Genomic DNA, 72,089 nt, shown 5'->3' with positions numbered 1-72,089 from the left:
CAAGGTATGTATCTATTTCCCTATTTGCTCTGCAGCCAGCATCAGACTAAAGAGTTAATTATTAGTACATTATTAGCACTCATCCTAGACAAAGGAAAATGAATCTTCTAAATCAGAACAGAAATAAATTCAGCACAAGTCAGTGTGGATAGCACATACAAGCAAATACATCCATCTTCTACTCAGATGTCAGCACCATAACATTTGACCTGATGACACAATTATTACTTCAAGCTTTGCACCTGATGTTCTTAAAGAAACCTTTACTTTGTTTGATTGCGTTATTTGAAGTTAACCTAAAATATTCTAATTACTTTATCAAAGAAAATAGATCATTGTGCATGTAATTATTCCAACTTTCCTAAGGAAAGAGGCTTACATGTATGAATAATTATTTCAGCCAAAGATTACTCCTTTGGAAAGACTGTTAGAACAACAAGGGAGCATTCTTGAAAATACACATTTTATTTGTTATTTGTTAGTGTCAGGGAGTTGTAGCGCTTGTTTCTGCAAAATCATGTTAAAGTGTTTCTTACCTCCAGCTAATCCCCTAAAAATAATCCACCAAATTTATGGAAAGACAGCAAACCCATCTGTTCATGGTCTGTCTGTTTCAGACAAGATCATTATTTGGTGCAACAAACGTATTGTGCTCCTACTTAAAGAAAGTTTTATACAGCCTCATTGCAAAGTGCTTAAACTCAGCAGGGAGATCACATGGTGCCATACTCCTGTTACATTTTATGATTCTTTTTCATGGTTTACCAATAAAGATAGTGTTAGCTAGAGAGAGTTACTTGTATAATATTAGCAGGAAGAAAAGCTAGCTCAAGATTTCCAAAATCATTTGAATGCATAAAAATACTTTGATGCAATGGGTGAGGGGGGAAGAACAGTTTTTCCTATGACAATAGAAAGAATAATGGATTACTCTCAAACTGAGATATCATCTTATATTGTCTTTATGTGTAGGAATAATTCTCCAGTGCTGTCACCTGGACATCAGTCAATAAATATTTCTTTTAACTTTGCTTCACAGCAATAATGAGCTCTAAAGTATCCAAGAGGTAATGATTAGCTGAATGCCTACTTTCTCATTTTTAAGCACTGCACAATTATTTGTAATGAAGAGAAGTATATGGTCCTCTGTGAGAAAAGAATTAGAGAAAAGTATCATATATTAAAAGCACAATATTATAAAAATAATGTATGCCCATAAAACCCCTGGTATAAACAGATATTCTGTTATATTGCAACTCTTGTGTTGTAAAATGAAAATCCATGACAAGTACTGCATTAAAACTGCTGTAAACCAAGTTTTAAGTACCAAAAGGAATCATCTACTGGCTTTTCAGTGTAAGTCTTCCTTTAAAAATTCTATAGCCATGACTAGGAGCAAGATCCTTAGGGCTTGACTTAAACTATGACTTCTTAATGTAAAGAACTTGAGACATTCTAGAGATTTTAATTCTTCATTAATCTCCAGTATGTGCCTGCTTTGGAATCCTCCTGGTGATTTAGAAAATGTATACAGTGTTTAAAGGCAATACTGTCTCTTGTATTCCAGGGACACTGGGAAGTAAAGAAATACAGAAGTCTTTTAATTCCTTGCTGGTTTAGTTTTTTGCAAGGCATAATATAGGACATATGTAGAGAAATCTCTTTGTAGTTACTCCTGTTTTTCCCTCTGCACTGGAGGTGAAATAAAGAAATCACACTGAGAAATATGCAAAATATTACTTTCCTTGTACTGTGATACTAGATTCCAGATACTAGAAATGAGTAAACATGAAGGGACAAATCATTTGCTACTAGAAGTAATGCTCTCCCTGGAGTAAATAGACACTAAGTAAATGTATTGTGATTTCTATTGCTGTGTTTTTCACTGATTTTCTTCCAAGGCAGTACAGCAATATGCTACCCCTGGCTAATGAAGTATTCTGAAACACCTCTCTCACTATGTCTAAATGTACATGTCTCAACAGCCACAGGAAATTTTCTGAGTTTGGGTGGGGTAACCTGAAGGGAAGAAAACAACCAAACAAGTACATAAATGTTGTTATAAACATTAGAAGATAGAATTTTCACGCAATTCACCTAAACTCCATGGAAGAACAGAGATCCTACAATAAAAAACAAATTTATTTACTGTGTTTTTTCTGTCTTGAATACCACAACCATGATGTAAACCTTACCAAATGCAGTCCTTATCACTTCATGAGCAAATTCTCACTTTTTTTCCTTAAATTAGGAAATAATATGATGGTATGCTATTTTAATTTTAAGTAGCTCCAAGTATTTTTTTTCTCCTAATACTAGGTTCAAGATGCTGCAATGAATTTTGTGTTAAATACCTATTCATTTGCAAGGCAGATTTAACCACCGTGAACATGTATTTCTCTCTCAAGTGTCATTACAAATAGCAGAGCTTTGATCTGTTATACTGGTCAAAGGAACACTGATTTTTCTTTAACTTTCAGGTTTTGTTGGACATTGTTGAAATTCACTATGCTCCCGTCTAAGCAGTTTAGGCAAAGTGCAAATATGCTTTCAGCTGCATGGATTTGGCCTGAAGCCATTAATTTCCTCCCTGTCCCCCCTCAAGAAACATAATGATCAAAAAATATATTGGATGTGAAGTGAACTCTAATTTTTAAAAATGCTTGAATGGGAGTCAACAGCTAAAGAGAGCCTTTGAGTTTCTACTTACCAGATGTAATCAGATCCAATTCATTCTACTTTACGTTTTATGTGGACCTACCCCTGAATGACTAACCAGTGTGAATTACCAAGAGATTTCCCACTTGTATTCCTAGCACAAGACAAAATCCTTATCACGTTGAAAAGAACAGGGGCAGTTTCAAAGGACTGTGATTTCATTTCACAATATCTATTGGCACTATCCCCACAGCAAAATCATTGTTGAAGATGCACAAAAAATCACCAGTCTTGATCCATAATCACTAGTAAAAAGACAGAGGATAAATTCAGGAAGTATTGTAGAACAATTTGTTAGCAATGTGAATAAAAATTTAGCAGTGCTATTCTTTTAAAGAACCTTGCTAAGCTTTTCAATGCAGATATCTCAATACCATAACACATCATAATGGCTTTACATAAAATTGTTACGGCGCCACTGAAACTTCACTCCTGTTCATCACTTACAGACTGCCCATACTAATGTCTGTCTGGATTACTTGTCATCTTCTGTGCTAGTGCTAGAAACCATTTCCTGGAGAGAGTATGGCCATTTTTCTTTGTTATGCCAGCTGCTACCAGGCTAGACTGCAAAATGACACAATTCATCTAGCAAGTGACACACACTACTGTGTGTGTTAGAGTGGTGCCCAGGTGTCCTAATGGGATCAGAGGTGAATTCTGTTCAGCATCATAGAATCACAGTGATTCTGTGAAATGCCATAAGCAGCTTACTAACTGTATAAACAAGAAGGAAATAGGCCAAAATTAGGGTCTATTTTCTCTATTAGGAAATAGATGTACAGGAAGATGGAGAGACTGCACCATGGCCACAAAGTATCTAAACAGCATTGAAAAGGCTGTAAATCAATCTTATTTGCATTCTGTTTGCTACTAGACCTGTATTTCTTATTCACTGCTTTGTGAACTGCTCTTAACCTACAACACATTGATAGGAAATCTACAAAGTCAAGCTAAAAAGAGTACTAGTGTGATTTCTTATGTATTCTTAATTAGAATATCAAGAGCAAAATAGAGCTTAAAAAAAGGGAACATTTAAATTTTAGCTTAATTTTGTCATTGATGAGACACATCTCTTCCCAGGGGTTGGGTAGTCTCCTTCTCCTCCTAAAGAGTTTTGCAGCCTGACAAGACAATTAAAAAGAAAAAAAAGATTGAGCCCTCCTCATTTCTGCCTAATCACATCCCTTTTACTAGCATTTTGTTGCACTACAATCCACAAAAATACAAAAATTTTATCAGATGTGCAAGAAAACCCACCCTCTATGGCAAAGCAATGCACCTGGCCCTTGCACTTGTTTACTAAAATGCTGATGTGTGCCTGAGGCTGGACAAGGGGCAAGAAATATTACCCCAGATACTTTTTAAAATCATGCTTAATGAAATGTAAATAACTTGTGTTTTACATTGTAGAAAATTAAATGGCATATTCCAATGCTTGTGAGTAATTCTGAATAATCTTGCTTTGTTTTACACCATTTGAAACACTGCCCATGTCAGGCCCCTGACTGGAGCACTCATAAAAACTGCAGAAAACTTGTGAAAGCTGTCTTAGCTTTACACTGATGCTCCTTAAAGGACCTCTCACTGTGACACTGAGATGCTCTTCACTTGTAAGTCACAAACAGAGGATCATAAGCTCTGTTTCCTCTAGGGCTGGAGTCACATCTTGGGTGTCCTCCCTGCTTTCTGCTGGTTGCAGTCTGCAGCTAATTGCCCAGGTTGTGGTCCCATCCAGATCTGCACCCAAAATGCCCAATTCAAACATGAACACATGGCAAATATTCAGATACACTCCCATAGCTGATTTTACAGGTTCAGTTCTTTCAAATAGCTGATACTGGCTTTCCTGCAGTGAAGTAGAACATTAGTCATACAATAACCGTGTGGACCTTGGGAAGAGTTTGGACTTTGCTTGGGGGTAGCTGAAATCTGACTGCGAAGTTACAGACAGATTACACTATGATAAATTAAATACAGTGTCATTTAGGAATCTATTTATATTGTTTACTACTTATTGTGTTATGTTATATATTATATGACATGATAATACATCAAGTTATTGTTTAGGAAGTTTTAAAATAAACTTCTTTAACCATCTGTTTCTCACATGATACCTTGTATTTTTTAATTCTACCTGAGCAGTCCTGAAGGAAAGAACCTGGGGAGAAAGAAAAACTCCATGTGACCCAGAAATATGTGCTTACAGCCCTGAAAGTCAAGCAGAATCCTGGGCTGCATCAAATGCAGTGCAACAAGCAGGCTGAGGAATGTGATTCTGGCCCTCAGGTCTGCTGTCACGATACCCATCTGGAATACCGAGTCCAGATCTGAGGCACCCAACACAGGTACATGGATCTGCTGGATAAAGACCAGAGGGAAGCCAAAAAGACAACCAGAGGACTGGAGCACCTGTCCTAGAAAGCCTGAGATTTGACGCTGTCCAGCCTGGAGAAGAGAAGGCTCTGGAGAGACCTTCTAGAGGCTTTACAGTACCTGAAGGGGCTACAAGAGCTGAAGAACCTTTTCCAACAGCATGCAGTGAAAGGACAGGAGGTAATAATATGAAACTGAGAAAGGGTGGGTTAAGAATGGATATTAAGAAGAAATTCTTTACACTGAGGGTGGGGAGACGCTGAACTGAATGGGGTATTGAGCAATCTGATCCAGTGGAAGGTGTACCTGCCCATGGCAGGGGAGTTGGAACTGGATGATATTTAAGCTCCCTTCTATGACTGCATAATAAAATCTACTGTGTCTATAACCACCTGTGTGTTGCGGGTGCATTGTCCCTACCTCATGATAAAGAAATTCAGCTTCAAAAGGAGAGCACAACCCTGTGGCAAGTGTTTTGAATGTCTGTGATGCACCACAGCACTTCAGACAAGCACATTTCAATGTCATACCAAACAGAAGTCAAATACTGCTGAATATATTTTCTGAACGTTTCTTTTCATTAAGATTGTTGCCTTCCTCCTGTATTTTTCCTTTCTGTAGATAAAGAATGTAGACTGCTATATCTGTGCCAGATTTTTCTTTTGTGAACCAGAGATATGAAATGGTTTTTCAGCTCACTTAAATATATATTTTTAAAATATATAGGCATACTGTTCATAAGGATTTTCTTTTCACAAAGCAAAATCCATAAATGACAAATTTGTTCTCTCAGTACTTTCAAATTGTACTGATGGTGACTAGCCTAGTTATTTTGCACTGGTTGTAAATTTGCCTTTAAAGTCGTTTCCAAGATATCAAATTTGACTCCTGACACATTTTGGACAATTAAGGTTCAAATCTTAACAGCTGCTGAAGGACCATAGAAATCATTGTGTTGAATGTGAGCAAAACATGATATCTCTCAAGAGAGTGGTGCATTTCTTGTGGGATGAAGCATATTACATAGTCAAAGTCTTCCTCACTACAGAAAAGGTAGAGAACAGCTTATTTTAGGTTATTTTTAGCTTGTTTGTGTATCTGTAGGAGACTGGGAGTGACACAAATGATCTCATCTGATTCATGAATCAGTCTTTTCTAACTATATTTCATAGTCATAGTCAGACTGTAACCGGCAGACAAACCAGCCAGTTGAAAGTAGGCTTTACTATCTCAGTCCCATATTTCAGTCATTTCTGTGGGGAAACAAATAAAAAAAAAAAACCTAACAAAAAACCCAACCAAACAGCAACAACAATATCAACAACACAAAAAAGCCAATCCTAGACTGAAAGAACAGCAAACAAGCAACCTTATCTTTATGGAACCACTATCTATCATTTGCTACTACTTTTCTGCACTTGACTAATGACACATACAGTAATTGTTTTCTGTTGAAAAAAATTAAATATCATGTTTGCATTTTTATATACTCTAGTGTTGAAAATCAGAGTATGAAAAAATGCAGAAATTAAGATGGTGAATGACACCCCTAGGATGCAGTACACACAGGAAACAAGAACACGACTGAATCAAGATAAAGGCAAAATTGACCATTTTGGATGGATTATAATGGTTTGTTATATTTTAATTTATATGCAGATTTGCTGTAATTTCAACATTAAAAGGAGTAAAATAGGTTTTGAGCTATTGTTATAAAATATTTAGGGAACATCTACCTCACTAAACAGCAAGGAAAGACTGCAGAAGAGAAATTCAGCAAACTTAACTAACAGTTTTTTCAGAAATTTAGAGTGCAGCCACTTAGAGAACAAACTGAATTTTCATTTCAAACTTTCTACCTCTCATATTTACCTAGTAAAGCTGTGCCTCATTCTAAAGTGTTATAAGCACTTCTGAAGGTTAATTGTGATTATTCACAATAACCTGAATTGTACTGCTTTAATAGGATGCTTTTTCCTCCCTTACACTGTAGGGAAAATTTCTTAATATGATCTATATAAAAATTTTTCAAATCAAACACTTTGGAAATCTTTAGACATTAAATGTCTGACACCTACTCAATGCATATTAATGAAAAATAAAAATCTATATATTGCAACCTTTTGTAAGAGCAGACAGTAATAGCTGGATGCATTTTAAATACCTCACTAGAAATACTGCTCTTAAACCTGTTTTGATTTGTTTGCAGACATGTGTCTGTCAAGGAAGGCAGGAACCTCCCTTGGAAAGGAAAATATGATGCCTTTCCCTCAAAATCATTTTAACTTTGAAATTAAGGGGCTTTCAGGCAAACATATGGAAAAAGGAGTAACAGTTCTTTACTATGTGTAGAATGTTTATGGATAACAAGGCAAACAAACAACAACAGCGGCAGCAACAACAAACAAAACCAGAGAACCCAGCAGCTGCCTTCTCTCTGCTGCTGCACTTTCCCCTCCAGTGCAGTTCCGCTCACGGCCGGCAGGGGCGCTGGTGGCTCCCGGCTGGGCGGGGCCAGGGCAGGGTGGGGCCAGGGCAATGATTCCCCCGGGGCTGCAGGGGGCGCTGTGGCACGGGCTCGGCCATGTCTCCGCACACGGACAATGGCGGGGAAAGGCGTTTAGGGATCCTGGGGTTTCCTCTGAGGCACCCGAGATGGTGAAGGGTCCCCTATTTGGTGAGGTAGGGTGTTAATAAAGTCCCAGTGCAACAGCCATTCTTATGAGCAGAGCTCCGCTCACGGTAGAAGAAAGCAGCAGGAGATGGAACCCTGCAGTGGTGGTGAATTTTGCCCACAGCAACCGCAGCCTTCTGCCCTTGGAATGCCGAGAGCAAAGAGGGCTGGGAGCTGAACCCAACCCCGTTTCCCCAGCCCAAGTCTCATATTATCTCTGCCCTCCCCGGGAGATTATCACTCAGCTATGATGGTAAAGCCAGCTGCATTCCTCCCCCTTCTCTGTGGTTACTTCTTTTGTCTCTCTCAAGTACAAGTCATTATTGTTTCTTATCAACAAAATGGGAGAAAATTCCATAAGAGAAAGAAACAAAATGAAAAATCATAAACCCCAACACTTACATTTTAGAACATTTTCATTTTTTTGCTTGAATGAGCATAATAGGTATTGTTAAATTCACTACAGATACCTAACAAACATTTTACAGAGAAATAGTCTATGAACCTGTGTGTCCTTTACTGAGGCAAAAAGGCACAAAGAACATCTCAAATTAACAATTTCAAAACTCATACTTTGTTTCTTAGGAGTGAACAGGGAATTAGCAGTAGGTATGTTAACAGTGTTCTGCGTTCCTATTTCAAATACCACAGGTTCAACAGACTGAGTAGTCCATCATAGTAGTTTAAATATTGAACAAGAGCTGTTTCCAGAAATGACCTTCCTCTCACTGTAGTACAAAATAATTATTGTAGATACACTATTTCATAGCTTATGAAAACACATTTGAAATAAAGTTCATTCTTTGAGTCAGCTTTGTGGAAGTCCAAGTAGACCCTAGTCAGGAAGCAAAGCAAAACAAGAGAAAGCTACAAAAGAAAGGAGCTTTTAATATTTTCCATTATTGGAAGCACATTTCTTTTTCCATCCAAATTCAGTGGGAAAGTATGCCTGTTTTAGCACATTACTTGCTGATACTTATTTGGTTAGCTTGTTGCTTCGTTTTTCTTCTTGATGAAGTGTCCTCTCAGTGTTCTCTTCTCAAGCCTGAACAATCCCAGCTCCCTCAGCCTTTATTCATAAGAGAGATGCTCCAGACCCTTCATCATGGCTGCAAACCTCCTCTGGAGCTGCTCCAGGAGCCCCAAGTTTCTCTTGTCCTGAGAGCCCAAAACTGGACACAGCACTCCAGATGTTCTTCAACAGGGCTGAGCAGAGGGGTAGGTTCATCTCCCTTGATCTGCTGGCAATACCCTTCAGAGTCTTTCCAGGAAATCCAGAAAAGTTCCCCCCCATTTCTAGACTAAAAGCAGACCTTCATTATTATATTTCCCTAAGACCTTGAGAAGAGGACATAAGAGTAGATGTTGCTTTACTCTCCATCACTGCATGCTGTTTAGTAAGTTCTAAAATTGCACAGAGACACTTTTGAAAGTCCTCAATGAAGAAGCAGTGTAAATGTAGCACTACATCTAGTGTAAATGAAGATCTACATCTGCAGTACAAATAACTCAGAGACAGACTGAAAGTAGAGAAAAATGTGGAAACCTGAGATTATATCAACATCCCCCAGTTACAGGTTTTGTAACATGGAGATCTAACTTTTAATAGAAAAAACTCCTCGTTGAATGAATGAATACATACATTTATTTATTTTGATCCAAATGCCCAAAGATAATCCATGAGGCACTTTAAATATAGTAAGAATCTTTGATTTTCAGACTCTTATGAGAGATAAGGGACCAAATGCTTCATCCTTTCCTCCTGCCCACAGCTTCAAATATAACAACTACTAGCTGTCTCAGCAAGAAGCAATTGCAGGAGTGTTTATTTTCATCAAATGACCTAGCAGAGCAATAAACAAGTTTATCAAAGGGTTTTAAGACACAAGAATGTGCTGCTTACTCCAAGTAAATAGATATGCATAAATATGCAGAGCTTCATTCTGATTTCCCTGAAGTATTTTATATGTAAAGACTGAATCCATCTCAAATATCAAATTCTAAAATAGTTCTAAACAGTTATATACACAATTCTTCATCGAATTTACTAACTAGAAGCACAGTGCTGTGTTCAAGCTACTGTAAATTTCAAATATGTAGCATATAAAAGTTGCACAATACAGGATTACTTGTATAAATATAAGTAAACATAAATATGACTACTTGACTTTTAAAGGCCTTGTGATGAGCCATGTGGCCATAGGTGCAATAGCAAAGTTTCAGCTGAGTTTGCTCTTTTTTCTTGTATGGTTTCTTTTGCCAAAACAAGAGAGAATAAAAGCAAGATTCTCACATGAGGGCCATAGTTTTAGATTAAAAATAGAATGGAAAATATAAACTTATGTTCAAAGTCAATTTGGTTCTGTCAAGAGCTCAATGCAAAGAAACAATCTGGCTAAGTCTTTTTCATTTCAATGACCTAAAATCTCAGCTCTTCCTAAATATGCTTAGACTCTACTATAGTTTTGACTACCAAGAAAAAAAAAAAGTAATGAATCCTTATAAATTTCAAAATGTTTACAAGATTGCAGTAGGTTACCTCTGAAACTGACCAAGACTAAAAGCAGATATCATTTAGATATGGGAGAAGTGTGACCTTTTAAAAAGTCTATGTCTAGCAAACACTAAAAAGCTGTGGTATTCTGATCAATCCTCTTGTTAAGAGATTTAATTTGAACTAGACTCTATCTAAAACTGAGTGTTCAGTACCACTGAATCAAGGAGCTTTACCTGAGTTGGCCAGGAACTTTTAGGCCAAACAATTTCTCTTTAAAAAATGATGTTATGAAAATGCACATTTTTATAGAAAAGTATGAGAGATTTTATTTTTTTGAGTTCAGATTTATTGGAAGAAAAATTTTGGCTGAAAATCAACATGTACATCAAATTCTTATGGACAACCACTTTTCATTTTAAAGCTATGTTTAGTAAAAATTATTAAAGAAAGACGATGTTGACATAAAAAATGTAGGTTTGTGGTTATCTAAGTGAAATAATTTTATCTGCTCCCCACCAAAAATTCTGTCTATAATTTTTTTACCATTTTTTACTTTTCATCCTATTTCTATGAGGGCATATAGTGTATTTTTTTACTAAATGCACGGGAGATAAAACTTAATTTTCCTGCTTAGTGTATTATTGAATCTTATGTGCTCTCCCTACTTAATTGATTAATACTTGGACAGTAAACCAATACTCGTTTGAAGTTTGGTTGAGTACCAAACACACGGGACCAACACTGCTGCAATTCTTTTTTATACTGTTTACATGGCAGGTCAATTTAATATTATTTCTATCTATACTTCATAATTTTGATTCTTTCAAGTTGGAGATCATTATGTGCTCTTCATGTCTGTTATTTTCTCTCTGGATCCTTCTAATTTAATTTTGCCTGCTTTCAATTTATTAACTGTCAACCTGGATTACAGGTACTTGCAGAGCCATTATTTTTCTTATATTTTCTTTCTTTTATTTCAGCCTCAAGACTATATAGTTCTCATTAGAATGGCTGAGGGACGTTATTCTGCGTCTGGAGCCATAAGGCTTCATAAGGCATGGCACAGCTCACATCCATACAGTTGAAGTCTCTTTTCTTTCTACCAAAGGCAGACTGTCAGAACTATCTGTTGCAATGGTCATTAACATATGCCTTCAGTGACCAGAAGTAAAGAAGAATAGAATAGAATAGAGTAGAATAGAATAGAATAGAATAGAATAGAATACAATACAATACAATACAATGCAATACAATACAATACAATACAATACAATACAATACAATACAATACAATATAATAATTTCACTTGCAAGAGACCTACAGCAATCACCCAGCCTAATTGCCTGGCTACCTCAGGGCTGACCTAAAGTAAAAAACATAAAGACATTGTATAAATGCCTCTTTTAAACACTGACAGTCTTGGGGCATCAACTACCTCTCCAGGAAACCTGGTTCAGTATTTGATCACCTTCTCAGTAAAGAAATGCTTCCTGATATCCAGTCTGAACCTTCCCTGGAGCATCTCTGAACCATTATCATGTCCCATCACTGGATGTCAGGGCAATGAGCTCAGCACTTTCGTTCTTCAATTCCCTCCTCAGGAAGCTGTAGAGAGCAATGAAATCACTACTCACCTCTCAGTCTCCAAACTAGACATGCCCAGAGTTCTCAGATCTTCTTCATTGGATACAATTCCTTCCAGCTCTTTCACCAGCTTTGTTGCCCTCCTCTGGATGCATTCAAGGAACTCCACATCCCTCTTGAATTGTAGAGCCCAGAATTGCACATGTACTTGAGGTGAGGTCACACCAAGGCTGAATACAGGAGGATAGTCACCTCCTTTAGCAGCTGATGATGCCGTGTTTGATGGCCCCAGGATGAGTTTTGTCCTCTGGGCTGCCTGGGCACACACGGCTGGCTCACACTGAGCCTGCTGCCAACCAGCATTCCTAGATCCCTTTCTCCAGGGCCGCCCTCCATCCACTCCACCCACAGTTTGTAGTTGCACATGGCAGTACTCTAGGTGTACTCAATGATGACCTGCATCTACTTCCCAGATGCAGAATTTTGTCTTGTTAAATTTCATTCCATTAATGTTTGCTCAACGCTCAAATCTATCTAGACCCCTCTGCAAGGCCTCTGTCTCTCAAGAGACCCAAGGACACCTCCCAGATTGGTATCAAACAGCAAACCTGCTAATGGTGAATTCAACTCCAGCATTGAGGTAATTGATAAATACATTGAACAGAATTGGACCTAGAATTTGAGTCTGTCTATTGTCACCCATCAAATGTGCCAAGGGGAGTACTATTAATTTTATAGATGGGGTAGTCAGGAGTCAGCACTCAGGTTCAAAGTCCAAGGTTATTTCTAAGGAGATACATGGAGTTGTTCAGTAAAGCAAAACTATGACTGAGATAGTTTCTTTGTTATACAAGCATTCCATAAATGTGGATAGGCAGGAGTCAGTTTCCAAAACCTTGTAAACCACCAGCAATTTGGCATGTCAGTTAGTAGGATGGACACATCCTGTCACTCTCTGACCCTGAGAGTGTCCCCTGAACAGGGAAAGCACCAGTGACCATAACTCCAGTTCAGCACTTGCTCATTCCCAGGTATAAATGAGTAGGTGGATGTACCTGGCACTATAAATATCTGTAGATAATGCATACATTATAAATATATATGTTTGATAAGATTTTAAATTTAAAAACTTGCAATTTAAAGGCAATAAGCAGAAATAAATAGGCAGTTGTAACCTAACAGGGATACCAATAAGCCTCTAAAATCTTTCAAGCCAAAGACAAGATCAAATTTTCCACCATAACTACCACCACTGTGCAAAGTTCCAGAGCTCAAACACAGTTATTCAAACAATAAACCTCAGAGTCTTCTGCTCTGATGCAAATTACCCTATCCATAGAAGACCTTCACATTTACTGCTAAAATCACATCTAAGATGCTCACAGTAGCTGCAAAAATGCTTCACATGGGTAGTTGATATTGATTTTAGCAGCAACTATCAACTTGAATGTGCAAGACGCAAGCAGCAGCAGGATGAATTTCCTATTTTCCTTAATGACTCTTCTTCTTATTTGTGGAACTTTCAGTTAATAGGGCAGGCATTACAATAATTTTATTCTCTCTCCTTTGTGAAAGAAAATGCTTTCTAGAAGCATTCACATTGAAAAAGTGGTGACTTTTAACATTTTGGAAGTACATGACCATTACATAGCAGAAGATTCCTATCTGTATTTGTGTTCTTGAACTTCCTTGAGTGCCCCAGATGTCCTACTCTGTATTGTATGCACAAGAAATGCTTGGGGATACACTGGGAATAACACATAGCTCAGTACTGGATTGGATCTTTGCCAGAAGCTGTAGGCTTGCAATTTCTTCAGCTGGAGAAATACAGAGTGTGAATGGGATACTACAGCGCTTGCATAAATGCTCATTCTTATTCCATGAAGGACTGTACAGAACTTACACAAAGATAAACCAGCCTGATCTGACTGTAGATACTTAGGGGAACGTCTGAAAAATGCAGAACACTGACAAAAAAGCATTTTGTCAGTGTTATGTATGAGAGGGGAGCTTGAACAAGTCCTGCCTTTGAATCAGATTTCTGGCAGTAGCTGTGTTTGAGGTGGCCTGAGCTCCAGATTGCTCCCACTCACAAGTTCTTCATAATAGCTGATTAGGTCTATTACAAAATTAATTTGTTATTGAATAAGCACAAAATTAACAGACATAAGACTTTGTTAAACAGACTACTTACTACACAGGGATAAACCAAAAATAATTACTAGTAGATAAAATACAGTGCATAATAAAGGCACCTATATTACAGCTAGCTCAGAAATAGTATAGATTAGGATTCAGTGTAACTTACCACTAAACTGATGGTCCTACATGTTTCCAGAATGTGTGAAGGAGGCCTCTACCTATGTGAAAGTTTGTGTAGCTCTTACAGCTTGTAAAGCAGTGTTTGTCTGTCAGGAATTCCAGTTTATCTCCCCACATCTGTTCTCATGCCCAGTTGTTTATTGCGAATTCTACCCCTGGCACCAGAGAGAGAAATTACTAACTAGCCAGTGAGGACCTACTAGTCAAATGAGCTGGCCTGGGTTATCTCATCAATTCATGGTGGGGAAGAATGTCCAGAGCTATCGCATCAGCTGATGGACAGTGCAGACAAGGTCTTCTGTGGTAGAGGGGATGTCCTGCCACAGTCAGAACAGCTAAATTTTTTTTAGAATAGTTATGCTTATATTTATTTTGTTCACCAACATTTCTCACTGGAATAAGATTTACAAAATTTGAAGGACATTTGCAGAGCTAATGAAAGAAGGCACCCCATATCCCTGAGACTACAAATCTGAAGCCTGCAGGCTACGCATACATGGGGATTTGTCATTAATCATTCCAATTTGGATCTCCTCCTCTGACATATACATACACTTGGAGATTATTTGCTTTGGAAGAATAACCACGCTGACAGTCAAATGCAACTTTTGTACAGTATAAGTGTAATAAGCCAAGGGGTGATTACCTTGCTTATAGGGAAAAAAAACTCAATCAAGACTAGAGATATGTATATTGATGTGTGTAACTGATGCTGTTAAAGAACTGTTAGTCTCACCTGCAAGCATTTTTTAAATTATTTGAGTAGGTGTGGGGACTGAATATTTAATTGGCACAAAAAATGTAGGTAATTCTGAAAATATTTCAACAACTATTAGGAAGAAAGGAAGTCTTATTAAATCTTTGAACTCTATTTTATAGAAAGGATACAACTGTAGACTAAAAAGAACAAGAAAAGAGTTGTTTAAAAATTACTTCTTCATATAAGGAAACACAGCATACCAGCATCCTATGAAATCATGAATATATGTCCTATCTGCCTTTCTCTTCTTCCGTCTCTTCCATTTTGTCATGTTTTCTCAATCCACATAAATATAGTTGTATAACCTCTTAATACCAGTTTGAGGAAAGGAAGCACTGTTTCAATTTTTCAGAGACACTGAAGAGTAAATGTGAAGTCCTGGGTCACAGAGCAAGTCTGTGACTGAGCTGGGCAATGCAATATATTTTTCAGAGTTTCAGATCAGTCCTTTATTCACAAAGTATTTTGGCCTTCTAATTAAGACCAATAAATGAAGTGTTTTTGGCAGTTGAATAAATATGTTTTCTTTCATCACTTTACGGATGGCAGAAGGAGTCATAAAAAGTTCCAAGGACATGCATATGAAAGCTTGGTAATTGCAATTTACAGAATAATATAAAACTATAAACCACAAAGCAAGACAGTGGATAAAAAAAAAAAAAAAAAAAAAAAAAAACCAAGAGAGAAGTCATATGGGTTCCATTAAAATATTACACTGAGTATAAAATACCATATCTGCCCAACTTCTTAACAAGATCTCAACTCCTTTATAGCCATTTATGCTGGACAGCAGATATGCTTTATATTCTGTGGTGGCAGAAAACAGCTTAGTCCCATGCAGCTTAGGCTACACTGATGTGGGTCCAGGCTTATCCAGCTGGAAAGCACTGCCATACACTGCAGCTCTGGCTTATTCCAGCAACAGCACATGAAGGACCTTGGCACTGAGCAGGCTTCAGAGGAACAGAAAAGAGTCACAAATGCCTAACAGTTATTTATCATGTGATTTCAAGTTTCCAAGCAGGAACTGGGAAAAAGTCGGTGTCTGCTAAAACAAATTCCTGTTTGGAAAGCTGTGGGCTTTGGCCAGAGGGCTGGCTAGCAATCTGGCTCCAGGGAGAAGCAAAAATTTGCGAGGAGAAACATGCCAAGGAAAACTAATATGAATTTTGCAGAGGAAAAAGAACAGTTAATGTACTTTAAAGTCCTTTCATACACAAACTCAAATCCTTCTTCCATGTGCAGGACACCAGAAGTATTGTCAGCAACAAAAGATGTAAAAAGTACAGGAAACAACAATGTGACCTATTTTCGTCCTGTATTAATACTAGTCAATTTTGGTTTACTTTGTGCTGTATCTAAGCACCAAGATTTGAGAAATTGTAAGCACCTGCTTTCTTAACTGCCTTCAAATGTAGCTGTAGGTGGTGCCAAAACCTCTTGGAACTTACTACTGTAGCTAAATAAAGAAAATTTATCCAGCTCTGTATTCATTTGCTCTCTACAGGGAGCAGAGAATTTAGGAGCATGTAAGGGACAAAGTGAAAACCCCAGTAGTATTATTTTAGAGTAAATCAAGTTTTAAAAATGTGTTCCAGGACCCAAGACAGGTCCTCCTCCATCTTTTCAGTCAGAGTAGTCCTCTTTTCTTTCTGCTTATAAAAATAAACTAGTTGAGACAACACGGACCTAAATGAAATGCCTTTTAGTGCAGGTACAGATTAGGAGAGCTGCAGCATAAGCTTCTGAGATGTAATTTCCAGCACTAAAATTGCTACTTTAAAGCTCCTGGATTATATGTAACATAGTGCTATATTTTAATGCTTAAGATTTTTGCAGTTCTGGGATCAGGTCTCTTTATCTAGGGCTTCCAAAGGACATTCAACCTTACAAGCAGCTTTTTGTCCCCTCTACTGCTCCTGGGCTGGCAGAAGAAAAGATAAATTAAGTCTTGTTAATAGTTATGTAATAATAAGAAATTTATTTCTAAATGCTTTTAAAGTTAGGTGACTGTCCTGGTTTTGTATGCATTTGAAAGTATTTTGTTTTCCCTTTTTTTTAATTCTAAAGAAAATATAAGAAAATTCTGAATGGTAAGTTAATTAAACTTTAAATGGTGTTTGTCAGTAGAAGTTACATTACTGTGCAAAAGCATACCCAGGAATTCTACTGTGTTCATTATGCACAGACACTGGTTGAAGATTCATTTCAGGAAACAGAGGCTATATCTTTGTTTCACCTATGAGCTGAGACAAATCTCTTGGGTCCTTCAGCTTTCTCACCCGCAGAGAAGTGTTTATATCATTTTATGTGGTAGCTGAGGCAGTAATGAAAGTAAGACAGGAAGGCAAACTGTCATTTTAAACATACAAAAAGTATGTGTAAAAATATGAAATGCATTTGTCACTAGGGAACTTTTTGGGCTTTATGATTCACACCCTGTAAGCTTATTTACAGAATCATAAAATGGTTTGGATTAGAAGAGACCTTAAAGATGATCCAGTTCCAACCACTCTCCTATGGGTAGGGACACCTCATGAGCTTCACAGCAAGAGAAATCTGACTCCAAAATATTTGTAGGCAGCTACATAATACAGAAGAAGGAAATTTTCTGTCAAATATTACTTTGATCAATTAATTGTAAACTGCTTATTGGAACTATTTAGAAATATGTTTATTACATTTTAAAATTATTAGAAATTATAAGGTTGAGGAGAAGAATAGGATTTCACAATGAACTCTTCAGTTCCTGGTAGGATTCAGATTTTCATTTCTGGAAAAAAAAGTAGAGAATAAGCTTACTAAATTTACAAACTACTCCAAGATGCAGTAATACATGTACACAGGAGCTCAGGATAATAATTCAAATTGTTTCAATTGGAGCTCTAGCCTGAAAAGCGAGGAATGCACTTCAGAGCACTTTGAAGGATAGACAGAATCATAGAACTATAGAATCACACATTCATTTTACATTGGAAAATACCTTTATCCCTTCTGAAAGGTTTATAACCATCCAGTGCAGAACTCCAGTGCAAGTCACTCCACCACATTTCTGTGACTGTCCAGGACTTCTCAGGCACTGCCACATGAGCTTCAGGGTCCTGGCATCTCCCTCAGCTCCTCCTGAGCTTTCCCTGGTTTGGGAAAATTCTTTTTATCTGCTGTTTCTTGAAGAAGTCTGGGTTTGGATGTTGCTTTCCAGGAAGATATGGATCAACTGTAGAAAGCCCAAAGATGGGTTTAGAGAACCAGCAGAGGTCTGGAAAATCTGACTGATGAAGCCACAGGAAAAACATTGAGGCAGGAGACACTGATCTGCAAATGTTGATTGTTTACTTATAAAAAAGAGAATAAACACTTTTTCTTGTCATTTGTGGGAAGAACAGACAAAAGGCAGCTGAAATGGAGGAAAGGAAATTGAGATTAAGCTCAACAAGAATTATTGGAAATCAACATCAATGAAACGTATTCAATTTCCAGCCTTGCAACCTTAAAAACAAAATAAACAAACCAAAAAAAGTGCCCCTGATTTGATGCAACAAATCCCAATTTTGTGTGGGTAATGGTCATCATGACATGTTGAGGTACTTACTACACCTTTCATCTGTGATTTCTATGTTCATAACAATTGGAGAGAACTGTACTTTTGTATTAAGTCCAGTGAAGTCATTATGGTTTCATATGGATAAACATGAAAGAAGCTGGCTTAAAATGGCCAAAAACACCTAGACCTTTTCCCTCTCAAATGGATGATTCATATGAATGTTACTATAGATAGGTAAAAAAATTAAAATAAATAAAATAAAATAAAATAAAATAAAATAAAATAAAATAAAATAAAATAAAATAAAATAAAGCTGAAAGTAAAACTGAAGAAATTTCACACATGCATGCATATACTCAGAAGATTTGAATTTTAAAAATATGCTAAAACAGGTAAAATAAAATTATTTCACATTTTGGAAAAGCCAGAATGGTGACAGTATTTGTAAATTTAATTCAGCTTCTCTTGTACATTAAAACCATATATTGGGGAAATTTTTACACTGAGTGCCATGAAAATAGCATCATACAGAAGAGACCAGGTCTAAGGATGAACTATGGAATGAAACAAGATCTCCAACTGCATTCATGGTAGGAAGCAGCAAACACCTAGTGAGCACTGCTGGTGAAGCTCAATCTATTTATATGTTCCTTATTTGCTGAATGTTTGACTTAAAACATCTGCAGCCTCAGCTACCGGGTTGTTATGAACTGATGGCTGCACATTAAGTCAATGTGAACCATGCAGAAATATGTGAATCCTATCCAGTGTTAGAGACAGACAGGATAAATCCCAAATGCACCAAAATTACACAATGTAAAAGCAACAGTTCTTTAGACAATAACCTCTCTAACTATCAGTCCCCATCTGTTTAGAACAGATTTTAAAAAGCAGTTTATCATAATGGTGTCAGAACACTGACATTACTGTTCATGAACCATTCGTCTGTGAATATGATAAGTCCCAAAGAAAAATCCATGAGGAAAATCAATTTGGCCTCTGTGGAGGTACAGGTTGTTGAGCCAAATGCTGCAAAACCATGCTCACTAGAGCAGCATTGTGAATTCTGCATAAACCCTGTGCTACAGACAACAGGGAAAACAACAAGATTAGAACGGGATTAGAATACATAAGTAAAATGGAGAAAAATAAAAACAACCTCTATTCTTGATGCCTCGGGTTTTAGCTTTTATAATTTTCAGATTCTGTGTTGCTTTAGTGTGTTGTTCTGAGTGTCATATTAGGGGATAGTAAAATAATGTTATTGCCATACATTGCTTCCACACACCTTCAGTAACCCAAAATTCAAAGAAATTACTTTTAATTGATTAGAGATGAAGAGGATACATATTCTGGATGATAACAAAAATATTTTTACCTCAAAGTGAGGACAGAAATGAAGAAGGGAAAAGCTCAGCAACACCTCACCCAGGACTGGACCCCAGAGCAATGGTCAAGTTTCTGTTTACTCAAAAAACAAGTACTTATTACTCCTAGAGGGAAGAAAGAGCAACAGATGGACCCAAAAGTCAACCCATCACTGCTGGTTTCGTAGTCCAGTCAGTTGCAGCTCTTCTACCACAAAGCCTGTGATCAGTCTTCAACAGAATTTTCTAGCACAGAAAACCTTAAGCTCTCTAAAACTTTAGTTTTGAAATTAATTAAGTGTAGAAAAGGTCAACATGAACAACCCAGAAACAATAAAATCTAATCCCATTGTGTGAAGAAATTTAATAGGAAAAGGTATCTATACTCATGTTTCTTCATACTGTAAAAAAGAAAGAATGTCATGCCCTTTAAAACAATGAAGCAGCAAAGGTACTACAGCACACAGCTGTTAACAAAATTCAATTTTAATCAAGTGATAAAGAGCAGCACTTCCTGGCTACAACTCAACATGCTGATGATTTGGGCATTAAAAAACTTAAAATAAAATGAAAGAGATTTGCAGTTTATGTTCAGGGAGGCAAAGGAGACTCCTGCCACTTCTTCATTTCTTGTAAATATATTAGGAGCTAATTCAGTGGGCTAAAATTTCCAACAGCATTAAAATAATTTGCTCTATTGTAACAAAATTACTATAAAATATAGCATGAGAATCAAAGAAGGTAAGGTGAAATACATCTGCATATTTTATTCAGTTTTCCTGCTAATTAACAGCTGTTGCACAATTTGAAATGCTTAGCTCAGTTTAATTTTATACGTCTGGACAGAGAGAAACTTAATCTATTTTCCTGAGATTGTAATCCACTCCCTTATAAGCTGTTGAGAGTCTTACTTTGAGATTCAACCCATATCTCAGGACAGAGCAATGAAGCCTTGTCTTTCAAGGCTTCCCTTCATCCACCCTTACTGCCCTGTGACTGTTTGCCCTAAGAAAAAGAGCCACTTACAAGGAGGTTTCCAGCAACAAAGAGAAAAGGAAACAAAAGTCATGATGATAGAAAAACAAATATCTTATTCTTATTTTAATATTTTGATTTTCAGTGAAATCATAACATTTGACTTGTAAAGCAATGCTTTGTGGCTTAAATCGGACCCCTTTATGCTCTTACACTGAAGGGAAATTAAAAACCAACATAGAGCGATTTTGTCAAACTGTGTAAAAGTCAGGGATGGATCTTCATCTGATATAAAGCTCTCTGTATGCCTTAACATGAGTGGAGCTCAGACACATTATGGTCTGACAATTCAGACCATTAAGTTTAATATAGTTTTTTTGACTGGGGCAATCACCATTGATGAGACATTAACATTTGTAGTATTTTATGAATGTGATTTTCACTAGAGTTTTCTTAGTATCTTTTAATGATTTTGCACTGTCAAAGGAACATTTTTAGATGAAAGTGTACATGTAATGATGAACATGTATTTGCTTATGCTGGAATAAATATTTTGACAACACAAGTTTCTGGAAAAAGCTCATAAGTCTGTGAAGATCATTACAATCCTTTTTGGATAATGGCCAGTCTTAAGTTCAGATATTCAAATTCCCCACAATACATCAGTCTGGGAACATTCCAGAGAGATCTTCCAGAGAGATCACAGAAGTAACATTTATAATTTAGGATTGCTAGAAAAACTGAGAACAAAATATAATTTTCAACCAGCTAGAATTCAGGGCCTGCATAAATAGTTATAGAGGATCCAGTATCACAGAGCTGAAGCTTCTGAATCTCTTGACACCTTTTAGATCATGTGGTAAAGATGAGTCCATGAGCAATGGACCCACTCACAATCCTTTTCTACTTTAATTTACTGAGCATTCACCTTCTACATAACATTTCCCATTCACATAAGTAAAATCAACACATCACACATGGAAATAAGTCAAACAGATAAAAATAAAATAACTCACAGCTGTGTCACATACCTTTCTTACTTGAACAGCTCAGCAGAAATCAAATGTCTCTGGCCATGTGCCTAAAAGTGAAATTGTTTATTTTCATAGTCTTCAGTAGTAATGGTGCAGTTCATATGCATTTTACACTAGAATTTAAGGGCAATTAAAGCAGTTTAAAGCTATTACTATAGTAGCAGTTTATGACCCAAGGGACAGTTATGCTATTTAAATCAGGTTGTTCTTTTTATGTATTTATAAGTTGTCTTGACAACCACAAATCTTTAATTTTTACTAATTTTAGATTTGGTCCTCTATGCCACTAACTGTTATTTCCCAGGTCCTTGAAAATCTGTATTTAAATCAAATATCGGCACCTATGAGATTAATCAACATGGCATTAGTGATGAGTTCAAATAAACCACCTAGCTTTAGTATGACTTGGTAAGTAAGCAATTCCTAAAGAAACACATGAAAATAATTGCATGACTTCAAGTTCTCCCAGTGTGTAATAGAGCAAAAAATGCAGTTTTTGCTGATTGTACTGATCAGAACTCTGGATGGATGAGCAATTCTGCAAATATCTCAGCAGGAATTTAGTCTGTGTATAGCCTTAACCTTAGTGCGTGCCCTCTTCAGCTGATGCTAATATTGAATGACCATCAACACCAACATGTAAGAAAAAGGAAGAAATGTCAGAAGTATAGCCATGTCTGACAACTTTCCAGTTTCAATAAATAATTGACAGAAACAGAACTACTTGCCTTAAATAGGTACTAAGACTCCAAAGCAAGTTAAGCCTAATTCTCAACTTTCTTAAACAACCAGTACATATCCTATGTTTTTTTACATACCTGACATCTACTTGCACTTTCTTGTCTCACCAAACTGACCTTATTAACTTACTGAGGAGACAATCAGGACAGAAAGCACAGAGATTAATGAAAATATTTGCTTCCTGTTCAAAAAAAAGACCAGTTGATAAGGAAGCTGCATTGAGAGAATTGTGCAGCACAGGAGGACTGTGAGACTGGAGTCTGTCTGGTTGTGCTGATCAGCCACCTCGATTTTCAACCTACTATTTCCCCCCAGAAAAAATAAATACATACCATGATATTTTACCTGTTAGGCAAAGGATGGAAAGCTCCTCATAATAACAGAGCACAATTTACAGAAAACAAATCAATTTAATTTAAGAACAGTCTAGTGTTTTTGAACATGATACCCAGCTCACCAGAGCAACTTTATACTCATTAGAGTACGCAATTGCTAGACTGGTGCCTAAACTAATATTACAAATATGATTTCAAGCAAATGTAGATAGAACTATGAGCTGCCATTGCCTTTTTCTTTCTTGTGTCTGTTTCAGACACAGTTTTAAATTTTTAATTTAAAACTGCATATAATTATATTGTAAATATTCACAGAATATTTTTTTATCATAGATTCTTCAGGTTAACAATGTTGATACTAACCTTTACTATAACAGGTTAGCTCGTCAAAAAGGAGGAGGAGGAGGGATATATATGCTTAATTTCAAGCATATGAACAGCAAATTTATAAGCTCCTAGGATACATAAAAGAGGCACCTGTATATGGTTTACTCAGTTAAAAGAAGCATTAAGAAATTTTAAAAAATATATACATCCTACTTAGAGCAAAAATACAGTCTTGCATTTCTACACACTGAAATGCACATCTTATAATCTATGCATGAGATTGACCTTTTTTTTTTAATAAACTTAGAGACTTGGTAAAAATCGCATTTTCTGAAGTAACTTATTTCCCTTTCATGCTCATCTTTATTCACCACAACTTGTGTTTTTTCAGTCGAAATTCACAAGAAAATCCACATCATTTTATCATTTTTAGCAGGTAAGAAAAGAATTATATTTTAAAACAGCATGCAGCATTTTTGTGGTTAATGCTTCAGCATTTTGCTTACAGATGAACCTGTAATAATTTAATAATAGTCACAAAAGGAGGCATGGAACATTTAAGCTGAACTTTATTATAGTTAGTGGACCGTGTTTTTAAATACATATTATTAAAGAGACATATTTTCAAATTCCATTGACTTTTACGTTGCAAGGAACACAATGAATATAGATTTAGGCATACTTAAGGTTCCACCTAGACTAAAACTCATTACCTGGAGTAACTAAATACAAAGCTTTAGCAGAAATACCATATGCACAACTCACGATAGTGAAAAAAAATTAATGGCATAGTGGAACTTCTTTTTCTGAGTAGGCAGTACCCAGTGCTCTGCCCACCCTTCACGAGCTGCAGAAAGACCTGCTTTGGACTACACTCATATACCTGGTGTGTTTCCTGCTCTGTTAGGCAGTTGGCTGAGGACAATATTCTGAAGTAGAGCACCTTCTCTTGCTTTTGGACATCTGGATGCATGACTGGTTGGAAATTACTGTGAGTAATCTCATCTATGAGAATCTTGGGAGTTTCAAGTAACTACTTTTATGTCAAATACATGGTCTGAATTTTTAGCTTTCTCTGAAGAAAACTCAATTATTCTTCCTAGGCACAGTAAAATACAAAGAAGCTGGAATTTGCCTTAGCTTATACTGTTTAAAGCTTATAGCTTTATATGAAGTTTCTAAGGAACTTCATAAAAAGGACAATTTGCATTATATGGCTCTGAACTTACATATTCCTCCTATGCATAAGTTTTCTTCACTTTCCCCAAAATATGGGTGTGAAACATTATGTAGGTGAATGTGTCTGCTTCATGTTCTTTGGTGACTACAGTAAAAGTCAATCCATACTCTGACCATCTGAGAAGAACATTAGTTTATTCTCACATGAATGAGAATGAAATGTTTGGACATTCTTAATTTGTATCTTGTTAACTTCACTTTGATTCGCAAATGGGCCATAATGGCCCATTCCCAGGAAAATGTCACTACAGTATGAAAACATTTTGTATTTCAGAGCCTTTTCTTTGAAAAATTGTCACAACTATTATGTGGTCTAGATTAAGCTTGCTGACAGATAAAGTTGTCTTACAAAATTAGTCAGCCAAATGAAATGTTAGCCATTCCTTATTATTTCTATGGAACTCCTCCATGTGGATCTTCAGGATTGAGAAATAATCTATTTATTTATATAAATATTACATTTTGCACATTATACTTATGAAGTAAACAAAGATCAGTTCAGGAAATCACATGAATTGGCATGAGAAATTATTTCTAGAAATAAATGCATAATCACAATTGGAATAGCTTTACTGGGGTTATAGAAAGAGTAATTATCAGCCACAGTTCCTATAATTAAAAGAAGTTTCTCTGTTGATACAAAGTCATAGATTTCAAATTTTAAAGACCACATTTTTCCATTATTAAAAACATTTGTTTAGTCTCCATCACTTTATTTACTTAATTTTTTTAATATAGCACAGGAAAAATGCTTGAAGAATCTGATTGGTACTTTTTCAACATTTGCCTAAAATAGAAAATAGAGCAAAAATAGATTATGAGAATATCTCATTTGCATTTCCCAGACTGCAGAACAATCCCAGATACTACACTATAGACTTTTGACACTCAGAAATTTTCCTGGGGACAGAATGTGATAAAATTATAAAAAATATATATATATTAAGTACACTCTGCAATGTCTTCTTGTTATGACCATGATAAAAGTATTTTGCTAAGGAAATATTTCCTTAAAGTCTAATCTTACAAATACTAGTTAGAACTACTTCACATTGAAGTTATAAGGTCTAAAGCCTCACAATCTTCAAGTCTTCCAACAAAGCATGGAATTCCAATTCTGTAAGACATGAATCCTGATTTTTGCTTATCCATTACATCAGATTGTATCTGGGCTTCTTTGCCTATGACTTTAAAGGAAAATCTTTAAATGGTCATTAACAACAAAAGCAACCAAACCCTGACAAGGGAAGAGCAATAGAGATTCTGCCACTGCACAAAACATGATATACAGCTTATCAGAGCACTTTCTATTCCAATCTATTCTGTGGTAAACACCAATTTTCCTGGAACTCTGAATGCCTGTATCACTTGTTCCCAAAATGAAGAGAAATGTCAACCATATAGGTGAAACCGTCATACCACTGTAGCTTTGGGGAAAAGTCCTACTGACTTCAGAGAGTCCAAGACTAGAACTGAAGGAGAGGAAAACATATATCATGTGCTGTTTCATTATGAAACCATTCATCCTTGTATCTTTTATATCTTCTTCTAAATAGAGCAGTTTTGAAATCTGATTTTATAATTTATTTCTTGTCTTTTCTCAATTTCAGCACAACAAGAAATGGCTGATGTTCTCCTATTAAGCACATGATTAACTTCTAAAAGGAGAGATTCATAACAAACCAACCTTTTTAAGTTGAAGGGCACAGTAATTGAAAAACATCTAATAATGTCTCTTTTCTTGAAGAAAGCAAACAAAAATTCAGCAACAGAGTAATTAATTTTGGAGTGACCATGAGCTGTTAAATGAGCACAGGTGGCTGTTTCCACTAGTAAGCTATTTACAATAGCCTTCAAATTAACAGGAGGAAGATAGAAGCTTCAAATACATTTGAAATCTCACAAGTATGAAAAACTTCATACGTTGTAACTGAAATAAAGAAAGGTGATTAATAAGTGTCCTTTATCTAAATGAGTTACCAGATGCACTGACTCTCAAGTGTCAAAAATAATAATTAGAAGAAAAGTAAGAAAAATACTCTGGAAAAACCAGGTATTCTTGATGCAAAATGGCTCACAATTCTTTGTGTTAGTCTACCAATTTACAAGTGAGTAATTCTTCAAAGACTTTGTATTAAGAGCTCTAGCAGGAAGTCACAGACCCAGTTATGGAGCTTCAGCTTCTCCAGTACAAATTTTTTTTATCACTATGAGATATCAGATACATGATCTATCCAAGCAACAGAGCTACTTAGCTACTATAGTCAAGGAAAGCCTTCAGGAGTATAGAAAACTGATTTCTGTTTTACATATCTTTCATTGTTTTTAATGTTCAAAGATCATAGACTTGAAATCATAGAGTCATGGAATGGCCTGGGTTGGAAGGAGCTTCAAAGATCATCTCATTCCACCCCCTTGCCATGGGCAGGAATCTTTAGTGGAACCTTCCACTAAACCAACTCCCTCAAAGCCCTGTCCAGCCTCCCCTTGGACAAGTCCATGGATGGGGTAGCCACAACTTTTCTGGAAAACCTCCTCCATGGCAAAATGAAGAATTTTTCCTAAACTCAGATCTAATAACTTCAATTCGGTCTAATAACTTCAATTCTGTGAGGAAAAGCCTAGATAAAAAATAATTGCCAAAGTTAAGAAGCAGACAGTTTCTTTTAATCACTTCAGAATAAGATGTAAGATCTTTTATAACCTAGATTATTTGTCTAGCCAGCTCAAGCAGCTCAAGACATTTAGTCAGAAAGATGTGGATTGAATATATGAGTGTTTATTTTGTCAAAGTAGTTTTGCCCTTGGCATCATTTTAGTTTGTTCAGAGTAATAGCAGTATTCAATGAATCCTTTACTGGGATGATTATATTACTGGTCATCATGTTATTGACTCGTTCACAGTAATTAAATTATTTGTATTAGAACCTGCCAACTGTGCATTTAGGTGGATTATCATGAAAAAGGCATAAATCATTATTTATCCAAAATGAGAGTGTTAATTCACTGAGTCATCACAAAACTACTGCATTTACGTTTACTCTTTATCTTAATCCATGTTCAGCCTTAGGTATTGACAATTTAAAACATTCTTGATGTGAGTTGTCCTTCTATAAATATGTGCTTTTTGTGTGTTTATTGGAGCCAAATACCTCTGTATGCTTTAAAATATTCATGGGAAAAAAAACCAACTTTCTATTAGGTCTGTGCATTTCATTAAGAATATAAAAAATACACCAGAATGAAAATGCAAACAGGAAAATGCAAAAATCCTTTTTTTCCCACAAGCAAACCAGGGCACTTAGAACATAGAAATTAATCAGAATCACTTTTGTAACTTAACATTTCCAGTTGAACAAACATTAAAAATTCAGCTTCTGATTACCAGAGATGTATCTTCGCAGGCTTCAATAGCTGAGACCCAGAGAAAGACTGCTTGATTACCAAAGTGAGGAGATAGGTGGTATGAGAGAAGGAGAGAACACGAGAGCACTGAGGTATCAATTTCCTCCAGATAGTAATTTCAGAGTAAGAAAAACCTAATTAAAAGGAAGAAAACAAGACTATTGATGTCTTTTCTGTTGATTAGAACATTTGACCAGAGTCATAGAACAGATTTTTAAAAAATTATGTTGATCATACAGTGAAAATTTTGAAGACATCAAACTCAAGTTTGTGAGTTAGTTAATTACTTAGTCCACCCTGGATTGGGATCAGAGTGAGGGCAACAAAACCACTAACATTTTCTTCACTCCCAACTGACTGAGGGAAAAAAAATCTAAGAATAAAATACATAGCTAAAATACATAGCAACTGCTTTAGATTTGTCACTATTTTTATTGGCTTTAAAATAAAGAAGAAAAGATGACTCACTGAAAGTATATTGGTGTTTAACCCATATCTCATTTCTCACAATTTTACTTGAGTATTTTTTTAAGGAAAGAAATTTTAGCATTCCAGGCCAAAATGGATCTTCTACGCCCATCAAGATTTTGATTGAGTCTCGTATACCTTTATGCAATTCACAAGCCTGATGTAACTGATCCAAAAAATTAATTGAATTTACAGTATAAAAACAATAATGTAAGAAAATTAGCCCTGGTCTGAACTGATAGCTCAGGAACAAATTTCTTCCTCATATTGGAATTCATCATTTATTCATGAGAATTCCTACTTAAGGAAAATGTAATTAGAAAAACTACATGGGTTACCACTATATGGCACAAAATCACAGAGACACAACCTCAGAAATTATATTCAGTGCTACAATCTTTGATGCCTTTATAAGGAAAATAAAAAGGCAGATATGAGGAAGGCACTACTGACATATATAATAATTATATGCTCCTGTCTGATCTTTGCTGATGACAATTATCTGTTTATCTGCTGTTATTAAATACTAACTGCTTATAGATGGGGTGTCACAGATGTAAAATGACAGGGCACAGACAAAACCTTGGAACTAAAATAAAACATATAGAAGACCAACAAAATTAGTGAGACACTGGCAGTAACTACACGCTGCAGGGTTTATGTACATAGTAGACTTAGGGAAAACTCTAGACAAATAACAGCACCATCAGCTGGCATTATGAGGATTGTTCATCTTACTTTTCTCTAAACAAGGAAATGTGACCTGAACTGCAAATCACTGAATTATCAATTTAATCTTACAGGCACTTTTTTCTCTTTTCTGATCCTCCAAGTATTGCAGACACATACATCTCCATAATTTAACTGTTAAACATTATTCCTGTCAGATGATTAACACCTGATTGAAAAGTCACCCTTTCCAATATTTCATCCATTCACAAAAACTTTTAAAATTTTTCTTTGTGAAAACCATGGTATGTTTCTGTTTCATCTGGGTGCTTTTGAAACAGGCAACAGTCCCAACCACTAGCCAGGATCCACCTATCCCAGTGGGAAAATGCCATCAGCTAGACAGGTGTAGATAACACAGGAACTTTACCCATCTCTGTAATTGAAATTAATTCTCCTACAGATTTTCATTGTCAACAGGACCCTGCAAATGCTGACTTCATGTGGTCAGGTATAGCAAGATGTTCTGATCAGTCTTTCCTACTTAAGAGATTCTGGTGGATGTTGGTACCTGTAGGAAAGCACATCAAAGGGAAAAATGTGAAAACTCATAGAAGTCAAAATGTCAGCACTGACAGCTGTAGGTGCAAAAGTTGGTTGTATAGTGATTGGTTACTGACAACACCTACCACTGTTATATCTTTATTAGGTCTCCTTCAATTTTTGGCAAAACTAAAAACATGATCTTAATCCTATTTTGTGAAGGCAAAATTTAGATTTTTTTTCTCAAAGACAAAATGGCCTCAGAACTTTATTTTATATCTGGTTTTGGTTTTTGTTGGAGAAATGCTGAACAAATTCAATTAAAGAAAAAAGTGCAGTTAATAAAGTAAAGAGACTAACAGTGATCAGATGATAGATTTTAAAAAAGGTCTATCTTTTCCTTGGAGTTATCTAATTTCTCCAGAGTGACACATTATCTGTTTCATGCTATTTTTCACATAGCTCTGGGAATGACTTGTACATAGTCTTCTCTAACACACAGTTTTGAATTATTATCATTCCATTTGCATGCAATTAGGCAAAACGTAACCCTGTGTAGGTGTTGTCAGCTGGAAGATACAGAAGGAGAGGCAAATAATATTTCTTTCTTTAAAGCTTCAAATGTAATTCAATTCTTAACAGCCGTTACTCTGGGATTTGTCCCTGTTTTAGGTAGAGTAATAATGGGATTTACTCAAGGATGATTTAGGCATTAAGTGCCTACACAAATGCTTTCTATCCATAAGTAGAAACAAATTTAGATTAAGGATGTGACTGGACCTGCTGTCTTCAGTGACAAGGATATAGAGAAATCAAGAGTATACCTCTGAGTTTTCCTGAATCAGGCACAGTGTCAGAAGGAGAGAAATCATAGAAAGCCATAAATAGTAACAAAATGCTAATACATTAAAAATTGATTTTTTAAAATGAGTGGAAATATATTTTTCCATTACACAAGAAAATACAGATTTTCATTTTTTTCAATAGAATATCTCACAGTGACAGAATACACTAAACAAGTGTATCATCTGGTTGTACACTTGACTACATAATCCAAATGTGTATGTGGAAATAAATTCAGCTACCAAAAACTGCTATAATATGAAAGAGCAGAGTAAAGGCAGAAGTCCAGGATAGTGACATTAGCACAAACACTCTCAATAGGAAATTCTCAGAAAGATGGGACTGGGAATACAGAAATAATAAAAGACCATATGTTAATGATTTACAAATCTTTTTCCCTTGCAAAAAGTGTACAAATATGGAAAAGAATGTTTGTTAGATTTTCTCACTGCAAGTCATATGTCATCTCTGAATACATGTTAAATGTATGGAAAGTCCTGCAGTACAATACATGTTATTTAGCATGCTAAAAACAAATGCAATATTCAAATGGGAGGGGAAATCTCCTCAGCTGCATAAATTTAATCATACATCTATTCATAAGATTCTGGAAAATAAAGTAAAAAAATTAAATTAAATTAAATGCACAATCTGTCCTTTTAGGTCTGGACCGCAGACTTTTACTGCACTGTGTATATGCAAAATACATCAATGGAAAAGCAAAGTACAATATTTTGTTTTCTGCTGGGATTGCCTATTGCTTCACTGATCATTATATAGTATTTTATGTTACTATTAGACTATTTTTTTTTATTTGAACACACTGCACACTTGCTTTTAGTTAGTGATATTTTTGCCCAAAGCCACCTGAGTAGTATAAATACCATAATAATCAAGTACCATTTCTGGAATATGTTTTGTAGCAGGCAGAAATCACACATCTAAATGCAGAAGTATGCCATTTCAAAGATATCATACAATACTTATTATGGGCCCATTTGCACTGAACAGTAAAGTAGGGGATCACCATTGTAATAAATGGCTAGTGTAATGTTGGCTCTCATGAATGTTAAACGTGTATTATAAGGCTGAAGGAAGTTCTGTTAAGATCTGGTGTTTCCATATAAGTTTTGTAATGTTTAAAGTTGATCTCCAACCATAGGATTACCCAGAATCCAAGAGATGGGATGAAGGAGGAGCCGGATAGGAAGAGTGACAGATGCACGAGTGTGGGGAGGGTCGACTTACCTTAACTGCTTCAATATTTGCAGAAATATCTGTTGTGCAATTTAGCAGCGTTCTGGATGCACTTCAGGTTTTAACAGAGCAGGCTGTTCTTCCTTCTGTACAACTGCTGATATAATATGACCACTGTTACATTTTCACTGCTGAAAAAATATTTATACTGATTTAAATTTCTTTAATAAGGTTTAAAAATGGACATTTCACTGAATGATAAATGAATATTTAAATTAAGAGGGAAGCTCTATTTTTATACTATGCTTTCTTAGTCTTTGTTTTGGTCATCAAATCACTGAATCATTAAGTTTGGAAAGGACTTCCAAGATCAACAAGTCCAACCTCTGACCAAACACCAGCTTGTCAACTAGGCCAGAGCAATGAGTGCCACGTCCAGTTGTTTCCTAAACACCTCCAAGGATAGTGACTCCACATACCCCCAACCCGTTATAATACTTGAAAACCCATTCAGTGAGGAAATTCTACATAATATAATACATTCTTTTTCCTTCACTTCCAGAATCCACTGTGGCTTGCACTGGGCCTAGGCTGATAGAGCACTATCAACTGGCCAGACCTCTCCAGGTACACTGCTCTTCAAGTTCATTTTCCTCATACAGTAGTGCAAACACGACACTATTCCTGCACTTCTCGTGACATCTTCTACCATCCTTGCTCCTGTGATAGGGCTTCTCCTGAAAGCCTTCAATAGCTTTGAGATATTCCTTTCAAAGGATAGGTATAAGAATGCTTTCATTCAACAGAGCCCCCTGAAGACATCACTCTCTTTTTTTCAGGTTCTGAACTGTTATTCCATTATTTGCAACAGAGATTAATCTGCATCTCTCAAAGAAATCTTAAGAACAAGCATCATTCCTGTATTTCTGATGGAGTTATTGAACAGTCCACACAGGCCTATCAATATTCTCATCATAATCCCAGATGAATGCACTCCAAACAGGCTATTCCAAGACCTTCAAAACTCTTTTGAACAAACATCTTCAAACTCTTCAAAAAGGCACTAAACCTCTAAATAAAATTCTAAACCCCATCAGCCTCATAAATATCTGTTTCCATGAAAATGTATCCTCATAAACCCCATGAAAATCATACAAGCACTCTCCTCATAAACCCTATAAAAATCACAAAGGTGCTTTTCCTCATGAAGACCATAAACCTCTTAAAGCTGCTCACCTTATAAACCGCAAAAACCTCATGCAGCTTCTCTCCACGTAAAGGCACTCTTGCCTTTAACCCATTTCACATCAGAACCCCATGTCATCAAGTCCATAAACCTGAAAAAGGCCATAAAGCCCTTAAAGGTGCTCTCCTGATAAATCCCATAAATCTCTTAAAGGCTCTCTTCTCATAAACCCCATGAACTTCATAACAGAGGATCTCCAGATAAACACCAGAAACCTCCAAAGGGCACTCACTTAACAAATCTCTAAACTTCATCATAAACCCCAAGCTCCACATAAAGGTACCAACCTCATAAATGCCATAAACCTAAGAAAAGTATTCTCATAGTAAAGGTACTCTCCCCATAAACTTCATAAGGGAGCTATCCTAGTAAACTCGATAATCCTCATAAAGGCACAATCCTCATAAACCCCATAAAACTCAAAAAGGCTCTCTCCTTATAAATCCTGTAAACCTTACAAAGGCCCTCTCCTTATAAATACTCATGCAGAGACCACATACATTTTATAAAGGCACTCTCCTCATCAAGAGCATAAATCTCAGAAATGTGCTTTCCTACAAATCCCCATAAACTTCATACGGGCGCTGTCCTCATAAGGCCCATAATTTTTTTAAAGGGATCACTACAAAAAAACCCGTACACCTCATGAAGGTACTCTCACATATACTTCATAAATATAATAAAGATTTTTATTAAGAAAGCAGCTTTATTAGGTGTATGGGATTTTTGAGGAGAGCGGCTTTATGAGGATTTTAGGGATTATGAGAAGAACACATGTATAGGTTTGTGTAATTTATGAGGTGAGAACCTTTAAGAGGATTCTGAGGAAAGTACCTTTCTAACATTTAGTCTTGATGAGAAGAGCGCCTATATGAAATTCATGTAGTTTATGCAGGAAGTGCCTTTATGACAGTAGTGCCTTCATGACGTGAGCACCTTTATGAAATTTATAGGATTTCACCTTCATGAGCCTTATGGCCTTTATGGGATTTATCTGGTTATGGCATTTTGGATTAGAGTGTCTTTATGTGGAGTGTCTTTATGAGGTTTTGTAGTTTATGCAGAGATCAGCATTAAGAGCTTTATGTCCTTCATTGTTGCAGCATGGCAGGGTGGTAGAAATGCTGCAACCTTCTCTGAAGTGTCTCCTTCAGAAGCCGCTCAGAGTAAGGCCACAAGAGCAGCCATTTCAAGTCCATGCACACACACATGCCACCGATAGGTCAGCAGAGGAAAGACAGGAAGGGTATTTGTATGATGTATTCCAGCGAACATTTATTCCAAACCATGCTGAAGGGATCAGAGACAAAGACAAAACCATGTGGCCTGCATGACTTGAGTATGGGGTCAGTGACCAATGACCTGAGGGCACAGGGGCGGGCAAAGGGCAGAGAAAAGGGCAGCAACCTGTAGGGACAATGAGGGGTGAATAATTGGGGTGGGCAGTGCCAACTGGCCAATGGAACCAGTGTAATCTAGTGTACACTGGCAGTAGTGCTGCAGAGGGCTGAGTCCTCTCTATCAACCTAGGTGGGGAAAACTATGATATATTTTTCCAAGGCAAGGCTCTGGGGAATTCCCTGAGGGGGAGGATTCAGGGGATTCCACAATTCATGAGGAGATCCCCTTCATGGGGAAAGTGCCTTTATGATATTTATAAGGCTTTTGAGGAGAGCACCTTTTATGTACTTTATTGGTGTTGAAGGTTGCAGTTTTCCTTTTGTTTTCTTTCTCTTAGGGAATTTTCTCCCATTTTTTTGCAAAGAGACAATAACCACTGGGTACTTAAGGGAGACAAAAGAAGTTGCCTTGGAAAGGGTGTGGCTGGCTACACTCTTATCCAAAGGTTTCTCTTCAAGGGGCAAAGATATAGAGAGAATTGGTCTGGGAAAAGAAGGGGCTGGGGCAGCTTTTAGCCAGCATTCAGAGAGAAAAGAAGTTGCAGCAGCTGTGAGAAGAATTTGCTACCACTGCAGAGTTCTGTTTTCTGCTGCCTTCTACTGTGAGTGGAGCTCTGGTCCTAAGAGTGGCTGTCGCACTGGGACCTTATTAATACCCTACCTCACCAAACAAAAGACCCTTCACCATCTGTGCAGGTGCCTCAGGGAAGGCTCTGGGATCCCTGAGCCCTTTCAGGGATCCTCATGGATCCTCGGAGAGCATTCACCTTGTCCTGCTGATAAGCCGGGCTGCTGCTGCCCAGCTCCTGCCATTCCTCTGTCACTGCTCTGGGTTTTTGTCACACTAGCCCAGAGCCCCCCTGCCTGCCAGGATGCCCCAAGGTTCCAGCTACAGCTGCAGAGTTTCTGCTGCCTCTTGCTGCCCCGGGTGAGCCCGTCCTGCCATTCCACCCTGCTGCTTTCCAGGTTCCTGCCACAGCTCCTTTTGCTGTCCAGAGAGGCCCTGGATCGGCCATCCCTGGGGGTTTGTAAGGGAAGCCCCATCTCCATCCCTTTCCACAGGGCCCACCCGCCATTGTCCGCATGCGGAGAAATGGCTGGGCCCGTGCCACAGCGCCCCTGCAGGCGTGGAGGAATCACCGCAATTGCCCTGCCCACTGGGAGCCACCAGCGCCCCTGCTGGCCGTGAGCGGAACTGCACCAGAGGGGAAAGGGCTTAAAGAGTGGGAGAGACTGTTTCCTTCATTTTCTGTTCTTGGTGGTTGTTGTTACCGTTGTCATTTGTTTGCCTTGTTATGCATACACATACATTATTCCTTTTCTCATAGCTTTGCCTGAAAGACCCTAAATTTCAAATTTATAATAATTTGCAGGGAAGGGGGTCATATTGTCAATTTCAACAGAGATTCCTGCCTCCTTTAGCAGATGCTTTTCTTTCAAACCCAGACAATTGAATTTACAAGGAGAGTGTCTTTATGAGGCTTATGTTGTTTATTAGGTGATCTTATTATCTTTATGGGCTTTCTGAAGTGAGAACCTCTATAGAGTTCATAAAGATTATGTGAAAAGAACTTTCTGAGGTTTATAGTCTTGATGAGGTAAGTGCATTATGAAGTCCATCTGGTTTATGCAGAGAGTGCCTTGACAAGGAGAGTCCCTTTCTGAGGTCTTGATAAGGAAAATGCATTTATGAGATGGATGTGGTTTATGCATGTGTGCATTTATGGAATTTATAAGGTTTATCAAGACAATGTCTATGAATTTTATGTGGTGTCTGAGGAGAGCATCTTCAGGAGGAGAGACCCTCATAAGAAGACAATTTCATTAAGTTCATGGCTTTTATGAAGAAAGGGCCTTTATCAGTTTTATGGGTTTACTATGAGGCCACCTTAATGAAGTTTATACAGTTTATGAGGAGAGTGCCTCTCCACATAAGCTCTATAAACCTCACAAAGGTGCTCTCCTCAGAAAACCCAGAAATGTCATATAGACACTCAAGTTATAAAACCCCAAAACCTCATAAATGCATTTGCCTAATTATCCCCATACACCTCATAAGGTTGCTATCCTCAGAGACTGATAATCCTCACAAAGACAGTTTCCTCCTAAAAACAGCCTAAAAACTTCATAAGGCAAACATATGTCAAAGAGGTGCTTTCTTCATCAAGGCAATCTCTGCATAAACTATTTACACTTCATAAATACATGCTCCTCATCAAGATCATAAACCTCAGAAAGATGCTTTCCTCATAACTCCACAAACTGCATAAGGGCACTCTCCACATAAAGGCACTCTCTTCATAAACTTCATAAAGGTACTCTCCTCAGAAGCACCATAAACCTCATGAAGGCACTCTTCAAAATAATGTTATCAACCTCACAAAGGTGCTGCTATAATTGTGCAGGATACTCTGAGTTTTGGTGAAGAGGTGTTTGTGTGTGGAGGGAACTGTTAGCTACAGAAGGAAGTGGTTTTGGTTAAAACAAATATTCTCCAGCAATCAGGTCATGGACAAGCAAGGATTGCTCTCCAAGTGAAGTCATCATAAGCTTGTCTCTGAGAAAAACTGGCAAAAACCGCAGGTAGCAACAGAGAGAATTGGAACTTTGGCAAAGGGAGAAATCTGGCCAGGAAGAACATGGTCCATCTAAGATGACTACCCAGGGAGTCCTATGGGAATCTGAGATGGTGGGCCCAAAAGAGAAGCACACTTCTGCTGAAGAACTGGTAAAATTGCAATCTGCCTTAGAGGCTGAAACCATTTCTTGCCTCAGGGCAGAATAAGAGCTGATGGCTCAAAAGCAACTATCCCAGAACCTGAGAAACCTATTAAACCAATTTTTGCAAAGCCAAAGGGCTTTAATGATGCGAATTAACACCCTAGGCAGAAGCTTGCATGCCAGCCTGGGGCAGGTGTTGGGTCTCCATGAACATAATCTCATCCAAAGGGAAGAGTTCACCCCAAAGACTCCTCCCCACACCTTGAACTCTGCCTATATGTAAAAAATGAGGAGAGGGAGGAAGGACCTCCTGGCTATGATGCTACTGATGTCACCTCCATTAATTCGTTGAAGGAAGGATACAACTCATCAGAGCCTATGCCCTCTAAAAATCACTCTTAGCCCTGTCCTTTTGCTGATGGTGGTAATATCACACCCTGAAACAAAACTGACTAAGCTGCAGGGGTGAATTAACAACCAGTCCAAAGGAAATAAAACAGAGACTCTTTTGAAAATTTTACTGATGTGGGGAAATGAAATAAAGCTTTCTGAGGAAACAGCACATGGCAAAAAACTTTGGTCTTTTAATTAGGATGCCTACTGTTGCATAAAAGGTTTAAACTTGTGGGAGGGGGGAGAACTGATCCCTCTTCCCACTTCAACATGCAATAAAAATACTGGGAGTGTGTGGGAAGTCACAAGCTTCCAAACAAGGCACAAGAAGTAGCTGATACCCTTTCAGCCTTCTTTTAGATTATTTTATTAATTTTGAAATTTAGAGATTTTGACCACAACAAAAAACTCTCAGATCCACTCCCAAAAGGTGAGCTGGGATCAGGAGGTAAACTTGAATATCCACAAAAGCTCACTAATAAGACATAGAAACTTAGTTTCCCTGTATTTTCAAATGAAACTTTGTATTTGCTCCTGTACTGCCTCCTTCTGGTGGCAGTGGATATTAAGCCTTGCCTGCTATTATTGAATTGCTGTAGAATTGCTGTTGATGCAGGAAAAATGCTTTCATTATTTTGCAAGTTTATTGTTTCCATATATTCTCCTAAACCAATAATCTGGGTATACATCCAGACATTAATAAAATCTGCTGCAAACAAAAAAACACAGAGGAACCATATGGAAATCTGCTGCAAATAAAGCTCCACAAAATGCGGTATTCTAAAATAAAATACATGAAAATATTTTTGTTTTTGTCATTCCAGAACAGTGTTACCAACACTGCTATTTGTTCCTGGATTAATCAGCTATTCCAGCAAGCACTTATGATAATTGTAATAGCAAGAATGGCTTCAAATGCCAGAGAAATAAATGAGTAAAAGAGTAGGATGTCCATTTCACTAAGGACCACTCTAACATCACATTGATAATTAGTTATTTAACTAATTAAAAATGGAAAGGTCTCAAAGGATCGTTGGCTACTCCATCTTGTTTGCCTGCATGATACTGAGAATACTCATAGGTATTGTTAGAGTACTAGATAACTTCATTAGTGATCGTCACATTTCTGACTGTTGTTATTACTCTATTTATATTCATATATGTTTGTATAAGGTTAAATGTCTATGTAAGTCTGCTTACAGTATTTTTAAATATTCATATTTTCTCACTGGTTGCCATGGTGAGTGGAAAAGGTTCCTCCCTCAATTTAGTTTTGGGAGGTCATATGATTATGGAAACTAATCTGTGTGCCTCTCTCTTGCTATCTTCTCAGGGCAAAGCATTAAATAACCAAGGGAAGCACATGTAGTAGTGGTATGAAATGCATAATAGTGCAGAAGCATAGCAGCTGGATGTAGATATTCTCAGTTCAGTCAAAGAAAGAATAAATGCCTTCTGTTCACCTTCTGAAGACTGGAGTCTTTGTTCCCATCCCTGACTCAACAGTGACAGCTGGAAAGTTCTCGCCAGCTGTAGAAGTGACTAAAAGATTTTTGGCTGGAGAGCCACTGAAGGTTTTGGTTAAGTTGAAAAGGTTTTTGGCCAGAATCAGGACCCTGAAAATAATATGCTAAGGAGATTGGAATGAATGAGTGTTACTATATATTTGACTCCCATGCCTGAGGCAATCCAGATAATTTTAGATAGCAGAATTGTACTCTATATTGTTTCCCATGATGTCCATTTCCCTTTTCTCTCCTCTTGAGTACAGGCTCTGGGAATCTCCCTGAAACTTGGTTGGTGGGAGGGATAAAGTTGGTAAATCTGGGACTTGTGTATTTGTTTGGGTTGTGGGGACACCTGGATCTGTAAAATTGTCGACTCCAAAAGGCAAGGTGGCCTAAATTGAATTTGCCAAGCTATTTTGGAACCTGACTTACAAGTACAAAAATAGTTGTGTAAATTATCTAAGAATTAGTTAGTGAATATGAAATCTTATAGAAGGAAAGTGCTGTCTCCAGGAATACACCAGAAATCATGGACTGATCTGCTGGACTCTGGGTGCTGAAAGACTGCTGCATGAACTCTCCCTCCCAGAACCTGACTGTCCTGCAATTTTTGGACTCATGGGATGGGGGAAGGAGGGGAGGTGGTCTAGGTGTGTGTGTGAACTGCATAGAAGGATATTAGCTAGGTTTATGAATAGCAGCTACCCATCATATGAGTTCCAGTATGCTTTTCTCTTCTTTTCTCTCTGCTCTCTCTGCTAGACTGGACTAGGAGAGGAATGGTGCCCTGATTGGACACAAGAGAAAACATTCCAGGATGGTGGTGCCAGTCAATGTTTTGAGACATGGGGTGGTTGCCAGAGACTGAATAACTCTGATGTCTCAGCACATTTTGAAATGTTTTGGAATGAGTTTGGTGGAAGGGGCAGATTAGGTCCTGCAAAAGCAACACAGTGAAATTCCCCACCCCAGCCCAGAGCCACGGTCCCAGCCCTGGCCAAGCTGTCAATCAATCACACACCATGGGTGCTGCTGACCCAGCCCCTGACTGGCCAAATGATCAGAAATCCCACCCAGGAAGAGCCTCGGGCTTAAAAGCCCCCAGTATTGGCGTTACATGGGTCTGGAGTATGCCAGCTTCTTTGGAGTTCACGCTGGAGTCCTAGCAGTTGGTAGCTATATGTGTGTATTTTGGTATCTCTTCTTTCATTCTGTCTCTTTCTTCTTCTCCTAATCCTCTTTACATGGAATTTTTGGGATTACTTAACACATTATGGATTTAAAAATTTCTAGATTAAACGGGCTATGTTTGTGCTAAGCAAATGCTAAGTTTCTGCTAAGTTAATACTACATAAATACTAAATAATGCTATAGTAAGTGTTTTATATTTGATTTGGAGCTATATTTACTCATTTGCCAAAGCTTCCTAATTTTCTATATTTTTGCCAGTAAACTTTTGTGTAATTTTCTCTTCTTGAAAATATCTGGTGGGGATTTCTCCTTTGCATCAGCTAGAGTAAAGAAACTGTGAGTTTAACCCCTGAATTTAAGTACCTGGGGTGTAACAGGAACTTTCCTTATAAGCCCTGTAAAAATCATTAGGGCACTTTTTCTCATGAAGACCACGTGCTCATGTGGTGGATTTGGTCATGAAGGCCATAAACGTTTTAAAGCTGCTTGCCTCCTAAACCCTGAAAACCTCATACAGGTGCATTCCACATAAAGGTGCTCTCTTCACAAACCCATTTCACATCATAAAGGCACTCCCCTCATCAACCCCATTAAATTCACTGGAGACCATAAACCTCATAAAGCTCATATAGGTGCTCTCCTGATAAACCTTATTAACCTCTTACTGGTGCTTTACCCATAAACCCCATAAACAATATCTCCCCATAAACACAAAAAATTTTCTAGCAGGTCCATTCTTAATAAACACCTTAAACCTCATAAGGGCAGTCACCTCATAAACCCCAAAGTCCTCATCAAGGTGCTCACCTAATAAACCCTAAAAACCTTAAAATACTATGCTAATTAAGGTTCTTTCCACAAAAACCTAATTAACCTCATAAAGGTGCAGTCCTCATAAAGCTCATAAAGACTCTCTCCTCAAAAGCCCCATGAACTTCATAAAGGCACTCCCTGCCTAAACTACAAATTTCATAAATGCAGTCTCCTCATCAAGACCATAAACCTTAGAAAAGTGCTTTCCTCATAATCCCCATCAACTTCATAAAAGATATCTCCTTGTAAACCCCATAAACATAAGGGCACATAAAGCTGCTCACCTCATAAAGGTGCTCTCCTCATAAACTCCATAATACTTATAAGGGCGCCTTTATGACCATTAGAGGGATTATGAGGAAAGCATGGATTATGAGGAAAGCAAACCTTTTATGAGGTTTATGGGTATATTAGAAGAATGCCTTCATGAGGTTTATGGGGTTTATGTGGAGGCTGCTTTGTAATGAGGGTGCTTTTATGAGGTTTGTAGAGTTTATGAGGAGAGCAGCATTATAAGGATCATGGGGGTTCTGAAGACAAAGTCATTTTCAGGTGATTGTATATATGCTTTTATTTATGATATTTATAGGCTTTACGAGGACAGGGTCTCTAAGAATTTTATGGTATTGAGGAGGAGAGCACCAATATGAGGTTTATGGAGTTTAGGAAGAGAGTATCCTTATGACCTTTATGGCCTTCATGGTATTAAAGGCCTTTTTGAATTTTATGGAATTGATGAAGAGAATGTCTTTATGACAATAAGGGGGTTTATGAAGAGAGTGTCTTTAAGAAATTTATGGCCTTCATGAGGAGACAGTCCCCACAAGAAAAGTGCTTTTATGATATTTGTGGGGCTTATGAGGAGAGTGCCTTTATGAGGTTTATTTGGATTATGAGGTTTGTGAGGAGAGTCCCTCTTCACATAAGCCCCATAAACCTCATAAAATATTCTCCTCATAGAGGACCTCTCCTCAGAAACCACATAAACCTCATAAGGGTGCTGTTCTCAGAAACCCCATAATCCTCACAAAGGCACTCTTCTCCTTAAGACATCCGCCTCATAAACACCATAAACCTCATAAATGTACTGTCCTAATGCAGGTGATTTCCTCATAAGCCCCATAAGCTTCCTAAAGGAGATCTCCTCATAAACATCAGGAACCACATAAAGGTACTCTCTTAATAAAACACCTATACCTCATAAAAGCACTCAACTTATAAATGCCATAAACCTCACAGAGGTACTCAACTCATAAACTTCATAAACTTCAAAAAGGCCATAAAACTCATAAAAGCAATCTCCTTATAAAGATGCTCTCATCATAAGCAACATAAACACAATCTCTTTATAAAACCCAGAAATCTCATAAAGTTGTCACCTCATGAAGGTGTCTCCTCCTGAAGATGCTGTCTTCATAAAAGATATAATAATCATAAAGGCACTCTCTTCACTGAGGTGCTGTCTTCAAAAACCACATCAACTTCATAAAAGTAGTCCCCTCATCAAGAGAAAAGCCTCAGAAATTGGCTTTTCTCATAATTCCCATAAACTTCCAAGGATGATGTCTTCATAAACCCCTAAGTGTCATAAAGGAAATCTCCTCATGAACCCTGTAAATATTGTAATGCTGCTTTCCTCATGAAGGCCTTCAGCCTTCTAAAGGCACTCTCCTCATAAACACCAAAACCTCATAAAGGTGTTCTCCTCCTGAAGGCACTCTCTTTATAAACCCCTTACAAAATTCATAAAGGCCATAAAGCTCATAGAGACACTCTCCTCTTAAACCTTATAAATGTCTTAAAGGTCCTCTCTTGATGAACCCCATAAACATCAGAGAGTCAGCTTCTCAAGAACCCTATAAAAACAATTAAGGCTTTTTCTCCACATAAATGTCAAGGAACTCCTCCAAAAGGCTTTCCTCTCTTGAGTTTCCTTACCATGCCTATATTTGCTGGATTGCTATAGATGTGTTCCTTTATGTGCTGCCTCTGCCTCAAGCACTGGAACCTACAATTCCCTTGCAACATCTTTAACTAAATCCACTATGCATGTGAGCTTATGCTCAGAAATATGATCCACTGAATTAGAATTAGAGCAAATACAGGACAAGAAGGAGTCATCTCATGTTAACTTATCAATACCAGCTGCCACAATGATTGTAATTACCTCTGCTCTCTCCAGTGTGACAGAGGGGACCACAAATGTACGTCAGCAATCGCAGCTAAAGAAAGCTTGAAGTACCAAAGCCTTAACAGAAAATAAAGGAAATATTTCCCCTTTAAACAGCACACCTGTTTCAGTATCCCAAGCACTTTAGTCATGTAACTAAGGTGGATTTGAGAAAAGTAAAATCCCGTCCAAAAGAAAGAGAGCTCACATGTTAATGTACAAAATACATACCTGAAGCTATCTGGGAGAAATAACTTTCATAGTACAAAACTCCTTACACAGCCTATGTAATGTTATGTATATGCCTACATATGTAATGCTTATAACTATTCCTAAAATGCATGGCTTGGTTTGCTGCCATAATCTTGAATATACAAATTACTTTCCATTTTTTCTCCTATGACTGTGTTTACAGTATTTGTCTTGTTATGGAAGATAAATCCCTACCCAGGAAATGCAAGTACGGAGAAGGAAAACAGGGAACAATAAATCGAAGCACTAGTGATATTTAGTAATAAAATCACAATGCTGAGATTCACAAGATATTAAATACCTGCTATTACTTTTATTTTAGAAGTATTACTTATCTCATGCAGAGATAGATGGACAACTCAAGTTTTCCGCTGCAGTTTCTGAAGACTGATTTTTCCTAGTTAACTACTATTTGTGTTATACTTCAGGTTTTCTCTTCTTTGCATCACACTAATTCAACAATAATGAAAAATTAAGTCCTTATTCTCTGATCAACACAAACCCTGTGGCATCAGTGGCAATATCAAGTTTGTGTGTTATTTTGTCAACATACTTCTGTTCAGCACACCAAAATCTGCATTATTAGTAAATAAAACTATTAACAATCTGAATTGGCCACCTACCTACATAACTACTCCCTGACTATTCCACTAGACTACCAACATGCCAACACGCTTGTGGCCATGCTCATTTTGCAAAAACAACATCTGCCTGCTAGCAAGTTCCCTGAGACCATGGCTTGATCACAGAGCAGCCACCTGCTACTTCTCCTACTCCTGTTCAGAGTTACTCTCTGCATTCACAGCCCTAATTTCCTTCCTTGGGCTGGTGTTTTGCCAATTGATAAAGGGGGTGAGAGAAAGGACACAGACACCAATAGAAAGAACGGTCTTAGTTTACTATTATTATTGAGGCAAAACAGAAGTAAAAGGATATATTTGATAAAACAAGCTTATTACTCGCTCAGCTTCAGCAACAAGCAAACATAAGCAAGGTGATGCATCTAATCACTATTATACAAGAGAGAGAGAATAGTGTTTGAGAAAGACACATCACCAATTGCCTAAATACTTTACCATCATCCAGAGTCTGCAATTGCTGGGGAGCCCTGTTTCACAGCAAAGACCTGGAGAACCCTTCCTGGCAACTGGGAAAATCCCACCCATTGTGACCACTCATAGATGAGGTCTCCAGTTCACCCAAAACAGGGGTCCAGCTTTTATAGACCCAAATCAACAGTAAGTACCTGGTTCTGATGGCACATTTACCAAACAGCCAGGGCCAAGGCTTGGCCAGAGCCCAGGCCACAGCGAGAGGATTTTTGCCTAAAATAATCTGCTAACAAGCCTGTAGAGTTATCAGCTGGGAGGATTTCTCCTATTAACAAGACTTTAGGGATATTAGTTGGAAGAATTTTTTAATATATCTTACACAATGTTGTACAAACATCTCTACAACAGCTGGTTTGGCATTAAGAAAAACTAATATAAATGTTTTGATCATCTATTTTTAACTAAAGAACCTTGATGATATTAATAGCATCAAGCTCAAGATTCATATTCTAAGTCAACTCAGGCTTAGGCCTGCAGTTCAGGGCTTAGCAAATTCAGTTGGAAATTCCAAATTCCTCAGACCTTTTACCTTACTTTGCTTTATTTCCTATGAATTCAACATAAGTGAGGTTATGACAAAATCATTCTATAATGCATCCTAAATAGGGATTATGACATAGACTGCCATATTTCTGTAAATAGCATAATATGATGTCAGCATTAAAATTACTCATACAGGATGCCTGAACATGAACAATCGGATTCAATGTGCACACGGCAGCCTACCCAGTCCCCACCATCTGTTACCTTGCAGCAGCAGCCACCAGGAGCACTTGCAGAGGGAAAGTGCACAGGCAACAGGAGAAGATGGTTAATGGCTTCTGTGAGTCCCTCTGTTCTCCAGGCAGCCATAACATGCAGGCAGCACACAAGAAGGGATCAGGTTCAGTTCCCTACGTTATTCTGGCAGTACACTCTTGCTCCTCCTTTTTGCTGCTGTTAGAACTGGTGGTATTCAGCCCAGTTTCTCGTGCCAGCCTCTAAAAATGCAAGACCAAACACAAGCCTTTGAAAGCAAACTTAAAGAGTGTGGTTCACAGAATCTGGTATCTTCAATCTCATTATAAAAACAAATATATAATAACATTTCACTTGAGTGAGTTAAACCCTATCCCAGTTGCCTTCTCCTGAGACTCTTTTGTTATTTAATGACAACAAAAGGATCTGAGCAAAAAAAAAACAAAAGCAGACAATTACTTTTCCTCCCTTTTCTGGTGGAGGCTTAGCTCATAGTAGCAACATATTTCCCTGTGACTAGATTTTCCTTTTCACTGGATATTTAAAGGGAAAGGTGAATAAATGACAGTGCTTAAAATAAAAACATTAAATACTCATAGCAGAAAATCCATAAATCTAGGCACAATCCATATAAAGGTCATTTTGATATTTGTTTTAACAGGGACCTAAGAAAAGTATAAAGTATCCCACTTACCACCTGTATCCTTAATGCAGAAAACAGCTTCTAGAAACACATCACTGGCTTTGCCACGGAATTAGATTTGCTATCTCACTGCACCAGCCTGCAAATCTATGCAAGCTTTAGACATAGGTTACTCTGAATAAATGAAATACAGATTTCTGAAATACAGAGAAAGCTCGGAAAGCAAGTTGTCATCTCTGACCCAAGATCTCTGTCCTTGGGTGAACTGACCCAAGAGCTGATGCTGCCCCAACATGCAGCAGCAGCTAAACTGCAGGGCTTGAACAGATGTTACAGATTTGGTTTTCATCAATATTTTGCTAGTTTCTGTTTATATTGAACAAGGTCTTTGCACTGTGGCTTCAACTAACTTGTAAAACATTCAGGTCTAGTAAATGTGTTACAGCATAGCAACTTTAAAAGGTGGTAATAGAAGCTTAGGTGAAGAAGTGAACTCTTTGTCCTATCCCAGTTTCCTTCAGTGGTTATCTAAAGAACATCAGCCCTGAGTAAGGGCAACTGAGTCATTAGTAATACTCCCTCCAGACTTTAAACTTCTTTTAGCAAAAGACATTAGGAGACCAAGCAAATATTTTAAAAGCTACAAGGATGATTTCAAGTAAACCCAAGACCTTACAAAAATCCCCAGCATTTCAGAAAGGTTTTAGACTTGATCACAGGTAAATTGGGGGGCTTTTTGATTGTATTAACTAGCTTAAATTCCCTGCATTACCAATTTGCAGTATAACTTTTCTTTGTCCAGAACCATAAATGCCTAACTTACTTGAAATAGGGCTGACTTAATTTCTAAATAAATATTGCAAAAGCAAAGTAAGAGAAAACCATAATTATACAATACATTAGAATGTGGAAAAAGAAGATTAAATCTTATTTAAATATAATTCTTGGGCATTAGTAACAGCTCTATAATTAATAACAACACAGTTGACTTCACTAAGTCTTATAGCAGCAATTAAATTTCCACTGATGTATTAAGAATACTTAGGTTTCATAAAAAGACTGGGGGTGGATTTTTTTTATCATTTTCTTTACTCTGTATTGAATATTATGCAATTCCTGTAGATTTGTAAGTCAAGCTTCACTGCCTACTAGGAAATACACTTGTAATGTACATTATATATATGCAGAAGATAGGAGCATAATTTCTGTAAACTTTGATAGATTTCAAAACAAGATTATGAGTTTTTTTAATTCAAAAGCAAGACAATGGCCAGTTCATATTCATTCTCTTTTTTGACATTACCATGGGCTTTAAGTTCCATTAATCAAAAACTTTATTTATCAGCTTTTCCAGGTTCAGATTATCCTCTTCCCCATTCTTGGGGAAAAAAACATGAAGTTACTTTTTTTCGGGACTGAGAGATATTTAAGTTCTAGTTAAGAATCAAAAGACAATGTCCTTATTATCTTCTCCCAATACAAACTTCTCTCTATTTATACTAAGATGAATAGGAATTGTGATTAATTATTCATGTGTCTCCTCTAATCTGAGCTGAATAGTTTACAAATACAGCTTACATACCTTTTTCCTGTTATTTGATGTTTCAGATTTACCACCTTCTGACATTTGTCAAATGCAGTTTCCAGGATCAGCCTGATTTTTTTCAAGCTATCATGGCCTAAATAAGAGCCACCAGTTCTAACTCTTTGGCTGTTTACTGGCACCTCTCAGAACTGAGAGTTAATATTTGGTGATTCAGACTCTCTTTGGGTTCCACAATGCAGACGCATAATCCAAGTAATATAAAGAAGACGACTTTTTTTTTGTCCATGAAATGCTAGGTAGGATAAAAAAAATGGCAGAATAATATAAAACAGCATGAAGATGAGTAATCTTCATGTCATTATTGGAAATGAGAGCATATGTATGGTTAACACAAGCATTTTACATTCCTGCTGTTGCTTCATTTTCTATGTAAAACTGGTGAAATCTATTTCTATTGACTCTTACAGGAATCAGCGCATCACAAGAAGCCATTACTATCTAGGCTGGCTTTAAAAACATGAAATATATGCTCCTGTCTGCAAAGAATAGGCACTGATATTCAGAGTGTCTCAGTTTTGAGACAAATTTAAAAGATGACACACTGCAATGAGCAGTCTCCTCTAAAGGGTTTCAACAGTCCTCTTCCAATAACAGAAAATTAATACTAACAGAGGAAAATTTTTAAAAAAATAAAATTAAAAAAAAAACAACCAAAGAAAATCCCCACGCAACAGTTTATTTATAACAGAACGCCCACAAGGCAAGGAAAAATGTTAATTGCTGGTAAACACCAAACCATCGGAACTTGACAAGCCTGCCACGCACACACACAGAGGAAGAAAGACCCAAAAATGTCTGGAGAATGGGGCAAATGTTGGAGAACTATCCCTTCCCATCACATGGTGTGAGATGGTGCCAGCTTTCACACTGAGGAAGGTGGAGCTTCCACAAGAGTTCCAGCAGGAGGTGAAAACCCGGTGGCCCTCTGGCAATGACCTCCTCTCCACAGCACCCACAAGCAGCTGGGCTGGAGCCTTCTTGTGTGCTTTCTCTCCCTGGCTCAGCTTCTCCACAGCCAGGGAGGAGACAAGCTTCTTGTCTGGGCTTAAAAAAACCAATCTAGCCAAGCAAAACCAGACCACACAGAACCATGGAATGCCTGACCTGTGAGGCTTCCAAAATGTTCACCACAGAGCCCAAAGCTCCTCCACCCTAGCCCCACACACACACCCAGTCCCAGGTCTTAAAGACCAGCAACAATTTTTGGGCATCAAACAGGATCATGGAATTGACCACCATCATGAATCATGCCAAGAACAGAGCAAGCAGTAATGCAGTTAAAGGAGGAGCTGCAAAGGAGGTGACAAATGAAAATGGCTTGAGGAGGGAAACTGTTAGAATTTAATTAAAGCTGAGTACAATAATTGTTCTTTTCAGAGGTTGTACTCTGCCTTTTTCTCCAACAACCTAATTCTTTTTCCTCAGATGCTTTTGCCTCCTGTTTTTGTAACTGTCTTTCAAGGGGTGTTCTATTCCTGTCATTCATTCTGGACAATAGTAACCAGTTTTCTTGTTTCTGTCTAAAATCAATTTCCCTGGCCAGCACTGCACTGCTGTACTGCTAGAAATGCACCAGTCTTCATGCCATTGCACACCCCGACTGTAAGGAGAAAAACACTTCAAAGTAGACGACAATACTCACATTTTATTAGCCTGCATTTTTAAGACCATTTGTTTATCTGTGCTGTTTGCCAGACAAAGTTCTATCAAAGTGCTGCAATATTGAAATATCAGTGTACATTTATGAACCATAGAAGACTGAGATTCCCTAAATAAATGCAAGCAGTGCAAAGTGATTTGTAGGCAAATCATATGTGGCCTAATCATATTCATAAATTCAAAGCACATTTAATCAATTAGTTATAGTTTTATTCACCAACAGTTTCAAAGTTTCCTTAATGGTATTGTGAGAAATTATGTTCACATTTTAAAATTTTAAAGGGTTTTTTTAAAGCCTCAACAAAATACAACAAAGGACTGGATAAGGAAAAAAGCAGCACACTGGGAGCGCATGACTTGCCTGCCATGTGCTCATCTATAAAGTGGCTGCTCGGCCTTTTATGCCCCTGGGGATTGCATCAGTCAACCCTGGCCCCCCTAAAGTCTGTCAGTCAGATCTTCTTTGCCATTTGTTGGTGGAGGCTTTCTTGCAGCTCGATTAGAGGTCAGGTGTTTTCATGCTGCACCCCCAGCACAGGCTTTCCCCATTACAGCCTTCCCTCCACATGTCTGGGATGTCCCAGGCTGTTGGATTACAACAATATGGGAGTGGGGGGAAGAGGACTATGGGGAGAACAGAGGTCTGAACAACAAACCACAATTACATAACTATACATCAATTAAGCTTCTCTTAACACACACACAGTATTCATCCCTTAATTGTGAGACCAAATCATTCCATTACTCATCTATAACACATACCAAAAGCAGAACCAGTGGATCACAGATTTCATTTTTTCCGAATTAAACTGATGCAAACATAGTATTTCATATGTGAAAAAATGAATAAAAAATTTGTATCAAGGAAAAAGCATCTAAAACCGTCCTGGTTCTTTTGTTCTGTAATTTATTCTCCAAACCAGCAATGATATAAGAGAAACATTGTTCTTCTATACAGATAACATTTTAGTAAGAATTAATATTAAATAGAGAAAGCTACTCCCTATTCAAGTCCCTTCAATATTAACAGATCTACCCTGTAAATATACTTTAGCATTCAATGAAAGTACACAATCATTTCCATAAAAATAAAATTGATTAGATATCACAATTGCTACAGGATGTTCCTGTAAGTTTTGGTTTGGACTTTTTACTGTCCTGTTCTCAGAAGTACGCAACAAAAGCTGTCTTAGTGAACTTGTTAAAATAAAAAGTCACCACCCAAACCCTTTGTATTCCTTATGCTATCATTCAAGAGGGGAAGGTGGAAATTGTGTTGAAGAAATGCTTGACTTAGACAAATTTAATTAAACAGCCAGAATTAGAAATCGAGCACTCAACCACAGGTCCTATCTAGTCCATATCCCCAAGGAATGATCACATTTATCTCATTGTTTTTTTGAGCCAGATGTTAATCACTACCAATCCTTAGCATGGACTAGCTGTTCTTCTCCAACTTTAGCACTAGAAACATAGTATCTGTCCCCAGTCAGGCTGGTTGCAGTTTAAACCCATCATTATAGATATAAAGATAATATCTTTGTTTGCATTGAGTTTACAATTATATTATATAGGAAGTCTGCTTTAAAGGCCTGTGAAAAAAAACAGCCCTCACTTGTCTCTTCTGAAGAACAGCCTCAGTTTGTTCAAAATTCTTGCAGGTTATATTTAGGAGGCCTCTTTTCTCTCCTGCTCTTTCATAACCTGAACAGGCCCACATAACAGCTGGACCAAGCATTCCATAAATGAAGAAGGATTATTCCATCTTTTTATTTATACTATTTTTATCTATTCTTCAGATGTCTCCCCTTCTTAAGGCAGCTTATGGAACTGATGACTAGCACCCCAATTATGGTTCTCTGTAACCATAACTCTTGGGGTTTTGGAACAAACAACTTTTCTGTGTAGTAACTCCTCAATTTATGAGCTCAGTCTCTCCTAATAGGAACACTGTGCATTTGTCTGAAAAACACCTTATTTTTTAAGACATCCTTTTATAAAATGTATTTGCATTCTCTCCTCTTATCACTATATGTAATATCAACGTCCTTATTTGTGAACAACAGGGAGTAGGACCTGACCCAGGACTCATAAATCAGTATTTATTTCATGGTATGCTGTTGTTTCTTGTTTTCTGTACATGATTTTCCTCCTGCTTTTAATATAATATTTTTTAAATGTTCTGCTTTCTTAAGTTGCCTTTAACCACATCAAAGCTTGAGATGCGTCACCTCTGCAACTTTTCCTTCGCTTCCATGAAGTCATACAGAAGACAGTGTTTTACAGGATTTTCTCTTGAAAGTTTGGGTTAAGTTTTATTTGCCTTCATCATTGCCTTAGTTACTTTCACACAGAAATAAAGATTTTTCCTTTAGCTTAGTTAAGTCTAAGAGTTTCCAGTTCCTTTTATTTTTTTTTCAAAAGTAAGCTATATATTTATCCTTTTCTGTGCGTTTCCTATTTCACCAGATTTACACAAGTTTTGAAAGGTCACAAGTAATGACTCCGCAATTCAATCAAACAGCTCTTTCCATTTCATGGCATGTCATTCATCTAATCCTGGGGATTTCAACACAGTGACAGGACAAGAGGAATGGCTTTAAACTGAAATAAGGCAAGTTTACAATAGATATGAGGAAGAAAATTCTTCCCTGTGAGGGTGGTGAGGCCCTGGCACAGGTTGCCCAGAGAAGCTGTGTCTGCCCCAGCCCTGGAAGTGTTCAAGGCCAGGTTGAATGGGGCTCTGAGCAACCTGGTCTACTGAAAGGTGTCCCTGCCCGTTGCAGGGTATTGGAATAGGATGTTCTTCAAGGTCCTTTCCAATCTTAGGCATTCTATGATTCTATGAAACTACAAACTTGACAGCAACTTGTAATCTAACACAAAAGTCTAGATAGGAATTATTTTGCCATTTTTTAAACATATGGTTGCATTTCCCATAATAATAACATTTCCCATATTTTTATGTCTAAAATGTAATGACTGAAGAAAACTCTTCATCTAAGAATTTATTTTTAATTTAACCTGTGGACACATGAACTGGAAAGATATTAGTAATACATACTCAGAGGTATTTCAGAAACATATCAACTCAAAGTAGAACACCTCAAATACTTCATTAGGTGATCCAACACCTCCACATTGTCTACAAAACAAATAATATTATTCAGGACATGGATTAGGAAATAAGTTGTTCAGGAGAAGAAAGACTCAAAAAAGATTAACTGCAGGACTACACTTGGAACAAAAAGTACAAAACATAAAGAATGCAAAAAAACACCTTAAAATGGGCAACTAAAGAAGTTGTTCTGCATCACTAAAAGAAGCTTCAGAGCCTGCTGTCTTCTCCATACGTGAGGCATCACTTCAAAACAAGCTCTGCTCTTCCCTACAGCCTGATGTGCTTAAGCAAATCCCAGTGACCACCTGTGAAGTATCCATAAGGACACATCCCGACTGAGAGTCATGGTAGTGTCAACACACCTTCAGATCAGTCTAATCCTAGTCAATAAGTTTCATCCTCATCCTGCAGACATAAGAGGTAACTGGCAGCAACAGAGATTTTATCATATTAACAATGAAAACCTGCAGACACTCTGGGAGTCAGCTATTGAACAACATTGTCATGCATTCCGGGATCTTATAAGTGAAGTTACCAAAATTCATTGTGGAATCATTCTATTTTTTTATTATTATTAAAAACCTGCTACATACCCTGGAACATTGTGAATCATCTTTCACTCAAAATATTTCTTGTGTTTCAAGCAAGATAGGATATTTTAATAGAGGGATGTAAGGTCAATAAGTAGAGGTACAGGTTAAGATTGAACTGAATAATTTTAGCATTATTTTCATTCCATGAAGCTCAAAAATTTATGCAGACTAGACCATATGTAAAATTCTAAATGTTTTAAGTTATTTTTATTGGAAAGCAGGATGTGAATTTGGAAACTAAGTTACCCATTAACCTTTTCAAATTATATGAGAATGGTAGAAACTCTTTTCTTCATGGAGACCCATGACTCCATCCACGCTTTCAAGGCAGTCATTTGCTCAGCATACATATGCAAATTTACTGAGGTCATAATTTATCCCCAAAATTAGAGCATACTAGTTTGCTAAGTACTTTATCATCTTTGTCTTCTGCTGTGCATCTAGTCTTTCCATTATAGCTACACTATGTAGAACAGATAAATGTAGATAATCTTCCTAAAGATTAGGAAAAAGAAAGGAAAAGCAGATGCTTTAGCGACAAGTAAGGTAAGTTTCTAGCATTTTCTGTAGTGCAACTCTACAGCATCACATTGTGTTTTGCTAATGTTCAAGTTTGCACAAAGATAATTCTGAGGCTATGACCTTGTGCTAAGAAATGCCACTTGAATATATATTTCCCCACTATCTAATAACTACTGAATCTTTGCATTTCTACCTTATGAATATAAATTCATAACGTTCAAAGTATTTTAATAAATGTCATACATTTAATAAAAAATATATGTAATTTTTATTGTCACATTTCTTCATTTGACAAGCTATTGGTTTTGTAATTTTAGCCATGCTTCATTGTTCTTCCTGACCATTCCTCTAGGTTTTGGGTTTTTTTCTTTCCAAAAACATCATATTTTATCAAATGTAATAGTATCAAGAGTTTTCACAGTATGATTTACACTTGGATTTGGCACAAAAATAGACAATTCCTAAGGCAACCTATAATTCCAATCCATTAGGCTGATGTATTGCAGCTGCTGTGAACAGTGAGCATGTCATCTTTAGTATAATGATGTACAGCACGGAAGATCAAACAAAATAAATGGATAAATTACTCTGCATCTAAACGTCACAGTTATTTTCACTCTCTTCCCTCATCCCCATTCTCAACATATTCTGCTGTATTTTTGGGTAATTTTTGTGGGGATTTTCAGTGTTTCTTTTTACAGCTGGTAGAATCTTCTATTAAAAGAGTACTGGCCAGGTGCATAGAGTTCATCTGTAATGTATATATAAGTAATCACCATTCAGTAGTTGTCAATTAGAGGGTTTTTGGAGAAAACACTAGAAATTGACATCACTTATTAAAACCACTTATTGGCATTGTTCAACCTGGAAAAGAGAAGGCTCCAGAATTACCTAAATGTGACATGAAGGGAGACAAGATGGAGGGAGGCGATTTAATGAGGGCATGGACTGACAGGACAAGAGGAAATGGCTTCAAACTGAAAGAGAGCAGAGTTAGATAAGCTATTAGAAAGAACTTCCTGTGAGGATAGTGGGGCCCTAGCACAGGTTTTCCAGTGAAGACATGGCTGCCCCAGCCCTACAAATGTTCAAGGCCCAGTTGGATGGGGCTCTAAGCAACCTGGTCCAGTGGAAGGTGTCCCTGCCCATGGCAGGGGGTGGAATTGGATGATCTTTGAGGTACTTTCCAATCAAAACAGTTCTACGGTTCTTAATTTCTGCTTTAAAAAACATCCATCACAAAATCTTTGAAATTTCCTTCTGGCAGAAGATGGACCATTCATGAATTCATTTGGACTAATTTTCACTCCTTTCTGCTGAAAGAGTCAATATCAACATTTTCTTCTTTGCTAAAAAGTGCCTTTTCGAGCCTATCAGACTTTACATCTCCAAATTGTCTTGTTGATATTTATTTTAAATGGTGTATTATATATTCTGAGAGACAGAGTGAGAAAAAAAAAAAAGCAGGTGCTTTCCTAATCTGTTAAGTAAGGTATCTTAACACTTCAGGGTCTAGTCCCTACATTATTTCAGCAAGGAGAGGCACTAAGTCACACACAGGCACAATGAGTGCTAACATCAAGAACAGGAGAGTTCCTGATGAAGTAGGCAGTAAAAAAAATCCAAATTCTGAGTATCCACTGCTGTAACTCTGTGAACAACCATTCTTTTTTGTGCCACTATGATAACTCATGCCAGCCTCTGTGAACGCAATGTCAAATCTGGGTGCATCCTGTAAAGTGTTTCAAAGAACCACTACAGAGCTCCCTAATGAAACCCTTCTGCTTGGTTATCTCATTTTGCTTCAAGATCTTGTACTCTGAAATGTGAACAATGATAATAGCCTGACAGCAGGGAATTCTTCTTCTTCAGTAAATCTTTCACTGAGAAATTATTTTCAAACCTATACATTGAGGGGGGAAACAAAATTGTGAGAGAAGGCTCCCTTTAGCTTCACTAAAAGACATTTAAGGAGGAGTCTGGCTATAAAATAGGAGAATAGTTATAAAATATTTAGAAAACAATGGCAACAATAAAAATATTCATTTGAGCATATTAATTCAAGCCCTAGGACTTGGGCATTTACAATTTCAGCCACAAGAGAGTGTTATAGATGGATAATTAGATGATTTGCTCTCGCAATTAAGGTATGAATATTGTGTGAATATTAGGAGAATTTTCAGTGATGTATAGTTATGTTATTGTAGTTTAGATGCCCTCTCTTCTCCACATAGTTCCCTTTTCCCCTCTGCATTGTTGCCATCAGACAGCCTGGGCTGTCTAGGACAGGTAGAGAGAAGGCGTGCACATGTGTCCCTTACCTGGGGCAGTGGGGAATGGAAAAGCTTGTTGCTTAGGGGGTGAGCCATGCCAACGCCTGATCTCCAATCAAGTTACAAGAAAGCAGTCTCTACTGATAAATGGCAAAGAAGAGCTGACTGACAGACTTTGGGAGGGGCCAGGGCTGGCTGATGCATCCTCCAGGGGTATAAAAGACTGAGGATCCAGCTTGAAGATGAGCCAGCCACCTGGTAGGCAAACACAAGGGCAGCTCCCAGTGCTGCAATGTTTCCTTATTTAGTCCCTTTGCTGTATTTTTGTTAAGGTTTAATAAACCTTTTAAAAATTTTTAAGTGAGCAGTTGTTTCTCACAAGAGCTTCCCAGGGGATCCAGAAGCACTGATAGCCTACAGCATGTGATGATTCATATAGGTTAACTCTAAACACTTTTTCTAAAATTAAAAAAAAAAAAAAAACAACTTGCAGGTTTTGTACTGTAAAATTATTTTATTGCATTCTATTCTAATATCACCAGTTTTGACTTCAATGTAACTTCTTTTATCTTTTTCAAAAATTATTGGAGGTGTTGCAAGACAAACTTAATTTCTTGCATATTTATTTTAAATAAACTAATTCAGATTACCTCAGAATGAAACTATGGAAGAAGCAATTAATTTTTGTGTGATTATATTACAAATCATTAATAAATCAGTTTTTTAGAAAAGAGTCTTCTGTGGCATATTTAATCAGATTGTAATATAACCCCATGTATTACATTCCTAATTGCATTGTATCATTGAGTTAATTTGGTTTGTACTTCAATTATCAAAATTAATGATTTCTACTTATGAAATTAAAATGCTAAAATACTCTTGATAAAGCCAGTTTTAGAAATAGTTTAAGTCATTTTCTACTATCTGTCATTTTGAAGCCATTCCCTCTCATCCTGTCACTCCAGGCCCTTGTAAGTAGTCTCTCTTCATCTTTCTTCTGGGCTGCCTTCAGGTACTGAAAGGCCACAGCAAGGTCGCCCTTTTCCTGGCAGAACAATCCAGTTCTCTCAGTCTTTCCTCACAGTAGAGGAGCTCTAACTGTTTTTCAATAACATCCTCACAAAGGCAGGATAATCTTGAGCTATTAGCTGCATAAACTGCTAGCAAAGGTGCAAATGGGCCAAGCTGGTGTGGGCACTGTCACTACCAGGAGGACACAAGCTTCCCCAGAGCAGGGACACACATACTAAGAGTTTCTTCTCCACTCCAGGCTAGAGAATTGTTTTGTGAAATTAAAGGAAAAGGCATATACAATCATAGGAAAATTAGCTTGGAAGGGGCCTATAGATGTCATCTAATAAAATCTCCTCATTAAAATGGAGTTAACTTCTGTTAGATCAGATTACCAAGAGCTTTGTCCAAAGAGCCTGATATAATTATACATATAATGTATATAATTGTAGGTGCCTTCCTAGGAACCTGCCAGGGCAACCATTTCCAGTGATGCACTATTAACATCATGATATATTCATTCTTTAGGTCTGATTCAGATTTTCTCTGTTGCAACCCTTGACTGTTGGCTCTCATCCTTTCAGTGCCCACCTCTGAGAAAAGCCAGGTTCTATCTGCTCCACTAAGTAGTTGCAGACTGCTGTCAGATTCACCTGTAGCAGCCTCCTCTCCTCAGCATTTTCTCATGTGACATACACCTAAGGCACCTCACTTCCATAGTGATCCTCCTCTGCGGTCTAACACATTCATCAATATCTTTCTTGTACTTCAAGGATGCAAAACTCAGAGGATTTCACCTGCTTCCTAAGAGCAGATGGTTTGGCAGAGATTTAATAGGAATTGTTTAACTTATGATCACTTTCCATAATTATGTTCAGAACACTGGGGATGACCCGCCAATAGATACACAAACCCAAACTGTGCCTGCATTCTTTGATGTGTTTCTGTATAAATATTCTGTAGTAATTGTTCATGTTATGAATAAAATATTCACTTTACTCCTATGAAAGCAATACACCTCTTCCTAGGAGCAAGGAAGCATAGAACTATGACAGAAAAACTCTGGTTCTGCTATCTCAGTTTAGGCATCAAACAGAAGCACCCAAAATAAAAGCATACCTGTTCTCAGTTCTGAGTATAAAGTAGAAAAGAATAGTCATATCTGAAGGAATCCATTTGTCAACATCTGGCTCATATCCTAGAAATTCTTGTCTTTGTCACAGAAGGGAAATACGAGTGTGTCTGAATTAGACACCTACTCAGAAGACATGGGTTTTCTGAGAAAAGCACAGACTTAGAAATTCTTAATTTTATAGTAAAATAATTGTTAGTAAATGCACCTTTAGATCCATCCAAAACAAACAGCACAGGTTATTACCCAGAAGAAAAATAATCTGTTGCTTGTATTCTGCATAATTTGAACATTACAAATATATATGGGCATATTTGGAAATAGAGGTGTAATAAAGAAATAAATAATAAATGAATAAATAAAGCATGTAAAATGCTGCAAAATTGCTCCTTGAGACTCAGAGACCGGGTGCACACAAATGGGTCAGAAAAATTCTTGGTCAGACTCTGTATGGGGGGGGACACAAGTGGTACATTGAAGTCTGGATCTGGAGCACAGGAAACTGCTACCATACTAAAGAACCCTTTTCTCAAGCAGGTTCCCTTATCACCTGCATCTTAAGCATGACTGAGTCATGAAGTAACCATGATGGATTTTAAAAGAAAGGGAAAAAAACAGGAATACACTGGTATGAAATGTCCTCAAAAATAAGGTTGAACTGTACTGAGTATTTTAATCACAGTGCAAATAATACAGAAAGATATGCTTTTCATTAAGACATTTTTTAATAAATGTCACTCTGTGCCACTGCACAAGTGACAACATCACTATAGTCCATGGTATGATTCTTTTATGATAGTGAATCTCACTGCCTTTCAGTCAGAAAGCAAATGTCTGTAGAGCATGTAATATCATACATGCCTCTGCTTTGTTTGATTGCTGATCACTGCCAGATCACTGACTTGAAACTGAAGGCGCTGGCTAACCAAGCACTAAAGTATTCTTCTGTCCACACCCACTTCAGCCTGACTTTTCACTTATAGCTCCTCCGAAATAAATCTGGTGAATATGCATCCTTACAGTTACTGCAGAGCTTGAGGAATATCCTGATATGAGGAATTATTTAACGAAGGCAAGGCAATTCTAGAAAATAAATGGTTTTTTCCCAAAGCACATTTTTCTTCCTGGTAGTAACAGTAGTGGTTTACAACATAGTTGCATGGATTTAGAGGTCACTGCATATACAAACTAGCAATTTTTGCCCTTTTACATTAATAGAGCATTAAGACTAAAAAGTATTCTATTTTCTAAAGTGTGCAGTGCAATATATGTCTCACACATCATCATATAGATACAATTCTATATAACTGAAAGCAAAACCCAAAAAATTAATATTTTTCTAGCTGTCCTTCCCTTTATTTCATAGATAGGGGATTTATTCTGACCATGGTAGCAGGTGATTTATTATTTTGTTGCTGCAGAAAGAGAGCTGAAAAGGAGTTTTGAAATGGAAATTGTGACATTTACTGAGTGATAATCTCCTACCACCATTTATAGGAAGCAGGTGGTAGCTGTTTACCATTGGAGACAGATGGAAGTCCTGCATTGGAGGGTGTTGGAGTTTTTTTTCTGTTAGATAAATTAGCTTAAATAATTAAAGCATCTTTCCCCTTGCCTGATTAATGCTTTGTGCAAATTTAAGTATTTTAAGACTAGTTTACTATTGAGCAAAATTTTTCACAGCTCATGTAGCTTTTCCTCTTTGAGCCTCCATGAATCACATTTAGCTTTTATAAAGGATATAATAACTATTTCATATCCCCAAAGAAGATGCTGCAAGAGGGCAAGTAGCACCATAAAAAATTCCAGTCGTGTTAATCTGGGAAAAAGATTTTATTCCAACCGAGCACACTTCCATAGAACTCTACACCAAGTGCCACAGGCTGTGCATGGCAGCTGGGAGGATGGACCCATGATACAACCACACACACACTCTTTTCTGTCTCAACCCTATGCTTAGCATATCCATGGATGAAGAATTTTAACCTCTCTGCTTAAACAAACCATTTTCAAAACTCAAATCCAGTATCTCCAAAGCTGCCATACAGCTTCTAGCAGACTGACTTTGTAAGACTACCTCTAATGTCTCCAATGTTTAGAAACATGTCTTATGCTGAAAAACGTTTTGTAAATCAAAAAACAATTTTTTGGGGTTTTTTGTTGTTGTTTTGTTTGATTTTTTTTCCTTGGTTACTGATGGTATTCTTTTCCTTGCAGAAGGATATGAATGGAAGAGGGACAGTTGAAAAAGTAGAAATCACCACTCTGGAGTTCTACTCTGAAAAAGAAAAAATGAAAATAAAGGAAGACAGAGGAAGAAGAGAATGAAAAGGGGAAAAAAAGGTGGGGGGAAGGGGGAAAAAGAGGAAAACAAGAAAAAGGAAAAAGCTTTTTGTTGTAAATTTAGTTATTTTAGCTGATCCATAATAATTCAAAAGGGGCATGGACTACAAACTTCATCATATATTAGTAAGCCAGATGTCAACAAAATACTAGAACAGTAGTATTTATTATATTGAACTTGAAAACATGAAACTTGTTGAAGTAGTATGTGGTTTTCTAGGAAGACTATAATATTTTGAGGTACTCAATGGCAATTACAAATATAGTGAATACTCAGTAGATTCAATAAATGTCTTCAGGTGACTGACAGATATAAACATCATCCAATTCTTGTCAGGCATTCAGTGGACCTTATTAATATGGTCAATTGCTTGACAACTATAATTGCCATAAGTATCGATCTTGTCAGCACTTTTGTCATGAATTAAATCACTGCCAATGAACATGGTGAATTCCATCAATAACTCTAACACATGCGGAACAGCTGTAGATCCCACTGAAGCCAGTGCTAAAATTCCTCCTATTTTCTTCTTGAGGAATTCTATGGAAGCAGGATTTTATTCCATTATTACAGAAAGATCAGGTTAAAAGCTCTACTAATTTTAACAAAGCTCTACTTCATTTTTATGAAGTTTGTAAAAGCTACAAGCCACATATTAATCTGACTTAGTAAATTTAATTGCTTTAAAATATGGAATACCGTCATTAAACACAAGAGTAGGTACCTTAAACACCATAAAGACAAATTTAAATCCTATTTTGCAAACATGTTTGACCTTTCAGTGAGTGCTGATACCTATTTCATTTAAACCATTTCATTTAAACCTGGAAAATTAAACTAGGAGTATAATTCAAATACTCAAGCAAGTCCTTCACCACCATCAATAGATTAGATTTCCCTTGACTTGGCTTTCTCGTTGTTCTACAAACAATTTAAACCTGAAGGGCAAATTAAGAAATAATATGCACTTTCATCTAAAAAAATACAATAACTAAATGTTTATTAACTCTGTCATTATGCTAGCACTGAAGAGCTCTGCTGCCTAAGCAGTCATCTAATCTTGAAAATTAACACATCATCAATTTGGGCCTAATACCAAATTTCCCTAGGAACTAGGATTTGTCTGCAAAGTTGCTGAGATCTGATTGACTGTTTCACCTCTTCACATGAACTTGTTAAAACTTTTGGTCTACATAATCCAAAATATTCAGCCTCCTTATGGAAATCTAAGTAATTAATGCAGATAGCATTTTCATTTTAACAGAGAAAATGACATATTTCAGCTCCCTTTTTTAAGCTCAATACTTTTCACGTTGTTATTGGCAAAACAGTTTCCACTATAGCAATTTTATTAAACTAATTTATTGCAAATTAATATAAACTTAATTACTGATTTGGGTATTGAGGACAAAAAAAAAAAGTAAGACAAATTAAAATCTTTCCTTAGGAAAGTATCTGACCCAGCTTCTGACTGAGCTGGATCAGTCCAACTCTTTTCATTTCTAGGCTCAACTTGCCCTGCCTTTGCCTTATGTTACACTCAGAAACACTCACAGTCCCCTTGGTGGGGTGTCTCTTTCATGGTTTCTCATGGCTGTTGTATTTATAAATGAAGAGTGATACTGGAGATTTTTTTACAAGTTTTTTATGAAGCCATTCATTGTAATCTCAAACTCTTGCTCCACAGAACTGTTGTCAATTAATCCCTGTCTTGATTTTGCAATTTTTTTTGTTAAGAGTGCAATGTCAGGTTATATTTAATCTATCCCATTTCTCCAAGCTGTCAACATAATTCTAAAATGCCATTTTTGAGTACTGGCAACCAAACTTTTTGTGTTTCCAGACAGTCTCCCCTGTCATTCAGATCATTCCTAGAAATGGTGACTAGTGTATATCATCTTGTTCTCAAAGATAGGTTTCATTATTAAAGCATTCATCCCATCTTCTTAAATTGGAGCTTATTGGACAGTAAGTGTGTGGGTTTCTAGGTGGAGGGAAGATAAAAATAGTTTATTATCATATTGTTAAAAGCATTTCATCTCCAACTGTTAGACCTTCATTCATGTCTGCTAGTATAATAAAAGTAATCCTGTAATTTTAGTTGTTTAATTTTTTTATTAATGAGAGTGTGATTTCTTAGCTATGCTGTTGTCCATTTTAAAAAAAATTTTCTCTCCCTGTGAAAGTCAGCAAGTGAGAGAGGCAGATTCGATCTTTCCTACACTATAAATTCTGTCTTTTCTATTTCTTTTCAGCCCACTGAGAGCTGACACAAAAAGAGCTGACTGAGAGCTGCCTACCAGGGTGCCCACACCCCTAATTACAGCTGCTCTACAGGGTTATCCATGCTTACCCTCTTGCCTGCAAGGTCTCAGATCATAATTTTTCTTATATATAAAAATCAGTATAATGTTTTTCAAGTTTGAATCTGTACAGCAGGCAATGTAAACCTTAAGACTGCCAAAAAGGGAAGCTCTCTGGCTTCTACTAACAACAAAGCATTCAAAAGCCATTGAATAAAATTTGGGAAAATATTTGTTCTTTCTTCTGTATGTCCCATTCATTTTTCTGATCATCTTTTGTTTTTTCTCTTACCTTATATTTTATTACTTCTGACAACCCACACAGCAGGGATACTTTTAGCACAGGTTTGCTGATTCAAAAATTTTAACTCTGAGTTGAGTTGCAGACCACCAGGAAGTGATATCAGCCACATCAAAAAAAGCTTCCCACTCTGACTCCTGCTGGGTCAGGGTAAAAGTCAATTGTTTTCCATTCTCAATTCACTTATTCTGTTGCTGGAGAGGAGAAAGGCAATCCTGTCTCATCTATTCCACAAAAGGTAAGATGTGAAACTCCAAGGGGATGGAGGAAACAAATGCTGGCATTATTAAAACAGAAAGAAAAAAATAATGAGTTTCATCTAACAGGACAGTCTGAGGAACACACACTGCGAGAAAGTCTCACTGCAGGTAGAAATGATGCTCTACCAGTCAGGCTACTTGCCTTATGTCAAGTAGAACAGACCACCTGAAATCTTAGAAGATTCATTTAATTGAAGCTGAACTCTAGCAAATATTGTGTCCAAATAAGATTACTTGGGCTTTTGGGGAACTGTAGAAGTTTTGCCCAGTTTAAGCTGCAATTCTCTGAAAACTTAGCTTCAAAGCAATATATAAACACAGTGCAGCAGTGCATCAAACTCTGTAAAATATTATCATGTCTACCAACAATAGCAAAAACCTTGTTGGGAAGAATTGCATTGCCTTTCTTTGTTAACATTCTTTTGCTTCCTCCATAAGCATTTGAATTCACCCCTAACCTCAAAGGTGTTCTCACTCTGATCCAAGTGAGGTCATGCTCAAGGTCTTACAGTGGATTCCAAACTAGTTTCTTTCAATATGTAATGCTTATGAGAAACAAAGTCAAAGCTTAGTTAGCTTAAAGGTTTACATTTTATCATTAGAATGATTGTATTTAGAGGTAATCTGTAGTATCCCATGAACTCTCTTCTCTTAGTCAATTCCCAAACCCACTACCCTGGCACCAGCAGTGACTACCTGCCACAGAGTTAGTCCTCCTGGGGGAAAAGACAGATTCCCACATGGAATTCTGTTTCACAGCTTCCCCTGGCTTCCCCTTTCCCTGTCCCCTCACTGGCTTGGTACCACTGGTGGCTGCCCCCCTTCCCCTGGAGACCAATCCCCTTTGCCCTGACCTTAGCTCCAACCCCAATCCTTTCCCCTTTTTAAGCTGCCTGCACCACGTGGTTGCTCTCTTTCTCCCTTCAGCCACATGTGATATACTTTGCTGAAATAAAACTTTCAAAAAAGAGCCTTTCTAGCCTCTCTTGCTGAGCCAGCTGTGGTGAATGTTGTGTGTGGATTTGACTGCATTGCCTAAATGTTAACCCAACCTGCTTTTCTACAGGAGAGGTTTGTTGGAAACAGATAATAGGCAGCAGCACCCACCATCCAACACCTGCATTTTTAGCAACCTGCTATAAAGTGAGTGTACACTAAACAGTTTCACACAGGTAACATGAAACTATTTCTAATGTTTAGTCCTTCACCTCACCTCTTACTTGAAATTATAGTTTCAGAAGTATTCCTATTCATCCTTTCTTATGCAAAAAGGCAAATTCACACAGGATCATTTTAAAAATATAATTATTTTTTCCTTATTTTGTCCATCTCAGACTCAAATAGTGTACTGATCACAACTTATGTCTAGGAAGTTATTGTTTTCTTTTATTTCTTAACTATCTGCATAAATATGTTATCCTTTATTAGCAAGCATCCAGATACGAACTAAACTGTTTCAGTGAGGGTGGCCACGACAAACCTCTCTGGTTCCCCGACTTCAGGGCGAGGGTGGCGAAAATTAAAAGGAGCAGGTTTGATGGAGTTGTCCGAAAAGAACTTTAAGAACAGGGTGAAAAGCAACAAACGTGGAGAAGACAAGTACTGTACGAGGGACAGGATCCAAAGACCCAAGACAAAGGGGAAGCAACAATAAATACCTGGCAGTAGAACACTCTAGAACAATAACCACGTAGGGGAAACAAGTGACCAATAGGGGAGCAGAACTTGGACAACTTAGCATAACAACACCAAAAGCTTATGGGGAAGCTCTCAAGCTCACCCTAAGATAACAAGAGTCCCAGGGCTTGAAACTCACGCCTGGTTCTTTTGGGGTGAAATCCATCTGACTCCAAGTCATAGATGGCCAACTCCCCCACTAAATAGTTTTTTTAATGTACTTTCTCAAGGTAAATACCATTTTCTCTAGGCAAGTATTATTTTATGGACTATGCAACTGTTGGAAATTACTTGCAATGTGCAAGACTGAAATGTGCTATAAACTAATTCTAATAATGTAGGTCCTTAATCTCTCTTGATCCCTTTTTTTTCCCTCCTGAACAAGCCTTTGATTCTTTTTAATTTATTCATAAGGAGCCACAAAGATTTCAAAGTTTGCATTCCATGATTTGCTCTAATATGTAAACATTTATTCCAGAAAGTAATTGCCAATTGCAAATTTGAAATAGTTCCTATTAATAACAGTTTTATTTTAGAGAATAGGAAAAAAAAATTAAAATCATGAGGACAAAAGGTATCAACATATGAATGAATTTCCTGAGAAAAAACCCTGTCTTATTCGTTTGCTACTCTCTTCAAAGGCTCCTATGTCTGAATGGAGGAAAAACAGATTTAAGGAGAGAGACACATAACCAGATAACATCTCATTTCTACCACCATCTACACCATTTTTTTTCCATAATAAACTTAAACCCATTTTGCTATCAGGAAACAAAAATTCCTCCCATTACCTGTAGCATATATTTGCTACTCCAAATCCTTTTAACCACTCTAAAATTTGTCAGAAAAAATAATGTGGTTCAGTCTTTCTTGATTTTCTTATAAGCAAGCTAAAAACAGTAGTGCCTGGTACTCTGGGAAAGGTTCAGCTAATCATGAGGTAAAAACCAGGTCATGTAACAGAGATTGGGTTGTACAGCTGGCATTTGCTTGCCTCGTGCATGAGACAGTGACTGGTTGAGGAGATGCATGAACATCACCTGATCAGAGAGCTGATTGGGTAAAAAGACACATGAACAGAAACACTGCAGTGGCAGGCAGCCAACGAGTCCTTGTTTGGGTTAAGTTTAGAACATTAAAGTGTTTGTTACAATAAATTGTCTTCTTTGGAGTAAGCAAGGAGGTCTGTGTCTTGTTCCCCATTGCTGCAGTTTCTGTCTTTGTTGTCCTGCCATCAGTTAAAATGCTGTGTTAACGAGATAATAGCTGAGATTTGTATTGGAGTGATAAAATGAATTTAAATTTCTTTATTGACTTATATTATTGAAATGCATTTTTATGCCTTGGATATCTCTCATTAATGTGGTAGCCACAGCTTAGTCAGGCATGAGGGTCTGTTAAACTGTGTCATTCCAATAATTACCTATGGCAAGGTAGAATTATGTTTTGCATGCTTTTTAATAATCTTGTGCTTTAAAACAAAGCAAACAACTTAAAGAATGTTATAACTATCCTGAGGATAAATTTAAAAAATTCTGAGAGTTTAAGTACACTTAAAATATATCAAACATATTAAAATTAACAAATCAAGTAACTAAAATATTTTTTATTACATCCTGATATGCACTGACAATAATCCCATGTTTAGAGGTTCATGTGTACGCTGCTTTAGGATATGCAAAACTCTATTATGAAATACATACTGTTACTATTACATACTATTTTTTTTCATTGTTATACTTCTTATACCATATTTTATCTCTGACTGCAATATTTTTGGTAAATGTCTATGAAAAGACAGAAGAGTGATTGCAAAATCACAGTGCATCAAATTCTTCCATAGTGCATCCAATTCTTCATAGCTGTAAAATGCTCCTAAGCTGCAAGGGTTCATCATGTCTCAAAAAAGATTAATTTTACCAGCTTCTAATTTTTATTTTTTTTTTGAAAGCCTCTGTAAGTAGAACTATTGGTTTTCTTGTTATTTCCTTTGTATGCACTGGGAGTTGTGAAAGGCAGCTTTTGGAGGAGTTATAATAATACAAACCAGAGTGATCTTGGTCTGCCTGTTACAGTAGGGATGTAAACTGCAGCAGTGGAAGTCTCTGCAAAGGAATCTGAGAAGAACCACATCTCCCACAGCATGTATTACTGAGTATATGTATATAGATCTATAGATATGTATAGATTATCCTAATTTGTCTTGATTCTATTCCCATAGAAGTAATTTGCACATATTGGTACTACAGTTATTGGGAACATGAGGGAAGACTCATGGTTCTGTCAAAGGAGAAAAATTGGCAATGTGTTTGTCCCTGCCTTTATCTTGTGCTCAGAACTGAGCTAATCTCACAGCCTTCATCTACACTCTGAAAAGATACCTATATTTGATTTCTTTGTGCTTTGCATTTACTGTTGCATTAAATACTCACCTCTTCCATTGAAATATCATATTCTCTTCCTCTCTGTGATCATTTTTGTTGTGCATCCTCATACTAGAAGCTCTCTGATGTTTCAGTGTAATCTGTTGGTATTTCTGTAGCTTCAAATATTTTTCAATCTAATAAAATCATAATATTTTTTCTAATTAAAGATTTAAAATGTAAGCTGTTTGCCAAGAAATATTTTGAAGCTAGGATGCCTCCTGGACTTGTAATAGACTCTACATGATTGGCCTAATTCTGCACTCTTAACAATTTTGACTCTTTATTGATGTTTTGTGCAGTGCTTATGCTATAAAAATTAAGCATTTTTCTCTCCAGTTTAGAGAAAAATAATGGCTGCTAATGAATTTATCTATTTATTAGAAATAAATGAGAATGGATGTTTAGTGAGATTTCGTCTTGCACTGGTCTGGCAGTCTTTGTAAACAGGATAAAATTTTTTCTAGTGTTTCCTGTCTCCCTCACTGGAGACTTACTGCTGTCAAATCCAGAAAAGGCAAGTCAGGCTTATGAGCTAGAAAGTGCCATGAAAAGTACTGAAGCAACACAAGAGCCTGTCAAATCAAGTGGCTCCTCCTTTCAATCACGAGGTTACAGGCCTGGAAAATAAGAGCAGTGTGATTTCTGGGAGTTAATTGGAAACCTCCTTTTATTTTCTGCTGACTCTTGGCCTTGAGAAGCTGTCAGACTGGAAGGACAGATGTCTTGGCCAATTCCCTGGTGAAACCAATATCAGCTATAACTGTGTTTTTCCTGGCAGATATTTATCCAGCCTTTTCTTAAAATCCTCTGGTAAGGGTAAATCTATCATCTTCAAGGATCTTTAGTCCAGTCTACCACTATTCATGTTGATAAGAAGTTTATTGTACAAGCCAAATCTTTTGATGTAATCTAAGTTCATTAGTTTGTTTGACACAGACATGAACACAGTGCTCTTTACCTTTGGCAGCAGTTTTTGGAGCATGTCATTCTTGTGTCTTCTGAATCTTCTCATCATTAAACCAATCACTTAGAGTCATTCTCAAAATGCAATTAATGTTTTTGAGGTCTCTGACTCCATTAGCTGTTTTAATCCAGATTTTCCTCATTTGGCCCATGGTGCTCTTCGATGTGTGCTCCAAACTGGTTGCTGTAATTCTCACTGCACTCTTAGGCAGGGCATAATTTATCTGGTTATCAATTATATTACTCCACCTAATTATGTGAGATTGGCAGGTCATGCTGCTGTTCATAATCCCAGGGTGATATTTGGTGTACCAACCTGTACACAAAGGGATGCTGAAAAGAGGATTTCAACAGGTCCTCATACAAGGTCCTGCCTTACCTTACCTTACAAGGTAAGGTTGTACATTCAACATTGAGGTACAGGGGTTAGGTATATTAGCATATTAGGTGAGTCAAGAGGACTGACCTGAATTTCAGCATCTCACTGTGAAGATACTGTCAGAGGGCATTTGTAAAAGCAGAAAAAAAAATTAATGAATGCTTCATGAGTGAGAAAAGAACCAGGAGAAAACACTTCAAGGGCAAAACAGGCTCAACTTAAGTTGCAAAGTGAATTTATTACTGACAGAATCAGAGGAGACTAATGAGAAGTAAAACAAGCCCTTAAAACACCTTTTCTCCTAGTCCCTGCCTGGAAGGAAAAACTGTGACTTTGTTTTGATTTTCTTCTTAAATATGTAATCACAGAGGCATTACCAGCCTCTCTTACTGGTCCAGTTTTGGCCAGCAGCATGTCCATCTTCAGAGCCACCAGCCACTGGCTCTGCCAGACATGGTGAGAAGCTTCCAGCAGCTTCTCACAGGAGCCATCTTTGTGGCTACCAGAAACCAGGCTTTGCCAAACCAATACATGGCCACTGAGACATTTTCTAAGCTGAAAATTTTTGAACGTGCATCTGAAAAATCCAACATCGTGTTTATTGCAATGTTCTCACCTCTTCATGGTCTCATACTTTACCTGTATTGCGTAACCATTCAATTCACCCAAAATCTGGCATGAGGTCACAAGGATCACTATTAAAAGTAACTGATTTGATTTATTTGTACCAAAAGCATCTGAAGAACTGGATAAGTGCCTCACCTTCCTGAAATTCAGTTAGCATAATTCAAGAACACAAAAAAGACAAAATTAACTGCACAAAAATAAGGCTAATCAATAATCCTCATGTATAATTACTCCTGCTCAGATCTGGCCTAGCAGAGTTCCCATTGATAAATTTCAAGAAGTGATCTTTGCAAGATTTACTCAATCTATAACTCTGGTTGTTCCTAGAACTAAGATAATGGAATATTTGATGCAGCAGGATAGTACCATAGAATGGTGGTGAGAAGAACTGTTTCAGATCTAATTTATAAAGAGAAAATGTTGTTTGCCAGTAATGTGCCATTTCAAACAATAGTCTTGGCTCTAGTTCTCTCTTTACAGAGTTGTTATCCTGTCTGGGAATATGCTCCAGAGTCTGCAAAGGATGAACTTGCATTTTGCTGTGTTCTCCCAGAGCAGGAAAGGAAGTGAGCATGGAAAGATCCCAGAAAAGAAAATAGTCATTTATTGACAGTACAATCTTCTGTTTTATTCAGTATCTGCACAGGCACCTCTAGTCTCTCCCTCTGATTAGACTAGGTGTGTCACCGTTGAGCCAGAAATGACACAAATCGTTTTTTTACAACTCCCTAAAAAGTCTCACAAACCAACTGTGAGAAAACAAACCTGTTTTCTCTTTTTCTGACCAGGCTGTTCCATTCACATAGGTGTGACTCACACATTATCAGGGGTTTCAGTGCCTTCCCACACATATCCTTTTCAAGGCCTGCAAAAGCAGTGATTTTTTTTTCCCCAAGCTTTTGCATTTTGCAAAGGGAACATGGGCTGATAACTGACAAAAATTTAGTTCATTATAAAGTGGGAGGAGAAAGAATGGTTGTGGGAGAAGAAGACTGGCCAGACATTTCCTGAGATGCCTCAGACATTGAGCTTGACTGTGCTCATGTCTGTCCATCTTTCCTGAATGCTACTCCTCTGTTGTAACTTCCCAGCTGCTGACAGCAAAAATGCAACATAGCTTTTAAAAAATCAGTCTTCAGGTGTAGGGCCAGCTTTTCTCAGTGTTTTTATGTCACAGTTTCGGAGACAGACAAGTGACAAGATGCTCTGTGTTCATGCATCAACAGCCCACTTTATGGAGATCTGACTCCTTTATGTACATAAGGAGCCCATGAGGTTAGTCCTCGTGGCTGAGCCAGTCACCACCCAATTAACCAGGCAATAACATCCTGAGTCCCCACCAGCCTGGGCCTGTTCTTACTGGCCAAATCACATAAGTAAGGCAATTATGTAATCAATCACATCTTTCAGTTATAAATTGGTTATTACTTACACTGTGAGGCCTACAGGCCAGCTGTAGGCCACCACATTTTTACACTTGGAAGGCTTTTGCTAATCTTAAAAGTATTTTAGCAATAAAAGAATCTTGCAGAGAAATGAAGAACCCCCTCATACTTTCTCTTTAAAATACAGTCAGACTTTTGGATTAGCTGAAGTCTGTGAAAAAATGTACTAAATTTTGGCTTCTGTGGTTAATAGTAAGTTTGTAGTATGGCTTGGATGAAATGCAGGTACAGAAAAGGAAAAATGCACTCCTGCATTATTTGGAAAATTCATCACATCTGATGACCACCCTCTTTTATTTCCATGACATGTGGGATTCAAGTTTTTGCATTACAACCTACTGTCCAGCTTTCTTCTCGGAATGGCAAGAGACCAAAAGTTGGTTCTAAAAGTAAGCATTGGAAATATACACCCCCTGAAAGTCTCCCAGTAATACAGAATTAAAATCAAGGGGGGAAAATGCTTTGGTGTAGTCATATTATGTCGTTACCATGCTGGTGCCACACTTTGTACTTTCAGAAGAAAGCCTAAGAAACACCCATTTGGAAGACAGATAAATCTTCACAGATCTTATTCGTAACCACTGCACCATGAATATTTTATTTAAAAGGTGCAATGCACTTGATCTCATATCTATTTTCCCCCTAGCTGTTTACTATATATTTAATGAGGAGGATCTTTCTGTTACTATTGATGGAGGAATGAATGGATTTGACTATCACTTCCACACAGCTTAGAATTCATTAAAGATCAAGCAGGAGTACAACTGCTCATAAAGAAAAATATTATGCTAATTCCAGGAAGACGTTTAATTATTGTCATATGAGAGCCATCTGCAAATCATAGAGATTCCAAATTGCATCTTGAATGAATTAAAACAGCAGGAAGAACCATTAAATAGAAGAACAAAATAAAGGCAACAAGTCATGAACTTAAAGCTAAATGTAATTTTAATTGTTTTGCTGAATTGAATTGTAAGGTCTGTTGCACAGTCTTAACTTTTATTTCAAATACTCATAAGCCATATTTAAATTAAATCTGCAGGATTCCAATAGAATGATTCACTCCTCAAATAAAATGTTCTGATTGAAGATAATGGTCTCATGCCATTAATGACATTAAAATGGGAGCATTCACATAAGAAATAGAAAATTAATATCATTTTTTTAAAAAATTAATGCTTGGATAAAAAATTTAATTTCATTTATTTGCCAACTAGTAGTTACATAAGATATTTGCATCTTACAGGAAGCCAAATGCAGATCTCTAAAAAGCAAAAGCTGGCTTTTAAGTTGGGTTCAGAAGAAAATTAGTATCTTGAATTTCAAAGTTGAACACTTTCTTTTTAACTGTCACAGATTTTTCCATGGCTTTATTATTTCATAAATCAATTATTTATGTGACACTAATACAGTTCTTCCTTATACAGAAAAAAAAATGAAACACAACAAAATGTTACAAAGTAGTTTGAGGTATAATACAAATTTTTCCTAAATTTCATTAAAATCTCGCATTTGAATTACAGTATAACTTATCAACAATATTGTAATTATTATTGACACTAAACACTTGTAAATATTTGCACTAAGATATTGTATGTCATGTGTCACTATAGCCTGTGCCTACTAAACACTGGCTTCAGA

At 37.2% G+C, this 72,089-nt stretch overlaps 2 long non-coding RNA genes across 4 annotated transcripts; one reads left to right on the top strand and one right to left on the bottom strand.

Moving 5' to 3' along the window:
- Positions 1-17,926: 17,926 nt before the first annotated feature.
- LOC135294926 (uncharacterized) lies at positions 17,927-42,536 on the bottom strand. 2 transcript variants are annotated; one of them, XR_010356903.1, is made up of 6 exons: positions 40,442-42,536; positions 31,671-31,776; positions 29,467-29,607; positions 27,880-28,033; positions 21,850-21,899; positions 17,927-18,149 (listed from the first exon to the last, which is right to left on the bottom strand). It is a non-coding gene; the product is annotated as an uncharacterized LOC135294926 (long non-coding RNA). The 2 variants fall into 2 exon arrangements; XR_010356904.1 differs by having other exon boundaries at positions 31,671-31,773.
- LOC135294927 (uncharacterized) lies at positions 41,254-47,501 on the top strand. Of its 2 annotated transcripts, XR_010356906.1 has the most exons (5): positions 41,254-41,443; positions 41,993-42,062; positions 44,400-44,551; positions 45,104-45,248; positions 47,415-47,501. It is a non-coding gene; the product is annotated as an uncharacterized LOC135294927 (long non-coding RNA). The 2 variants fall into 2 exon arrangements; XR_010356905.1 differs by having other exon boundaries at positions 41,254-42,062.
- The last annotated feature ends 24,588 nt before the right edge of the window (positions 47,502-72,089 follow it).

Source organism: Passer domesticus, chromosome 2 (genome assembly GCF_036417665.1).
Source record: "Passer domesticus isolate bPasDom1 chromosome 2, bPasDom1.hap1, whole genome shotgun sequence".
NCBI classification, from domain to species: domain Eukaryota; kingdom Metazoa; phylum Chordata; class Aves; order Passeriformes; family Passeridae; genus Passer; species Passer domesticus.
Note: the sequence above shows the minus strand (reverse complement) of the source record. Positions and strands in the feature narration are given on the sequence as shown.